Here is a 50,638-nt window from a genome sequence, read left to right as displayed (position 1 = left end):
TCTAAAGAACTGGAAATCACTCATATTGGAAAACACATACAAAAGGCAAGCTTGAAATATTTTCATTCTTTTTCTTTTCAGGTTGTTGAGCTAAGGTTTTAACCAGCAAAAATTGACTCTTTAAACATAGTCTGTGTCAAGCCACATTTCTGTAATGTGTCTGCAGAGCACTATTCAGTGACCAGTTACTGGCAGCAGCCTCTGGCACTCTTCAATCAGGCACTGGGACACAAAATTTGAATTCTTTTCTTTCTTGGCCCCAGCTGACATAAAGAAAATTATTTTCTTCTCTTTCCATCTGTTTCCATCTCCATTCACAGCTGCCTCTAACCCTCTGCTTGTTTTATGACAGCTCAAGTGTAAGTTTTCTCTCCTTTCCCTCTTCCTTCGATGTGCTGAAGCTGCCCATATCCAAAGCCTTCTACGAATGATACAGAGCTAAAAAAAAAAAGTACTTGCAGTTCTGGTCCTCACCAAGCGTGCATTACACATCTTGTCATCCAGCATGACTCAGCCTTGTCCATTAAGACAGCTCCTACTACTCTCTATGCACATTCTCAATAAATCCTTAAGTACACTACCATAATTATACTACCACAGACACCATTCCATTACCTTTCACCTGAGCTCTCTGTTCATCCAGGTAAACTTGGTCCTTTAGGGCAAGATGACCACTCAAGTATAGATGTGAGGTAATTTTTTAAAAACCCTATATTTTGAAACATAAGAAAAAGGAGACAATCTCAACAAGCTTTACTATCAGGACTAAAAAAATTCTAATTTAAAGATATGGTTTGTAACTTCAGTGGAAAACTCAGAACGTGGTTTATTATTCATAATACATGAAAAATAAACAAAAAAAAGTAGTTTCCACAATTTTACTCAAATTACTTAATCCTTTGACAGGCCTAGGACTTTATAGCTCTTCTTAACCAAAGGCTTCAGAGTATTTATGGTGTTATTATAAAGCCAGACAATGCAAATATATTTTTTTTCCCTTTTATTGAAAAACATTCATCAGAAAAAGCATCTCAGTGAAATCTGAGACACATCCTCTATGTTTTTATAAAAGCTAATTCATTGTTAACCATTGCTGGCCAAGGCTGGGTTAAGTGTCAACTTCATGTAAGGCAGTTCCAGTTTTCCTTGTGGTAGCTTTTTGGCTGGGTGCGGACTACATGCTTACCAGATCACATATACACAGGGTCAGGTGTCTGTATTTCATGTAACACCATAAGAAAATTAAATACCAGTCTGAATTAGGTGCAGAAATCACTGTAATGCAGAGGAGCATATTTATTTAGAGGCTAATAAAAATATATTCTATTCAGCTTAGCTGGATGTATACATTTGTTGTAAAATGCTCTGCCTGCTACAGAAATGAGAGTAATCTGTGATGTAATGTTTGGACAGATAACAATAAATACCTGAATTCTGTTTGATACCATTGTGGATTAACATACAGACAGACAGAGGCAAACCCTCTTCACTGCCAAGCATGCACTTCTACACAGGAAATACTACATACAGCCTTTGATCAGAGTTAAATTTATTGCCATAAAGCACCCTCCTTTACTTACATGCTTTTAGTTAACATTGGTCCCAGATGCCAACAAACACTGTCCACCCTTAGCTTAAAATACAATTGCCTCACTGAAGATTTGTAACAGGCAAAGAATTATCTACTAAAAAAAATTGCAAAATTCTCTTTAGAATATTATTTTATTTTTTAAGTAAAAATATATATACACACACAAGTAAACTGTTTTACACTTAAGAAAAAAAAAGTAAAAATGATGTCTGAATACTGACTTTCCTCAGAAATTTTTCCAAGCCTAATTCATTCAACCTCTGGGAATCAGCAGGACTGAGTTCCAGTTACTGACAAAGGGCAGAACACACATTTGTCTATTGAATCTGAAAAAATCTCAACTTGCAAAACTCTTCTCAGTTTTAATATTAATCTCTAAGCATCTTAGTATGACTACAATAAACCAGTATGTTAAATCAGCTGGTAGGAAGTATGGAATACATGGAGACAGACTGTAGTGCCTGAGCGAAATCCTTTCATTCAGGGCTGCAAGGAAGGAAACCTGGTAATAATTTACTGCTACCTGATCTGTTTACTCCTAGTCAGTCATTTTCTACAGCAGCTGTTCCTTATGTTGATCTCATAAATAGGTTAAAAATAGACAAGGTAAAAGCAGAGAAAGGGTCCAGCAACTTCCAGAAGAAAAGAGTCCAGCATAATGAGAAACTGGTGGATAGGGAATGTCAGGGAAACAGCTCTAGAAATATTCTTCCACTTCAGGCTAAAACTGATCAGAAGCATTCAGTGGAAGACAGGGTGTGACAAAAAGGAAGAACGAATAAATTAAAAATTTCACCTTTCCCTCAAACAAAAGGAAACTGTACAGGCAAATTGAACGCCTCTTTAAAAAAGCTACTAGACTCGTTGGATGAGTCTCAATTCAACAACTGCAGCAAGACGTCACACAGCAGTGATTCTCAAAGACAAGAAGATCACTCCTTGGCTCTGAATTATCCTTTCTGACAGAGGACACTGGACGTTGCAGGCCACAGAGTTTCAGAGTAACTGTGGGGAAAAAACACAAATCCGGATGCAAAGTTGCAGCAGTGGCTTCATCTGCCAACACACAGCCGACGTGTTCGCAAAGTTTCTGAAGCTTCAGAAAAAGAAACATGCCTGGGGCCCTGTTTCTTCTTCACACAGCTTTATTTTTAAATACTAGTTTTCGTTTGCTGAAAACTGCACAGCTTTGACTATTTTAAAAAGCCTCACCAGTATGCTGCATGACAAAGACTACTATTAAAAAAAAAAAAGGAACCAACTTAATGTTATTCCACCAAGTAAGTGGAGCACATGCGCACACGCACACACACACACACAACACTCCTGGAACAGCCAAGTTAAGGGATTTATAAATAGCAAAATCTTTGAATAAAGTATATACATTTTTTAGGCTTTTTTTCTATAAACATATATATATATATAGTGCTCCTAGGAGAGACAAGTAACTGTGTTCTACATCACAATTTAGAACGTAAGATTCCTTGATGTAACTCTAAAGGCCTTTGAGGTTTTTTTTTCTTCTGTATGTGCACCCTGCACAGTAAGTCTTGCAAAGATGGTTTTTCACATTAGTTCCTCTCTCAATGTCCATAATCTCCTCTTTTCACATTACAGTTCAACAGCATGCAGAGCAGCAAACAGGAAAAGTGGCACTGCACACTGAAATAATAAATGTGATTATCATGTGGAGAGTGCTGCACTTCACCGTAAGATCTACAAATGGAGTATGTGCAACTGGCCAAGAAACCATCCTCAACATTCCCATTTGCAACTGTGCTGTGGGCCTTTAGATGCACACCAATTGAAAGCTATTTTAAAGATACACTGCTCTTACAAAAGGAGTAACGTTTTGTTTCAACAGTAAGACAATTATAGGTTAATAAGACTTCCATAACGTAACACAGATAGGGCCAGACACCGTATGACTCTGAGCACCTCCTGTAAAGTACTGTGCATTCAGCTTTCGCTTCTTTAAAGATTATTTTAATGTGAAATGAATATGTTTAGTACCCATCAAAAGCACTCAGCGTTTCATAAAGGTAAGCTAATGATCACCAACTCAAACCACTCTGCATTAGCAGTAACCACATCCATTCAAGAATGAACGCTCAGTTGATGATGCTCAGAAAAAAATCCCAAAGGGCCCATGTAATTGTGGGTATTTTTCTGAATTATTTTGCTTTTAAAACCCCATCATACTTATAGAGCAAGTTTTAAATGGAACAATTGGGAGTGAATTCATTAAAACAATGCCAAAAGTCTTACTCATGGGCTGAAAGATCACAATAAGCAAGTACTCCACTGTCCTAACTGGAGTTTGGTGTCTTTGCTCTGGTTTTTACTCTTCTGAGAATAAAAAAAAAATAAAAAAAAAAAACCAAACAACCAACCAGCAACCACCTTTCTTTTAAAAGTTACAGCTCAAAAGTCCCATGTACAAAATTCATGGATGCAATGATACAATTCCTCTTCTCATCCTTCCAGAGTTAAAGCTTGTTTTACACCAAAGCAAACAACAGTTTTCCCTTTAAAGTGTCAAAGGGTCAAATTGAGAGTGGCCACATCCTATTCTACTTCCTTGGGGACATTAATGAGATTAAAAATTGAATGTACTGAGGTCATCCTTGTTAGAAATCTCATGTTTTGGTGCTTATTATTAAAAGAGAATTCATTTCACATGCCATGTGTTAGGTAACTACTGTGTGTCACGCAAAAGACAGTTTTCCACATTTAGAATTGCTCACAAGGAAGCCCTGAGGTAACCGCCTTTTTTCCAGGCAACAGTAATACAGTTCCCTTTGATATTTAATCATCCTTTTACACCCTACACTAGTATATGCAACTTGGAGCAGTCAATATTGATTATCAATTGTTCCCAAAGATGGGATATGTCCAGTTGATTGGGTTTTGTTTGTGTGTTTTTAGGATAAGGACTCGGCAGAACGCACTAATTTGGGCGCAGTGTCTTCTAACGGAGCTTCAACTGAATTCCCCAGGTCTCCATTTTCGTGTCCATCAATACTTGGCTTCTTATCAAACACTGTAAGTTAGAAAGAAAATGTAAGGATGAGAAGCAGTCTTGGGAAGGACAGCAGGGAGTGTTATGCTAGAAACTGAAATGTGTGCTGAAATGACCACTAAAATAAAAGCTAACAAGTTTTTAGTGGAACACTGTACAGCAGGAAAACAGGAACTGTTTCTATAGCTCTCTGATGTAACAAAGGTATTTGAAGAAGCCAAACCATGAAGTGTTAAGGTGAATTGACCACTTCTAGACCAGGGTTAGGAAAAGGTAAGAACAAACTTGAATTTCAACCTCTGGGAAAAGGCAATCACCAAAAAATCCCCACAAATTAATTTAGTTAATTCAGTTGAATCTAAGTAAACCAGGCCAATAAGTGAGGGACTAACCAAAAGAGCCAACAGCCTACTAGTAGGTTAATTGAATTAACAGTAGTTTAATTCTACAATGAATACAAACCAGCATTTTCCAGTAATTGGTTTGCATATTGAGACTTCAGAATCAAACTGCATGTAACACATCTTTTAGAAGGTTTACCTTGTGAGGGTTTGACATCCACATTCGCATCTTTTCTATTAGAACTTGGATTTGCACCTTCTTCCAATTCATCAAGATACAAGCGGTAACGGTGTCCACTCTCATCCTCATATTCTACATTTTCATCATCTGAATCAACTTCTGGAGCAACATACACTACTTCAAACTCAATTTCTCCTCTCTAAAATGCAACAAAAATTGCAAATTTACTTACAATTGCACAGCTACGTAGCAAGATAACCAAGATGAGCTAGGTCACAAAAACATTTCCAATGCCTTTACAACAGTAAAATGTATCTGAATTAAGTTTTTGCTAATTAAAGGAGTTCAGTTCTATAGCAAAGCTACCTGAATTCCTTAGCTTTGTACCAGTATGTTTTAAACTTCTGGTGAGTAAGTTTTCTGATCAATTGTTAACTGTCTGAAAATAGGAAGCAAAGCAGGAGGAAGAGTCTAGACCACAAAGGATATGAGAAACATTGTTTGGCTGCAGCTGTCTAGTCATAAATGACTAAAACATATGCCACTGAGTAATTATTTCTGTAGGGCAATGTAACAGGCTGATCTCTATCAGCCTTAGTGAAGAGTCAATGGATTTAATTGAACCAGTACTGACCTAGTACTTTTCTTCTTAAATTGCAAGACATAAGAGGATTAAGTGTAAGGTGACATAGCTTCATGAATCACTGGAGTTTAGCAAAAGACTGTGCTTAACAGAAAACATGAAAATTCCACATAATTCAATAGGCAGAACACAGGAAGCACCTAAATTGCCTGTTTATAGTAACTCCCAACTGACCTGTTGGGAAAGAATAGTTACAGCTTCTTTATGTTTGGCATCTCTTAGGTTAACTCCATTTACTGCCAGAATAGCATCACCAACATGCAGTCCTCCACACCGATCAGCAGGTTGTCCAGGATGGATTTCAGAGATCAGTATTGGAACACCATGCTCCTTCCCACCCTATTAATAAAAGTTTAAAAAAAAAATTAAAAGATTGATTTTTAGTATTTTATTATTATTTTAGTCATTTTTAAAGGTAAATTTTAATTAACTGATAGTTTCTTCCAACATTAACATTCTGGTGGTTGCTCTTAAAATGCTTATTTCAATATGCTTCAGACAAAAATGAACACTTAAGAAGAACATGAGATGTTCCCCTTTATGATTCCTCACAGAAAAGAATGGATAAATTTGAAATATATACTCAAAGAGTCAAAGAAGACAATTCTGAATAATAATAGAAGTACAAAATAATACACAAGCTGATGACACAGCATCAAAACCTCATTTAAAAACCATTATTGGGCTGACTTGCAAGAAACAAAAGTCGCATTTAGAATGAAAGTGTAACATTCAGAATTTTCAAACTTTGTTCTAAAGAATTCATACAGCTTTTGTGAGCTGTGACATTTGAGTTACAGTCACAACAGCTAAGCTTTGGAAGTCAATTCTCAGATTGTTTCAACTCCTCTGCTGACTTACACATCTGAAATTTACGACTGGCTAATCTGCTATGGTGTCCATACCCTAAACACAAGTTGAAATCATCAGTTCTACAAAGGCAACAGCTATTTATTTCCTGATCTATCAAATTGAATCAAGTTCTATGACCACAGCTCTGGTACTGTGAATTATTTTTTTTGGTATGTTTTAACAATAAATTCACTGATCCACATGTCTTACAGAAGTACAAACCCAAAGTTAACTTGCTTCTTCAGCGTGATGGAAAATAAATGCAAGTACTTACTGTGATTGAAATTCCTAACCCTTCATGGTCTTCTTTAACTAGTAAAACTTTTCTAATTGGACCAACACCTTGACTCTTCTTTAAGGCATCAGGGTCCTAGTTTGAAGAAAAACAAATATAGCATAAATATGGGAATGAAAAAGTGATGCACTTCTGCATTTTGGTTGTTTAAATTATATACAAGCAGTATATCAGTACCAGAGTTTTAGACTAGCTCCAGGAAGGGCAAACTTAGTGTCCCTTTACCGACAGGATATGAAATCAAAAAAGATTCCTCACCATGCACTCCTGATGAGAAAGTAAGTGCTAAGTGATGCACAACACACAACTTCACTTCGAAAGAACGAAATCAGCCACATATTAAAAATACAGAAGGACTGCATGAAGCAACACTGATCACTACTGGAAAGTTACATGATGTAAGCTGCAATTTAAAACTAATCAAATTACAGATGATGATGTAACACAGTCCCAAGGAAGACAGCTTGCTCAAGTTTATTTTTACTATAATAAAAACAAACCATACCAAAAGCCATTCCACACAAAATTGAAAACTAATGAAATCAAGATATTTATTCTGCTTTTATTAAGCCAGTGTTGTCATTCTGCATACCTTTAAAATCACCTGTACACATATTTGCCTACCAGTATTTTATATGCAACTGGCAGCATAAGCAGTAAGATCCATCTGACCAACTAAGGTATTTAAAGCAGATAAAAGCAAAGCACCTCCCTGCAAAGTGTCTGGTTTTATGCACTGACCACTGGAGTGATTAACACATCATGTGCCAACTTGGGTGAATCCTACCAAGGTTACCCACAGTTAAATGCCTTTTAAGGGTTTACTTTTAAAAGTACCTTTGGGAGGCAAAAATAAGCCTAATTATTTTGCAGTGTCATTTTACCTGGCCTTTGAAAAAAGGTTTTAAAATTTAATTTCAGTTCAATCTAATCTCATAAATGTTATTCTTCTTGGGTTTTGTAAATGTTATCTCTACATTTTGAAACCTAGGTAACAAAATGATGCTGTTAAATTCATATCTTTACATACACATGGCAGAGGCTCAGCTTTCAAAAGGACTAAGTGTTCCCAGGTTAGTCAAAAGAATTCTGTTGTTTTTCATGATCATTTATGGGTACATGCTATTCAGCACAGGACTGTCCTTCAGCATAGAAAAGAATTATGTATTTAGAAATTACATTTAAAAGAACACCATACTGAAGTGAAAGCAATCATAACAATGAAGAAATTACTCAGATCTATTTTCCATCTTTTCAGCTTACATGTCCTGGTGGTGCTTGCATTGGTCGTTTTAGATCGTTGCGACCACGACAAGCTCTGATAACGGTTTTGTGTCGGTGGAGGTGGATTTCAGCTTCCAGCTGATTCCAGAGCTTGTCATGAGCAGGTCCTTTCATATCTCGGCCCAGTAACTGAATCTGCTGGACCCTACATAATGACAAAGAGAATAAGATATGCTACAACTGAAAAATCATACACTTCATCTGACTACAGCACACAGCCACATAGCAATTAGCACAAGAATTGGGGTGATTTTTGGTTCTTCCTTTTGTTCAGTTAACTGCAAATGTGAGACACTTCCTGCTTAGCCTTTAGATCTCTCCCTGGGGATGCAAAGGAAGAAAACAACAACAAAAATATCTCATGCTACAGGACATGGATTGACTTCACATACCTTCCAGCTAGTTCCTTATCTAAATACTTGGCTGCCAGTCTTGCTCCATAAACCTCGGCCTGAAGCACAGCTATGTGTCTACGAAGTGCTTCATTTTCCTTCCTCAGCAACTTCACCTCAGCTTCCAGCTGAGCTTCTTTCACTTTTTCTTTCTTGTTAGCTTCAAGTTCTCTCTCCTTTACATGAAAAAGGGGGGAAAAAACATTGAAAAGCTTTATCAAAGTTAATAATGAACAAGCCCTTAATGTTTCTGCATACACAATCTGAAATTACTCTCCTATGTGCAAGACATGCACGCAAGATAAAAAATGAAAGCGGAGATTCTGGCAGTGCAGGTACTGGTTTGCATGCTCCCCTCTGGGGAGAGGAGGCCTTGCATTCAACTTTGTGCTCCTGACATGATTTTTATCTAGCTTACAACTACTTAGCACAAAATGCATATACCAGTTCAAAGTCAATGAATGAAAATCAGCAACAGCACTTCTCCCTGTCACACAAAGGTAGCAAAATCTAAGTAGCATGAATACCATCCTTAGTGGTTCCTGGGTTCCAACAGGAACTTCATATAAAGTAAGAATACTATTTTAAAATAAAGAAGTGACTACAAAACCCACACTTTGACATTATTCTTTCACTATTTTATCCTGATTTTTAATGTGATGTCAAGGAAACACTCTACAAGTCTATATGTCCTTAAAATGACAATTCTTTTCACACAAACAAACAAGAAATGTCCCATTAGGACTGCCAAGAGAAGTGACAAGAGCCTCAAAAATGTTTTAAAGACTGAGGAATTTACAGAAGAGTTTCATGTGCTCTAGTGTTCATTGGTTCTACAAAACAGAAGGTGTGCTTTGCATGGGTAATATAAAAGACAACCCCTAAACCAAACAAAAATGCAACAGCAGTGGCAAAGATCAAAGCTGGCAGTTAAGAGTGATCCTGTGGCTTTTCGAAAGGCAAATACTGAGTAATGATAATGAGCTATATAACAATAAAAGTGGAAATGTTCTTTAGAAACTTTTCAAATCTATTACCATGAAAGACCAAAAGATAAAAGTTAATTTTACTTCACTTTTTCTTTGTATCGCTGTATTATTGTGTTTATATTCCTAGGGCCGTTAAACTTGCCAATGCATCATGTTAAATTATGCCCATAAAAAGAGCTGAGAAAAGGGAAAACAAGGAAAAGCCGGCAAGATTATATTGGTTTTAATTACAACACATGGAATATTTAATACTACATTGATAGATGTGTACAGTGTTTATGCTTCGAAAATTGTTTAATTTTGAGATACTGCCAGAACAGAACTTGCCAGATATAACCCCACATTTAGCTGTAATAATAAATAAAACACAGAGATTGGGGAAAGAGGCCACCAAATCTAGAAAAGAAAAACTAAAATGCAAAGAAATTCTTTACATGGAATTTTGCCAACCAATAGGAAAAAGGAACAAGGCAGGTTTGTTTTGCCAGTTTCTGAGGCTAACATATTTAAGCTGTTACACAAAACAAAAGCACTGCTTAAACATTAAAGAAAAAAAAAAAAAAGAGGTAATCAGCATACTTACCATTTCATCCACAGAAAGGACAGACTTAAGACAGAAGAAAAGAGTTCCACAATTAGAGAAAGAGGCAATAGGAACTTCAAGAAAATGCAAAAAATAAAAGTCAATTACTTACTCCAAAAGAAATTTACCAGCAGGTTGTTTATTTTATTAGAAGGCATAAAGAACAAGCACATTGATATTAAGTGTACTTAGAAATAACTATGGTATTTTGTAGTGAAAGCCACTGTAAATCTGATTTTAAAATATTAATGTTGTTGTAGTATTTAAAACAATACTTTCTCCTAAAATACCAAGAATGTTTATAAAAATAGTAAGATAATGTAAAATGCATGAAAGCAGTTTTGAAAACATCATAGAAAATACACTATAGAAATATATAGAAAATAAAATTCTGTAATACAATGTTGCAGCCAGTGGTCTGAGGGCAGCTGCTGGATGAGTGCAGAGTGCAGGATTCCTTAGCATGCTGCCTAGATCAAAACAGTAGCATTCCATGTATGCCAAGATCATGTTGGCACCCTCTGATTGGAACATGCTGCAGAAGCCACCTCCTTGACATGCTGGCACATCTTATTGGGAAAAGATTTTAGCTTATAGATGTGTTTGGATTTTACTGGTTAAGTGACTGATCACAGAGTATATAAACAACCACTCTGAGCAATAGTTACTTCAGTTAGGGACTTAGGAACATCTTGAGGGGTTAGGGCTGCTAGGGACTTCTGCTTCTGTTAGCTACTTCTGGTCAGGGCTATGGGGTAGGGCTGCTGCTAGGGATATATTCGGGACTTCTGTTAACTGCTTTGTCTGTCAAGGGCTTCTGGGACTTCTGCTGTTAAGGACACTAAGACTGTAATGCAAAGGATTCTACAAAGCTATAATAAAGGACTTCTGGGATTCTCTTCTCTCTGCATTTCTGGAATCTTGTTTCTATACGGCAAACAGGGTTTGTCACCCAACGGCCCCCAAATCAGGGGGGAACAACAATATAACACCTGTTACACTGAGAAAAAAAAATTTCTTTCAGAAACAATAGTGAAGTATTTATTTCAGGAGGGACATAAAGGACAGGGAGAACTAGCAAAGAAAAATATCAACTTCAAAACAAGAAAAAAAATCATCTAGGCTTCATATTTTTACAACTTGTACTCAACAACTTCACACTCAGACTAGGCAGAAACCCCACAAACTGGAAAGGAATTCAGTCTGAACTATGAGATGTTATCAACTGCTTATAGATCTGAAACATTTAAAGATACCTTAGTTCCCCATTACTGTAGAGTTTTAGAGTTTGTAGAGTATACATTTATACTAAGAGTCTATATATGAAAGAGAAGTGGTTGTTGTTAACAAAGCAAGCTGGCAGTTAACTAGGACAGAACTTGATTTCCCCACCACATATTCTGTTGACACAGTTCTTTGCCCCTGGAATTTTTGACTGCCAGGTCAGCATGACAGTTTTTATTTACCTAAACTCAGACTTCCCATTTTATTGTCATTTAAGCAGCACCAATTTTGCTTGTTCAAGGTTCCTAGCTCTCTGCATCTAGAGCAGTTTAAAGCTGAACTTCTCTCTGTTAAAACTATGAAATCCCTAAAGGCAAAGTAAAGCAAACTAAAAAGATTAGCCCTAATGTTTATAAACAAAAGGAGGAACTAAGTGGAATTAAGAAGAGAGTATCAGTCTAGGCGGTAAATAAAATTTAATTCCAACACAGACAAAATCTGAAACAATGCAGCTTTGGTATCCAGAATATTATAAAAATATTTTCTTATTTTAAAGAAACCACTAAAAACCTGTTTATGTAAAAACAATTTCTTAAATTCTTATTCATTATTCACACTATTTTTAATGGTTGTTAATAACCAACCAAAAATGTTATTTATAAAAGAAAAAGCTAACTCTCTCTGACATTGTCAACACTTGCGACCAGCTTATTCACACCTTCTGAGGAAGAACTCCAGCCAGGTGAGAAAAAAATAGGATATAATCCTCCATTCAAGACACCATACTCACCAGCTTTGCCTTAATAGCCCCAGAATCAACACTCTGACCAGTTTTGGCGTGTAGCTGGAGTTGAACAGCATGGAGTTGCAAAAGCTGATCATGCACTTCCTTTTCCAGCACCGCTTTCTCTGCCTGGGTCTCTGTCAGTTCAGATTTCAGATCAACTAACTGTGCCTGTGAAGATACAATCCATCATAGCAGTTAGAGCAATGATTACATGGGCTCATCAGAACTATATCTACTGGTACATATATGCTATACACAGTGTAATGTAGACAAGAACAATTAATGCAAACAAAAAATGGCAGGAAGGATTTGACTCTCAGTGAGGGGAACTTACCAGGTCTAACTTTTTAGGTACACCATTTAGACAGCCTCCTTAAGCTTTTTAGTGCAATCTGATGGAACATGTCAAGGCAATCTCCAGCTTGCTGCTGCCACAGAGATTAGGGGGGAGGATGCCCTGTTCAGTAGATTTCAGACTCCTCAGAACACAGCAGAATGACCTCTCCCTGTTTGCTTACATGGAGCCTCAACACATTAGGTTAGCATTTACTTTTATTGAGGAATGGGGCTGTACGCACTTCCACCTTCCAACCGTCAGCCTGACAAAAAACTTGAATTACTTGTAAACCCTCACAGAGCTCCAAACCAGGAATTTCCTTCTACAGTAAGATGATATTTAAAATACTACAAAGCCATATAACTTTAGAGAAACAGATTGCTTACAAAACTGCATTGCTCTCCCAAGTGCCCAGCCACTGCTGAAGTCTCTCTGCCACCAAACAAAAGCCAGTACACACTTGAACTGAAGCAGCAGAAAAATGCATCACCAGCCTAAGAGCAAATAACCAAGACCTTAATAACGAAGGCACAGTTTGAGCCAGTGACAATTTCACATTGTGTATAACAATATTACCTCTATTCTTTGTTAGTACTATTATTATTATTGAATGACATTACTTACACTACTGTATTCTTCTTTTCAGAGACTAACATGCTGATCACTACTGCTTTTTTCTATACATACACACAAACACTCATCCACTCTAATTCAGAATGTCTGGAGAAGCAGAAAGTGGCAGAAGAGATAAATTACACCAATTAAATACAGTCCAGACTCATCTGTACAAGGGTATATAAGGAATAGAACAGAAGAACAGGAAGAACAGAGTTGTAGCAGGGAGGAGCTATTTTTCTGTGCAAATTACAAAGCAGCAAGAACGGTGGCCAGTGATGCTCCAAAACAATCAGAAAGAGACTGTCAAGCTCATAATAAAATAAATAAATAGCACACTGCATGTAACCTAGGATTTAAATTCATATCCTGCTGCTTTAAAAAAAAGAACAAAATGAGAAATGGTATGAGTGCACATCATGAAACTAATCTGTTTACACATTCTGAGAAGTCATAAATCTATCCCCAGGAACAAACGCAGATACACCAGTCACACCACAAAGCAAAAGCAGTAAGCTGGCTTCAAATCTTGTGATCTACCTCTATGAAGGCTGATAAATCTTTACATTATTTTATGCAAGCTCTGCCCTTCTCAACTTGGCCAGCTCATTTAATTCTCTTTTATGTTTGTTCTTCTGAGCACTACTTTTTATCCACATTCCTTCACTTTGTTATCACACGGAAAGACCACTGAAAACTCAGCAGCTCTACAACCAGTTTTGGAAGCTGCTCAGTGAGGGGGCAGAGGCAAGTGAGGAAATGACAAGATAGACCTAACAAGAACTTTCAGTAAGGCCATTCCTTCTGAGAGCATCAGTCACTGCATGAGGCAGGGGTTCTAGAAAAAAAGACAGTGCCAGAAGATATCATTATGATGTTTCAATTTGCATAAGCACAACAAGAATAAATTAATGTTGCACAACAAACTGTAAACATCCTTTAACTGGCAGCTTTTTGATGTACTCTCCAACAAGGCTGTCATGTATTTTGAAGGTCACCTGTGACTGTTCTAGAATTTGTGAGGAAGCCAGTAGGGCAGAACTAATTAACATCCACTCACAGGAGACCATTGAGCTTCATAGCCAGAGCAGATTAAGAAGAGCCACCAAACAACAAATAGAGAACAGAAACTTTCATTGGGGAACAATAAGGGGCAGAGGTTGAAGAGAATGCAGTATGTTTATTTTCAGAACATTCTTTAACTGTAACTTGCTGATCCAGCCAAAAAAGGAACTCTTTTGTGTTTAGGGCTACATACAACTGCATAAATTAGCAATTACCATGCATTAGCAAGTATCACACTGCAAGGTAATATCCTAGCTAATTCATTTGTGAGTCTGTGCCCCAGGCAACACACAGTTAGTAGCAGGACTGGACTGTGGCTCATGGAAGTAGGATTTCACCATGAATATCTACATCTAGCCCTATTACAAATGGAAAGAGAATTGGAGAATCAAGCAGACAGGTTGAGAGATGGAATTTGCACAGCTCTTTCTTCTTTTATTCTGGCACCTGCTAGAAAGGTTAATGATGTCTGAGATATGCTCATTTGTCTCTGACTCATTGAAGTCTTGGATACTTTTCTCAGACCACGATCTGTAACTGGAATTTGGTGCCGATGGCAATGGGAAGTGCCTGGTCTGGGTTTTACAATAGAAAGCAAAGCTTACTGAAATAAACCAGAAAATAACCAAGTTTCTTCTTTATTAAAGGAAGTCAGCCCATTAATTTCAATGCTTCACTTTTCCCACCTCTCTTGTCTGCAGATATCAATCACAAACTTTTCCTGGAATGTTATGAAAAATGTTTCAGTTGAATACTTGCTGCTTTCCAAGCTATCATTCCAATAACTTCTTTAGTACAGACAAGTGCTTATTTGAGCTAATAGTTATGAAACAGTATCTAAAATTTACCCATTGCCCAGACATGGGGACTCAAACCACTGCCAAGCTTAACTGAAAAGCTAGGTCTGAATAATCCTAGAACAAGGCAGTGGTATTATTCACCACACCAAATAAAAATGAGAGGAAGACCTGAATTCCCTCAACATCAAAGTGTAATGAATGCTTTTTGAGGCTTACAATGATGCACTTTTGGATATATCATTTCTAGCTCAAAAAGAAAGAAAGAAAAAAAAAGCATAATGGACATATTAGAAAACATACAGATTTTTCAGCAAAGGAAAGCTGGATACATATAAAAATACCCATTGTACTACCAGCCTGCAGTGATTGTAAGTCATAAGCCAAACACTCAAATGCACTTGAAGTAGTAAATAGTCTTTAAAGACTTTTTTCATTTTCCTTTCATTTCAGGCCTTCAGGGTACATCTAATTCATTCTCATGCCAAGCCTTCTAAAACCCATCAAGGTCTGCATATTGTCCTTTTTTAAAATGGAAGATTATTTTTTCCATCATATAGATGCCAACAGCTAGGACTTCAAGACTACATCTTCCCTCCCTCTTGACTTTAATGAGTCCAGCTTCAAGATTCAAACACGCACATTAGAGTGGTAAACGTGTTTTGAGCAAAACAGCTACTAGCAGGAAAGAGTGATGGATTAGTGCCCTCATGAAGGCAAAAGTGGGAAGAGTCAGATCATAGCTAGTTTGTTTACTCCACCCAGATACAAGGATGCTGTGACGTGGAAACTCAGATCAGGTGGGAAACCTGAGGGTGCCTGAACTGAAGGGTCTTAGCCACTCAAAGAAAGTGCTCAACACTTTCATTAGGACAAATCATTCCCCATGAATCAGTAGGAAGGTGAGATTTCACAAGCTCCATGGATTCTGCTACCAATAAAAACTCCACTATAGACACATTTAATTGCTAATTTTACAAGAGAGGTCCCTATGAACCTTGCCATGAGATCAAACCAAAATTCATTGACAAACAAATTATATGAGGCATTTTTACTACTTCAGCAGCATATCTTCATGTAATTTATGCTAGATCCCAGCAAGTTTACTGACATGTTTATGTAGTTAAATGCTCACTGCTCACTGGGATGATTAACCTTCTGATTTAAAGGCTGAAGGATGATCAAACACAACAGAGCACATTACAACTCTGCAATTACTCTATGACTTCTGCCCCAGTATATGAACAAAAAAGCAATATAAATTATCAAGATACAACACCAGCATATTTGCTTAACATTACATTTTGGGGGCACTGCTTTAAAGACAGAAACATGGCTTAAAGGCGAAAGTAAGCAAAAAATCCCTAGTCATGCTTTACAAACAATGAAATCATTATTCCTAAGTGTTCCCAAAACATTACAACACTGCAGGACAGCAGACAGTTTTTCAGGATGTGACAGCTGCAGTTCCTACAGCCCAAGGCCTAAACATACTCACAGACACCAGGCATGCCAGTGGCTATGGTTCAACAATAAGAGCCTGTTGTGCACCATTATGAACCACGCAGCCCACATACTAGAAAGTTTGCACGGGTTCCCCTAACTTTAGCATCAGCCTCTAGATGTCAATTATCTGTAACTCAAGTATTATGTTTCTCTAATTGCTGGAAGAAAGGATTGTCCCCAGTCTTACAAGTGTTGCTTTACCACCTGGACTACAGTCTTCCAAAAGACAGGAACACTCTACCCTTTCCCAGCCTTGATTATTTGATTCTTGCTGCCTATTCAGCAGCATTTGCTGCAATTTATCCCACAGCCCTACTAAACTGAATGGACTAATCTGAATGAGAAACCAGGAAAGCCATCAGAATCTCACTGTGCTCCTTGCAAAACTGAAGTGTGACAGCAGTGTACAAAACGGGAGTAAATGATACACTTGGGAATCATAATTTTTGTTGATTCCCCCACCCCCAATTTCAACACAACCAAAGAATGCTTGCCACTTGTCAATGATGAAAATTACTGCTTGTAATTTAGGATATAAAATCAGCTTGTCCAACTGATTTTCCAAAAGCTCACATTCTATCTAGTAGCAGCAGAGTTCTAATCCAAATAAGAAAAAGCATCCAGAGTTAAAAGTGTAATTAATAAAATCACTCAGTAGATACTGAAATTTTTTGACATTTAAAAAAGATAAATAAACAATTTACTTTTCTCATAAAGTTATTGCAGCCATGTTCCCAGTTTTACAGGCATATCTATCATGGGGTAAAGAAATATCTTGGTCTTCAATAGTTCATTTTTTTGTTTTGTTTTGTTCTGTTTTGGGTTTTTTAATACGGGATTCTCACATTACTGTTATAATACTACATGTTTTAGCTGATACAATGACAAGTTGCCTACCGAAAAATTCTGCTGAAAAGGAACATGTTCCTCTAAACCTGCTGATTCCTAGTTCAAAGCAAAACTACACAGGCAATTAACTACTTAAACATACACTTAAAGCTTTTCCTGAACTATAGCATAGATCATGGGCTTAACACAACTGCCAAGACATAGGGTGTGCTCTACCAGACATTCCTTTCTAGCTTGTTCATTTAAAATTACAGAATCAGAATGGTAGTCAAAGTGCTAAAGTCAACCTCAGTTTTCACTGGCACATTGACTTACTTCTATTATCTCTACAAAACTGCACCATACAGAACTTTTAATTGTTGAAATGGGCATGTAGACAATGCCATTGTTTTTCTGCCTCAAGTGAAAGTCAAATGGGAAAACCAAATCCTACAAACTTCCACTCAATTAAAAATCTACTGAAATCTCACAGTGACTGTCAGCCTGCACCTGCAGATTTATAATGCTTTCTAAGAGACAGAGCATCATAAAAAATCTCCTTAAAAATAGCCATCATCTTTTGTTCTAGAGCCTGAAGCCCTTACAACCATCCATCAAGATATACTTCTTCATTTGCTCATACTGAAGTGAAGCTGAGCTCAGAAAAGATGGTGGCTTCTATCACCTAACACTTTTTTCCCATTTGATAAGCTACCTTAATTTAAAAGTCTGTCCTACTATGACAAGCAGGACAAACATAAAAACAAATCCTCCTCTTCTTGGTTTACTCTATCTAGGACTGCAAATGCTGTTAAGCACAGTAGTATGTTTATAACCTTCACCACCCTTAAGCACAAATAAATGTATCTGCATACAGCCCCAGTGCATCTGCACACCTTCAGGTTCCTTCTAGAAAAAAAACATACCCCTGTACTGGCAATGTTACTTGCTCTTTGGAAACCTCTATCTTCCTGAAATACTTCCTTTACTACTGAGGAACACCCTTCATACAATATTTTACTTAGACTCATCTCTCTAGCAGTAGGTATACACCAAAGATGCCAAAACATTTTTGCACTGAAGTTCTACAGAAGGACCTTCCATCCACTAAACCAACCAAGCTGTGCTTCTAAAAAGCAGTTGTATTACTCAAAGAATGCATATGATGAAACTGATAAATCAAAGTCTGAACTGCATTTCTTTAATCCTGTCAAGGAAATAATGTTGTTTGTGGGTTCAATTACATTAATTATTTTTAATTATTAATTTTATTTTCCTTTAGGGAAGAATATTACTCATTCAGTAAGACACCAGCAGGCAAATGCATCTGCAGGAGTAAAGTCTTAGCTTTCAACAGACACATTCAGTCACTGCATAAAGGCATATTTCTGAAGATGGATTTAACTTATTGGCTTGACTAAGTCTTTGTACCTAAGCAAACTATGACTAATGACACTTTTATGAATGCGATGACAGCTCTATATTAAATATATAAGCACTACAAAGTTACAGTTGTGAGCTATTCAGAAATGAATGCAATTTTAAATTATGAAATACAGGAACTTCCACTATAAAAAAAGTTAATTCACTGATTACATCTTAAACTCCAGTATTAGTGTTAATCATTTCTTTCAATATATGTAACTGCATCCTTCATTTTGGACACTGAGGCTTTTGACTACGTATTTGTGTGCATAAGAAGGCAAGACACGTTCTCAGCAGAGCAGCTCCATCTTTTGGAGATTTTAAATAGCAGTTTTTCCATTTACAGTTTATGACTCTAATAATCATGAGTTCTAAAATGAACAATCTTCAAGGCAATATTATAATCTTCTAAAGGTCTATTTGAAAGATAAAAGGTATGAGGCCTAATACTAGTATCAGTAATCGAAGTATTAGACAAAAGACTTTTAATTAGTTTCCAAATCACTCACTCTAAACGCTCCATATTGTTTTTATCAACTACCTCATACCCTTTGACATACACAGTAATTAATGCTACAACTACCAGCCATGCTCCTCTGCTTTTCACCTCATTCAAGACTGCAGGACCTATCTTCAGTTATTTAGGTGCCCCTAGTAATTTTAATTAGCTACCAAAATACTTTCCAAGATCGGAGTTCTGTCATTTCCTTTCAAAATACTTGAGCCTGAAACAACTTTTCAAAGAAGTATTTACCAAGCATGATCCCATTTTCTTAACCTGAAAGCTCATCTGGTTTATGAGTCTTTACACAGTAACCACCATCCCTGTGTAATATGCAATAAATAGGGATTGTCTTCTATCAAATCATAAATCTTATTTTACTACACCTATACAATTAAGCCTACTGTATAGCTTAACAGTGTGTATGTGTGTGTGTATATATATATCTCTCCAATACTAAAGTGTGTATGACAGTATAGCAGTATAAACATAAAGAATACCATAAACATCACTACAATAAGTATTCTGGTGAAATAAAGACTGCAATGATAAAAGTTCCCAGTTTAACGAGGCCTTTCTTCTACTCTGAAATATTCTGTTCCTGTTAAACTCTCTGGATTACTTTGCATAACAATGTCTTCAACCCAGGAAGAAACCTGATTAAAACCGAAGCTAATTTACCTACTTCACTTCCTAATGCAAGGCACACCTTCAGAACAGCATGTTACTGTTTGAAGACTCTTAAATTTCTTTATTATCATAGGTATAACACAAAGGACTGAAAGAACTGAATTCTGTGGTTTACTTGTCTATTGAAGCTCTTACAAGGCATGTTCTCTTCATGGATTTGAAGAATCTTCTCCCTTTACTCTCACATATTTAAAAGGAGACCAAGCAGCACAACACTAAAAAGAATAGTTTACAAGAGATACTGAAGGGTTTTAGCCCAGGGAAAAGCTAACTGTGGGAAGAAACATCAACAGTCTTCTAATATGTAAGAGAAGAGGAAGAGGACAACTAACATCCACACCTGGTAACCAGCCAAATGACACCACCTACTAAACTAAACATGACTCAGGTTGGACAGTTACAAAATGACAGGAAAGTTACCCAGAATCTCCTTACAGAGTACTCCAGTTCTTGCACGAGTCACAGGACCTGCAGCCCTGCCTTTTGAGCAGCGTCAGCACCAGCCCGCTTGGCTCCAGCTGATGCTTCTTTCTTCCCACCCTGACTGAAATTCTGGATTAGGCATGAAGAAAACTTTTCAACAGAGTTAATATTCTCCTCACAGAATGTGCAATCTCTGCTATTAATTTTCAGACACTGAGTTTGGCAGAGAGCTATTTGATCTACCTCAGAGAAAGAAAGGACCTGCCAAAGTCCATCCTCAATCCATTTTTCCGTTTGGTTTACTTGTAAGCAGGCATAACATCCTCATTCTGATTACAGATTAGAAAACGTAAGCATCGTGATCATATGTCTTTGTCTCATTTTTAAAAAGCTTTACAAATTCACTACAGACTTAATGCAAATAGGAGACCAGTCAGCGGCATCTGTTGCTCAAGACTGCTGCTTTTAACATCAAAGAGAACTTTTTCTTTTGGCACGCACCGCTTCATGCCCACGCTGTAATAACCAAAACCGGAGGACCGGCACAGCCAGGTCCCCATCCCGCGGGGCTGGACAGAACCTCTCAAAACGCAGGGCCAGGATAACCCTCCCCAGTCGGTTCCAGCAAGGCGTCCATCAGCCGCAGACCACAGGAGGAGTCTCGCTGCCGCCACGGGCAGGGCACGGTGCCCGCCGACGCCTCTGCGCGGCGTGGGATGCGCCACAAGACGAGCACAGAAGCCCACTGCCCCACCAGAGCCCCCGGGGGCCTCCTCAGCTTCCCCCTCACCTCCAGCTTGTGGTTGATCTGGGACACGGTCTGCGCCTTGTGGCAGAGCTGGGCAAAGCAGGAGCTGAGGCTGGTCATCTTCTGCCGCCCCTCGTAAGTGATGTCGGCCTGGTCGGGGTCGATCTCCCCCAGCAGCAGGTCCACGTCCACGAAGGCCTTGTCAAACTCCTTCTCCAGCACCTCCAGCCAGCGGAACATTGATACTCCGCCGCCTGCCGCTGAGGCCGAACCGGCCGCGCCTCCGCCGCAGGCCGCAGCGCCCGGCCCGCAGGAACCACCGCCCGCCGCCGACATGCTGCTGCTGCTGCTGCTGCTGCTGTTGCTGCCGCCGCCGCCGCCGCTGCCGCCCCCTCCCCTCGCACGCCCCGGTCCCCCGGGCAGGGCAGGAGCAGAGCCCGCGTCCCCCGCCTCAGCCTCCGCTCCGCCTCAGTCGCTCCTCCACAGCTCGCTCCCCGCGCACGCCCCCTCCCGCCCCGCGGGACAAGGCGGCAGCGGCGGCAGCGGCGGCAGCAGCAGCAGCAGCAACAGCAACGGGCCCGACCCGGCTTCACCGGGGCAGCCACGCAGGGCAATGAGAGGAATGTGCCCGGCGCGCATGCGTGACGGCTCTGACAGGCGGCTTCAAAGGCGACGCAGGAGCACCCGGCGGCCAGCAACGCGCAACTCGTACTGCCTGCCGCCGCGTGGAGTTGTGGCAGGCAGTGGCAATTGAACGCCGATCTCTCGATCCCATCGGCGCTCCCCAGCCTGCGCACTACACAGTCTGTGCAGCCAGGGAGCGCTGTAGGCTGGGCCGAGCCGTGAGGGGTGCAGAGAGGGCCTGGGGCGTTCGGCGGCGTGGCACCGGTGTCACCGGTGTCACTGTGCCATCGCGCCCGCCACGGCTTTCCTGTGTCGAGGAGTGCCCCCATCGGTGGCCTCTACAAGCAGGCAGGACGTGCTCAACCCGCGAGTCCCCGCCCTGCCAGCTCACAAAAGCTTATCGGAAATCCCCGGGCGCCACCAAAACTGAGATTTTCGCTGCAAGAAATGTTATTTTTTACGGTGAAGTTAGCGTTTCTCAGGTTTAATCTTAATGCGATTAGCCTGTCCCTGGGAACCTGGTTACTCCTTCCTGTGGAACAAGCCTGAGGCAGTGGCCGTAGGAGGGCCTGGAGGGGTCACGTGGGCCTGGCGATTCACCTCACAGCACAGCCTCACCGGCCTGCCCCAGGTGTCGTTCGTATCTTCCAGAAAACTCCCACTTTTTTTTTTTTTTTTTTCAGGTTCAGGAGACTGAGGGATCCATAGCTGGAATACCAACAAAATTAGTAAAACGTACACGCTTCCCCCTTCCTATGAGAGTATGAGAGGAAAGAGAAGACTTCACTCTACTGTTCACAAACGCGATGAGCAGGTGCAAAGCACCACATGGTGGGGTTTGCTGTGATGCATTTATTGCTCATGCTCAGCAAAGATGCAAACTTGCAAGTATTGTTTAAATAGGACTGCCCCGGGCACCTTTGCACATCCAGAAGCACTGGTGAATGCAGCTGTATGCACATGAAATATATTTGCATTTGTTCAGCTTATCCTGGTTCTGAAAACACAAAAAAAAAAAAAAAAAAAAAAAACAAAAAAAAAAAAAAAAAAAAAAACCCAACACCAGGAGTAAGCTATCTCTGCATGGGTGCTTTCTCCAAGGCATTCACCTTGGACACAACTCATCTGATTGAAATAATGCCATTAATTCTGATGTTGATTTCAGTGGGAGTTTTATTAGCAGGTCTTACAGAGATCTCATGCAGCTTGAGCTTTATTGCATCGAAGCTGTAATTCCACCTCAAAGGAGAAAAAGGATCATTTTAACCCCAGTCATGTCCCTATGCCTGCCTACAACGTGTCCCCACAAAGTATCCTGCCAACAGAACACAGGGGAAGCACAGCAGCCTTCCAGTCAACAGAGGAGTGGATACCAAGAAATGTAACTGCAGCAGCACCCCTGCACGCTCTGCCCTTGGGCTGCAGGGCATCCTGAAGTGAGTTTCTATCCTTGCTCCAATTTGCATAAATAATTGATTGGTTCACAGAGAGACAGAAAGATGCAACTTTACAGCTATTGTAAGGGTTAGACTGCTTACCTGGAATGTGAAGAGGTACGTCAAAGCAGGGAAAAAAAATAGTTCCATTAGTCTGTACTTTAAGAAGAGCTGGATAAAAGCAAACTCACCACTAACAGCAGATAACACATTTCCTCTGGGATCTGCTATTATAGGCTTGACAAAAAACCCACAGCTTGTTACAACAAACCTGCTTGTTTGCCCTTTAACATCCAGATTGTCTGTACTGAAATTGAAGATAGGTAGCAACCAACTGGGCATCTGACAGGGTTCTCTTACTGTTAAGCCCATCCATGCTGAAAATAGAAGCTACAGACACCTTCATATACACCTACACTAAAAAATCCATCTCAGTAAATTAGTGTATTCAGAATAGCAGCTGAGCAAAAGGTTAAAATATGTAAAGTTGACTTAAGTTGCTTCTCAGTGAGCTCAGCTTAATGGAACATTTGTTTGACCTTCATTCATTCTCCACAGACATATTGACTGGTTTTATTTTTTTTAAACAAGAGGGGCAGACAGAAACAAAATCTAAGGATTTGCTTTATCAAAAGATAAACTAGTATAATAATCATTATATATTATCACTAGTATAATAATTACTGTTGTTTAAATTAGTTCAACCACACAATAAAATTAATTGGTTTGGGACAGATTTTATGTTAGCTTTGGCTTTGATTCTGGTAGATATCATTCTTTGCCTGTTCTTTAAATGGAACCGTGATCTATCACTTAGTTGGACATCAGAATTTTCTGCTAATACATCTCTATCAGACATTTGAACATTATTTGCTTATCTTGAGAAAGAAGTTTCCCACAGTTACTATGTAACACACTTACAGCAAATACTGCCTTTAAAACCTTAAGTATGCATGACTGCTTCTTTTTAAAGAATCACATATTCTCAGTTTTTTAATGTCCTTTACCTTTAGTTTAGGGGTTGGTCCACCTCTATCTTAAATTGGTTTTACCTACAGTGCTATCAGAGTTTTGTGGTTATTAATTTTAATTCTTTCATCCCTGATCAGTGCCACCTTTGTTTTGCATGTCCCTAGATTTCACAAGTCAAAAAAGGTTTTGTCTCTGCTTATTGCACTCAAAGATTAGCTTCTCAAATACAATTCTTGTCAAAGCCTACCTGCAGTGTAGTATCTGTCTGATACTTGCTGGAGTCTGGATAAATAAGAAGGAATGTTAGATATTATTAGATAATCTGCAGTTATGCCACAGAATCTTACTACCTGTAGTTATCATTCAATACTATTTAGACTCCTCACCAGAAATACTGTGTAAAAAATGAATTGAAATTAAAAGCAGATATCACTGATAGAAGAGGAAACACATGAATCATTTAGTTATCTCAAAACTATACTTGTAGGTCCCACAGAAAATTCTGATCAGTTCCAGTTTCCCTGGGAGTGCCTACCAAAAGCCTACTCTAACTCTTCTGTAACAAGTTGTGCAGTTATTATGGAAATGAACCTAAGAAAAGTTAGTAGTTTAGGCCTTCAATTAGATTAAATTTATTTTGTATAAACTGTAGTATACTTTGATAACATCAAAAAAAAACCACAAAAAATATTGGAAGAACATTGGAAGAACAACAATAGTTTGAGTCAGCTGGTCTAGCAGTGAGAATCTTTTCTACACCCAAGAGACATGTCTAACAATCAAAGAGCTGCAGCAAGTTATGAGTCAAGAAGAATTTAGATCTGCAGAATGCTTTTAATCTCTAAAAGGCTTCACTGAAAGTCCTGTTCTGCTCATTTGACCTTAACTACGATGTGGCAGAGCTGGTGAAGGCAATCACCAGCTAATTTCTTCACATATAATTTATGCACATAACTTCAGTTCTTTTAGACAAGATATACAAAATGAGGTGTCTGTGTTACATTGTTAGTAAATACATTCGAGTAAAGTTAAACCTAGGTATTTTTGCTGATTGCTGGAGCACCTCATGAATCATCTGAAAATTTACTTTGTGCTTAAAAAGAAAATGACCTTAATGAGGACACATTCCCATATGAAACAAAGTAATACCCAACTCAAAAGAATAAAAAAGAACAAACTTTGAGCAACATCACCACTGCTGTGTTTGCTATCTAGTGTCTGTGCCAAGACTGTGAGATACTCTACAAGCCTTTGCTTAGAGCAAGCCTCTTCACAAAGAATTTACAATATAAACACATGTGTTTGCACACGAGGAGCAGGTCACCCGGAAACTTGAGTAATTGCAGCTGCCCAGCTGTGCGTGCCCGGCTGGGGTGCATGCATGTGTCAAGGCCATCCTCTGTGTGGTTAACACTGAAGCATCTGGAGTGGTTTGATTGCATGTGTGGTCGTACAGTCACAAGTGGGGACACAAAAGGGAAAATGGAGAGAAAAAAATGGTATCTTGCAGTATCAAAGTGAAGGAGAAAACTGAGATGAGGCAGATGAAATGTGAGAAATTTCCAAGAGGTTATCGCTTTCATCTGCTCTAGGTAGCCAGCATGGAGGAAGAAAAGGAAGACTACCTTATTGTGTGGAAGAAAAATCTGCTTTAAGTCACCCAGCAGCTGTTTCTAGTGTATGAAGATGACCTCATCTGGAGTCAGAGAGCACGTTCTCAACATAGTATGAAAATGGATAAAACATATTTCCACAAAATTCTTCACTTAAGAAGACTGAGACATCATTTTCAGAGAGGCCTTTGACTGGGCTTTTTGTGAAACTCTACTCACAGGAATAAAATGCAAAATCAGTTTTGATAAATGTATGATCTTAATTAGGTATCACTAATTTGCCTAGAATGCATCTAGATTGACAATCTTGATTCAGTGGAACTATTCAAGGCTCTTTGTTTGAGAAGCGTTTCTGTAAAGCGGATCAGACTCTTTCAACATATGATTAAGGGAAACGTCGTGGTTTTAGAAACAATCCACTCTGGAGATAAGTGCTTGACTGGAGGTAACCTTTGCAGCAGACATTCGTTGCCTCTGTGAAAAACTGGTCAAAATCCAAGTTAAAAACCTCCACTAAAAAGTAAGTATAAATTTACACATGCCAGTGGCAGGCACTTGATAGCATATGGCAGCTAAATATTCCGAGGATTCTCCAGAGCATACGCCATCACTTAGCAGCTCCTGGCTGCCAAACTGCTTGTGCTTGTGACCAGGTTCCTACTCATGCCCTCTGCAGGCCCTAAGCCAGTCTTTTCCTGCAATCTGTCTTCTGTTTGGGTACTTTGACTCTCCCAGGGGGAAAAAAAAAAAAAAAAAGCAAACTCACAAACCAGGTACCAAACAAGATCAAGATACATTAAAATATTTGATTCAAAGCACCATTTCTAATCCTGCTCAGCCAGTCATTTTGGCTCAGTTGATCACTATGGTATAAATCAGGCAGGATTTTTCTGCATAGCTTGTCAAACACACCAATTTGACAGGCAGCTTTAGGAAAAGGTTTCTGCTCTTGCTGTTGAGTTTAGCAGATGCTGGGCTGCCGTTCTGTACTCACAGTGTAGGGGGGATTAAGGAGACAGAAGGAATTCCAGGAGGGAATATGGCAATTGTCCAGTGTAAACCCAGCTGCATCCAGTAGGCATTCCCATCAAGCACTGTCCCCAGTCCGTATTTATCAAATCAACTTGACATCATCTTCTGCCTGGAAAAATAACTGGCCTGTTTCTGCAGTCAAGGAACAGGATTAGCTACTACTAAAGATATCATGAAGAGGATGGAAGGGAGCAAGTAACTGTGCAAAGTAGATCAGGTTTCCAAGCTATGCTGCTTTTTATGTTGTAAATTGCTGAATATAAAGAAAAAAACAATGGATAGGAAGTTCCTAAAATAATCAAGCCTTTCAAAATAATCAAGGAAGTTCCTAAAATAATCAAGCCTTTCAAAACTTTGCATCTCTAGCTGCCACAGCTAGTAGAGATGTGAGAGAAGCAGTAGTACATAGAGAGAAAACTCTGAGAGGAACTTTTGTGTTCTCCATCTGACAAGGGGTAAATAGATTTAATTGATCGTCTACCACTTGATTTTTGCTAATACTTTTAAGCATTTGACATTTGTAATTTTCAAATACAAGAATAATTAAGCTTTGATTTATGGGAATTACCCCAACAGAGGTTACTTAAATGTTTATTCAATCTTTAAAACACCTGTACCAACCAGCAGCACTCAGCTGCACCACAGATATTCAGAAAATGAATAGAATATTTTAGCTTTAAAATAATAGTTGCCTGAGCTTGGGGGTGTTTTTTTTTGTTGTTGTTTTGACTGAATAATGCAAGAGTGAAGAAGCTTCAGTGCTAGCTGTAGTTGTGTTTCTACTGTTTCTAATACTGGGTCACAAACCATACAAAGGTTTTACAGCCCCACTATAAAACAGCTCTTTATCTTTTCTCCACTAATTCCGTGGTGTCACATTTAACAAAACTAGGAAACTGGAGATAATATGGATGTTTGCAGATTAGATGTCAGGTAATAAATAACACTAATTTCACATACCTACAAATGTAAAGGCACCTTATCACTGTTTAAATTTCTCACTCTTTGTAATGCCTGCCAACATTTTAACCCAGGCAAATGACAGTATTGTTTTTGCTGTTTTTTCACTGGGATAAAATACACAGTCATAATATCCTTTTATCAGATTTCATGGTATAAAAGGACTTTGGTGTTTAATTCAACCCTTATGTTGCTGAGACAATTTCAGAACCCCTTATTTGGAAGATGTATTTATCTTACCTTTTAGTCATCTTTTTTTCTTTGCACAGTGGTCTAAGTCACACTTGCCCAAGAAGATGCAGCTGTGACCCTGCCCAGTCTGTGCAATGCTACAGAGCTACGGAGATTCCCAGAGAGATTCCCTTTACCACCAGGAGACTCTACATCAGTCACAGCAAAATTAAACAACTCCAGGTAGGAAAAAATCCAGTAAAAATACTTTATATAGTGCCCTGTAACTGAAAACTGAGCTTCCCAGATGGTGGTGGCTTTCAAGTGGAGGGAGAATCTTATTCCACATTCTTAAAACTAATGAAATGCAGGTTTTATTTTTATTTACTTTTTAAGGATATGTAAATATATTCCTATAGTACGTTCATTCAAAAGTTTTATTACTTTTTAAAATGTAAAATGATATTTGTATCACTTTACAGACAGTCCAGTCAGCGAATAAAACACCACTTCATAGCAAAAAGAGAGCTGATAGGCTTTCAGATGTGTCTTGATTCATATTAGAAAGACTGGGTGGTTTGTAACAGCATGAATAAATGTTTAAGTCCCAATCCAGCATGGTCACAAAGCCTAGCAAAGCATACCAAATAGGTGGAAAATAGAAATTATAATAATCCATATTAAGAAGCCTAGCATCACAACAGAATGAATGTTTCTATATTGCCCCTCATGTAGCTTGCTGTCATTTAAAAAGATAAAAATTAAGCCTCTTAGAGACATACAGCAATCAGCTGAGGGAAAGTAGAGAACAGTGCTTTTGAACTTGAAGGAGAAAACATGTTGAACTTATGAAGGTTCACATTTGGTCCAATTTCCTTAAAACTATGACTATGTTTTTCTGCTCTTGAGCAATGAAATTCATGACTATGGGATTTCTCATGATGAAGTTGTGCAAGTTTAGGCTCCTACTCATGACCAAAAATGGACATGCAACTCTGTAATTTCTATATAACTACAAATATGTAACAAAACTGTATTTATAGCAAAAATAGAAAATGGGCAACTTTGTTATTTACTGTTGAGAATGTAAGGGGATTTTTTAATGGAGGTACTCTCTCTTGTTGAACTAAAATGTGACTGATGAAGAAACCTACATCATTAGAGGTACCATATCTGTACTTTCTCACTAACTGCATCAAATATTGCATTGTCTGGAAATAATTTTACAAGACAGAATAAATGTAATCACTAAGGATATTAAAGCAAAATGAAATCTGACTCCTCTTTCACAGATGTGTGGGCTCTAATTTTAACAGAAGTTAAAAGGCAGAGTTTGTAGCTAAGGTAAAGGTAAAGAAATACAACCCAATAGCATGCAGGAGTTGGATAAATGAAGTTGTAATGAATGTTTGGATAGTCATCTTTATAAGTTGGTTTCACACACACAAGTACAATAGCCAAATGCATTCAGTCAGGATCAGAGAACAAAATTCCTACCCAGTACCTGTGCTGCAAAAGGACTCATGCAGCCTTCTGAGTAGATTCCTGTCTGGGATACTGTAGAACATATTTTATAACTTGCCTCAGACTTAAATGGCTGGAAGCTACTAAGCTCTGGGGTAAATAGCATGAAGACTGTAGTTAGCTTAGCATCTCTTACTGGTGTAAGAGGTGCTGAAACCTCTAGCGAGAAGTTTATTGGACGTGGGAAGGGAAAATGGATGAGGACACTCCTTTCCACCTCTCCCATGCAGAACATCTGCTCATCTCTTCTGAGCTTTCAGTGATTCCCATACCTATTTTTAACAAATCAGGCACCTATGTCAATGGGCAGCATCCCTGACGATTTCACAAAAATACTGCTTAAGCAACTGGTGTGCCCAGAGAACTCCGAGCTCACCTTCATTCCATACTTTCTCTTATCTCAGCTTGGGGGAAACTGCTAGATTCACTTTGTTTCTTCACTTGAGACACAAGATGGTAAGCTTTGTAAACAAGCAGGTTCCAACAGAGCAGAAAAATAATGAAACAATTAGTGTGTCCCTGTATATTACAGTCACAGTTCCATTTACCACTGCAAAGCATCTGTTTATTACTAACTAAACCTAAGCTCCTGTAAAAGCAATCTGTTCCACAGTGGTGATTTTCAGACCAAGCTAATCAGACACTTTTGGTTTGGGCATCTTACTATGTGAGGTTTTTATTTTAAAGAAAAGGAGAGCTAGGGGGGGCAGAAATACATGTGCCAGATTGTAGTTTCCTGCCAAAACTTTATTGTAGGGAGAGCTGATAATATCCATGTGTACTTCCTTTGGGGAATGCATGCTGCAGTGACAATACTTCTGAGATCTGGAAATGGCTGTGTGATGAACTCCAAACTGCTCCAGCAAAATGTGTGGAGCACAGTGAATGTTAACAACCATCTACTCTCTGCAAAGATTTCTGCAGCTGGTGGTAATAGCTCTCCACTTTGCACAGTCTACCCACCAGGCAGAAATAAAAGGAATATTCCTCCAAATGGGTGTTTGCTCAAAATCAGGCCCGATATGGACTTACACAACAAAATTCTAGAAATGTAAGTAAATAATGGCAAACTGCAGGTACCTATAGTAATACCTCTATTGTTACCTTTTCTCTTTGTTTAACATTCTAGATATATAGATTCTCAATATATACTAGCAATTGTCAGAGCATCCAGAAGAAGTAATCAATGAGGAGATCCAGAAATAGATGGTGTACTATCACATGAATTATTTTTTTCTCTTTAAGATTACTGACTTCAGGAGAATGTCAGCCCTTGAAGAGCTGGTCTTATCATGCAGTGGCACAGAATCAATAGAAAACAACACTTTCAAAGCTCTGAGCACCTTGAAGTCCCTGGAACTCTACAAAAATCATCTAAAGCAAATACCCACTTCCCTCCCATCTGGCCTTGAAATTTTAAAACTCTCTGATAACTCCATTAACACTCTGCATGCATCTGATTTTGAAGGTTTGATGAAACTAAGGGTGCTTGATATTCGGAACAACTTGATTGTGACTCTGCCTCCAAGTGCATTTTCCTCCCTTGGCAATTTACAGAGTCTGATTCTGGATGGAAACAACATGGAATCTGTGTCTGCACCACTCAGGCTTCCTAAGCTGAAGTACCTGAGCATAGCTGATAATAAATTGAACTCGTTCCCAACTAACTTCTTTACATCTTTCCAAAATCTACAGTTTCTCAGTTTAAGTGGCAACTTTCTGACGAAAGTGCCTCTTGACCTACCTAAATCCCTGCTGTCACTAAAATTAGAGAAAAACCAACTTAAAACAATAAGACTTCGAGACATGAAGCACCTAGAAAACCTGTCTGAGTTCTTCCTGTCAGAAAATCGGCTAACATCAATAGATGGTGCCCAGCTTCTTCCTAACTTAACAACCCTAGAGCTGTCTAAGAACCAGCTCCGTGCTATGCCACTCAAGCTACCCAGCAGACTGCAGAAACTCGACTGCAGCAATAACCTGATCCAAAGGGTGACAGCTCATGACTTCCAGGGACTACCAGACCTCAAGCACTTGTTTCTTGACAACAACATTGTGAGCATGTTCGAGGCAGGGGCTCTTCGGCAGTGTGCACAGCTCTCAAACCTGGCACTGGAACAGAATCTCCTCATTTCTATTCCATTGAGGCAAGTGAATCTGAGGACATCTGGCTCCCAGGTGTCAGCTCTCCTACCTTATGAGAATGAGAGCCAAACTAGGGAAAAGTTTGTATTCAGACTCAATCATGGTAGAAGTCTCTCTGTACCATAAACCCATTGCCACAACTGCCACTAATTAGCACTCTTGTTAGCAGTCTCAACACAGAAGTAGAGTTGTTATCATTACATCTGTGGCCCCCAATGGTTCTACTCATTTCACATCTCTCCCTGCCAGTGAGACTACTTTGTTTAATTAGCACATGGATAAAAGGAATCTGCTAGGAGAATGTAACAGAATTATCACAGAGAAGTTATACTGCTGCTTAGATTTGTCCTCCCTGGTAACACTAAATTAATAGAACATTCAATAAAAAGGAAAGGCAGCAATCTTACAGCTGCTGTTTCTACCAACTCACAATGAGTTTATCGTTGTTAAAATGTTAAGATTTCTGGAGCTGAGTCTAATAAAAAAGAACGTGCTTTTTCAGTAGGTATTAGCATTCCCAACTTCATTAAATTCACACATCACAAAGTATTTAGAATGCATATAAGCTCTCCAGCAAGAAAATTCCAGTCAAAGGAGCAGAGAAGAAACACTCCTGGGCACACTGTGTTCAGTAGTGCTCTGCTTACAGGTTCTCTCACATTCATCTGAGTGTTGGTCCTGGCCATTATCAGAAATGGCTCATTAAGCCAGATAGAGGCTGGTCTGATACAAAGTGGCAATTTTGTTATTTCAAGAAACTGCACTAAGATGGCATTAAAATAGCGAAGTAATTCCATTAACATCAACTTCTTTAACACAACTGCACTGTTAAATTTTATTTTTATGACTTGTGGACAGGTTTAACTAGCCCAAATAAATAATGCAGTAAAATTTCAATTTGTTTAGCATAAAGTCCTTTAGCATTTGAATCTATTTGGCAGCAGTTTTATAATCCAAAAGTGATTTAGTGGTGTATAAATACTTGATTTCAGTCTAGCTTGACAGGAATGTTTAAAGCTTTCTAGTTAGTTTTAGTATTGTCTAATCCATCTTATTTTACAGCCTTTATAGTCAAGAGAATTAACAGGAAGTTCTCTTTTAGCCTTTAAACAGTACAGCTTTTAAGGAGATATTGGGGACTTGTATTTTCAACTCAGCAACGAACACAGATTTCAAGAGGAAGTTATAAACATAGAAGGGGGGAAAATGACAAGATATAAAATTTATATACTTGATTTAATCATCTGGTGATCAGCAGGTACACATGGATATATAGAAGTATTACTTCTGACAGTTATCTGAGAACTCAGTCACCAGTGTCAAAAGTTAAAAAATATAGTTAACGTGCCACAGTTAGCAGTTCTTTGGCAGGAATGAGGAAAAAGAAAGCTTTTCCCTTTTTTTCTGGGACTGAACACTTCAGGACCGCATCTTCTGTGCAGAAGGTGTGCAAAGATGATGTATTTTTTGTCAGTGATAGTTTTATTTCAATATATGAGATGTGCCTGGGCAAATACTCACCACCAAATACTGATTACACAGAGTCAATATGATGAACATAACACCTTTGTGTTTCTTTTTATTCAGACTTCCAGATACCCTTGCTAGGCTGGATCTAAAGGGAAATGACATAGAGGATATTGGAGAACAAGAACTGAAGGACTTGAAACAACTTCAGGTTTTAAATTTACGGAATAACAAGATATCTGCTTTGGACTGCAAAGTCTTTGAGTATTTACCTCGTCTTCGTCATCTGTATTTAGATGGAAACCCTTGGAACTGCACTTGTGACCTTCTCAGAACCAGAAGAGCACTGGTGGCCAAAGGAACAGACGTCAGGGGAGGGCAGTGTGTGGCACCAGCAGAAAACCGAGGAGAAAGTTGGATGTCTTCCAGAAAGATTCTGCAGCAGTGTGAAGATAATGTGTCTTCCATGGAAAGAGGCAAAGAGGACAGAAAGAAAATGAAACCAAATGAGGCCTCCAGTGTTGTAGTAAACGCAGATGATGATTACTATGATTATGAATTAGATTAACCTCTTGGTTAATGGTGAACCTTAATGTTGTCTAGAGCTGTCTCCCACTACTAGCATCTCTGCTGACAACCAGCCTGCTGCTCTGCTACTTTCTTCTTTAAGTTGTACTACAAGAGGTAATAGCTGGTGACAGAAGGTCTACAATAAGGATTCAATTGTAAACTGAAAATTGTAAAATAACCAAACTGTTTTTCTATGCCATTAGTACTATGTAGTTTGAGGGAAATATGAATACCATTAACATCTCTTACAGAAGCAGTCTGTAACTGTGTATGGACCTTTTTAGAGTAGAACATTCTTAGACTTGCATAAAATCCCCATAAATAAAAGCCTGCAATACAACAAGATGCTACTACTAGGAATCTGGCATTCAATAGATTTAAACTCACAGGTCTGCAGTTTGAGATGGAGACTTACCCTGATGTATGTAATTTCCCAGGATATTTCAGAGATTCTTACTTTTGAGAAATGAATTTAATTTTGATCAAAATGTTTGCCTCTTTCATTTATTTTAGATTATTTTAAATTAGACTAATTTATCTGAGCTCCAGGCAAAACAGCAAATGCAACAGAAGAATCAGTGTTCTGGTTAATGAGATTTAATACTAGGTTCCAAAATTAATTACTACTAAGGAATGAAAACACTGGGATTAACTTGACCTATTTCTATTGTTGTAAATAGAAGAAGGGAGGTTCTCAAGAAATGGATCTCTATGTCTGGCAAATTTTAGGGTAAGACAAAATTTTTTGAAAAGTTTATTTTGGTAGATGAATTGACTACAAGATTGCTCAAGGTGCTGTGTGCATACTGGGTTAGATGGTCTTCATGTGGGAGTACACACTGCAAGTGTCTCACTCACTGGCAGGAGCCTCACAGACTTCTGCTTGCAAAGTAAAAAAAAAGGACTTAATGGTATAGGAATAAACTCTGATGTATGTACAAATTTTATCAACCAGTTCCCAAAGTGCTTGAAAACTAAACAAAATTGGATTAGTAAAACCAGTGTCTTACAAACAGTAACCTAAGGGGTTTCCTGGCAGTTCATAAATCTCAGCTGATGACTGAGGAGTAATAGCACCAGCAAATCACTTTTCAAACCAAACAGTTTCTGTTATTCTTTATCTTCAGCTGGCATTCGGTAACTGAGCAATCACTCACATCACAGAGGCTGTTTTGTTAGGTGTCAGTGCAGCTATTTGTTTATGTCGCCTATGCAAATGCAGTTGACACTTGGGTTTCCTTCAACACATGGAGCTACACAACCTGAATAGAAAGATCTAAGTTAATTTTAATTCACATTTGAGCTTTATCACCAGCTCTCCAAATTTTTTGGTAACTAAAGATTTAGGTATTTCTGGAACACCACAAGCCTTCCTCACGGTTTGACTGAGTTATTTTTGCTGTCTAATGCAAAATGGTCTGTGAAGTAGTTATTTTCCTAGCAAAAAAAAATATTTTTGTGATACAGAATTTTTAATTCGATGTTACATTGGTGGATTCGTTTGATAGAGCACTTTAAATACCTTCCTGTGTCATTCCAGCCCACCCATCCGTTTAAGGGCACAGAGCTAGCTTGTTAGCCTGTTGCTGTCTTTTGCCTGCAGTGGATTCTGTCTTCAGATCTGTGGGCACTTCCAAGTCAGGGCAGCAAAAATCTGGGAACGCCAGGTTTCGTGGGAAAATGCAAAAGGGGCCATGCACCCCTGAAGCCCCTCTGCCTTGGCCACCGCAGGGGGTTTGTGGGAACCGCGCTGCCGCCGCTCTCAAGCCGGCGCTGCACAGCCGCATAGTCAGCATGCGCAGCACGCTTCGAGGGTGAAACACTGTTCGATGAAAACACCTCGTGAGGCCTGGATGCCTCTCTGGTGTTCGGATTTCCTCTCATCTCAAACACCGGCGCCAAGGAAAGCAAGGCACGGGGTTAGACACAGGGAGAGTCTCTTAAGATGAGTCGCTGAAGCAGTCGGAACGTTGGGCAGCCTTGCCGCCCGGTCGAGAAGAAATGAAGAGCAGGGACTAGCGATGATCCACGTCCCCTACTGCCGCTACCGCCCCGCCTTTCCCGCCCAGCCACGGACTGAGTCACCACCAGCGACTACCGCCAGGGGGCGCGGCCCCGCCCTGAGACCCGCCCACCCGAGGGGCGAGGATCGGGCACGCCCCGTGCCAGTCACATCCCCGCTTCGCACTTCGCCCCACCCTTCCCCGTCCCTCCGGGCCACGTCATTCGCTCTCCGCGGCCGGAAGTGACGACAACCTGCCTGGCGGCCAATCGTCGCCTTGCATGTGGCTGGGTGAGAGGTAAAAGATCAGGAGGGGCAGCAGGAAGATGGCTGCGCTTGCGGTGATTGCCGGGCGGGAGATGCGGACTCAGTGAAGGGATGGCGGCAATGACGACGAGGCGGGTAGCGCGCTGCGGTTGAGGCACTCACCTAGCCCGTTCCGCACCGCGGCTCTTGCACCACTGCCCCGCGCGCTCCTGTCGGTTGGCGGCAGCGGCGGCGTCGCCGCCCCGCACCGCGCGCTCACCCCATGAGCGGGGCGGGTGGGCTGGCGTGGCGCGCGCTGCACGCCTTGCTGCGCGCCCTGCTGTGCGTGCAGCGCGCGCTGTTCGCCTGCCTGCGCGACCGCGCCGTCGCCGGGCCCCGCGCCTGGCTCTGGCGCCGCGCAGCCTCCGCCGCCGCCTCCTGCGCCCTCCTGGCGCCCGCTGCTTTCGCCTTCCGCAAGGTGGGAGCGGCGCGGCGGCGGCGGCCCGTGGCTGCGGCGCAAGTACGGCAGCGGTGGCGCTTGGACGGGCGGACCCTGCAGAAGCTGCCGGTGCACATGGGGCTGGTGGTGACCGAGGAGGAGCCGAGCTACGCGGACATGGCCAGTCTGGTGGTGTGGTGCATGGCAGTGGGCATCTCTTATGTCAGCGTCTACGACCATAATGGTAAGCGGGGAGGGAAGGGGGGCGAGCGGCGGAGGCACGAGGTGGGGCGCGGAGTTGCCCCGAGTCCCGGTGCGGGCGGTGGCCGCCCTGGGCAGCTCCTTCTGGCAGCCGGCGCCGCCCGGACCCGCTGTGCCACTGGCGCTGGTGGGAGGCTTTTCTCTGCCGGGGTCTTCCCGAGCCGGGTGCCAGCCTCGCTGTTGGCTGCTCCCTTACCTTCCCTTGGAGCCACTTAGCCTCTGCAGAGCGCCAGGCCTTGGTAAGCCTGGTGAAGGTCCCAAGTGCCCTCCTGCCCTGGCTCCTGTGACGGGGTGACCCGGTCCTACCTGTTCATTGGCACAGGGGAAGGTGGTGGGGCCTTTCTATAGCCTTGTCCCGACCCCGGGGCTGGTAGGAACGGCTGACGTCAGAGCCATGGCTGGTGGTGCGGAAGGGCTTTAGGCTGCCTGCTCTTAGGAGTTATGTCTGAATTTCCAGAAGTGGGTGAATGAAACTAGCCACCAATTTCCATACACTTCCTCTTTCAAAGAGGTAGGACGGAAAAGTAGTTAACCTGTGTGCTATCCGTGTTCCAAACTCCTTGCATGGCCTGCATCTGGTATAAGGGGTGGTGCTACTTGACATTTGAATTAACTCTCTGCCAGTGCTTGTGCAAACTTTGGAGTTTTTTTGTATCCACTATGACTTTATTCATTGCTGGGTCTTGGGTGTGAGACTGAACTCTTACTCTTCCACATACATTGGTTCTATGTCGTTGAGTATCTTAAGAGATAATTCTACAGAGCTTGGATTTTACCCTTGGTGTAATAATCATGGTACTAATCTTATGTTCCACATACCTGTGCTTTCCTACTGAAGAGATGAAACCAGCCATGTTCAAGATATTAAGTGAAGCTTTCCCCTCAGCTGTTGAGAGATGATCTCTAACTGAGACTAGACAAGCTATCAACTCAGAAGGGCTAATAGTACATGAGCTGGACTGTGCTCTGCTGCTGCTCTGTCCAAACGAGAAAGCTTCATGCTTGAGACAGCTTTCCTCATGCTATCAGTGGTGAGATTGTAGGAGACCAGTGTTTTACTGTTTAAGTTGTTGAGCAACTTTTGATGGCTATCTAGATCTGTCATACAAATTCAACTCTTTAGATTTCTGCCAGGTCAGCGGTACAGGATCTCAGTGTGATTCTGAATCACACTGTGGTTCTGTAACACTTGAGATTTATGCCAGGTCAGAGGTACAGGATGTAATAGTTGTCTTCTAACAGTCTTTCAGGGGAAAACTCAATAGTATATCCTCTGTAACTACATGGAGTCTATTGTCAAGTGTGCAATAGCATTTGAGGTATCCAGGCTTTTCCCTAAGCATAGGCATTTGTGATTTTTTTTTTTAGTTTTATTTTTTTCTAAACCCACTGCCATTAATAGTTCTGTTTTCTGTCTAATATTTCATGTGTGATACAAGACTCAAATGCCTTGACTTTCACTAAATTCTGTAAGCTCTTTTTAAGTCCCTGGGCTTAATACCAGTCACTTAGCAGTTTAAACTGGCCATCTGTGCAGGGCTGTTGTGGAACTTGGTTGTGTTTCAGTGGGAGAACACTTCCTCATTTGGAAGTCAAGGAATGATATGAAATGCTTGCATAACAGCTCAAGGGCACAGAGAAAGGACAGCACCTTCAGAAAAGTAATTTTTGTGTTGATATTCTTTTTTACTCTCAACTTGGAAAGCATTCAACCAGGTTAGATGCTGCAGAGCAGCAAACATTAGTATCAAGCAAGAGTGAGAGTTTCCCTCAACCTAAAGAGATATTTTACTGTACAGGATCTGATTTCTGTCAAGCCTCAAATAAGCTATCTGCAGTATTGCTTAATATGCTATGTATGCTTAGTTCCTTTTTAGTTTTGTGCATTGTGCTGCACAAATTATGTGCATGAGAACTGAACTAAGGAGCAGATCCAGCTAAGAGACATGTTTCTTGATTTTCTTGGTCACTATGCAACCATTCAACACTGAGGAAGGAGAAGGCATCAGCTGATGCTTTAGGTAGACATGGTTTGAGATCCTCTCTCACAGGGAGAAGCCAGTGCTGTTGTAGGGTTTGATGCCTTCATTGTGGAGAAGCTACTTTGGCTTTTCCAGCACATACTGAGATTCAGTCAGATCTAAGACTGGCTGTTACCAGGTTGTAAATATGATGACCAGAAATGACAAGGCTATGTCCTCTGAAGAGCAGTGTAGCTGAGATAATCTTGCAGAATAATTGTCTTTGTTAGAGATTCACAAAAAAATATCTTGGAGATTGTTTGCTGCTCTTGCCTTCTATTGTTAAATCCATGTTGAAGCTGCATGTTAAGAGGTCTTGTTGAAGACCTTTGAAATCTGAAAATATAGCCAAGATCTTGTGACTCTAGCCATAACTGTTTTCAGTAGGTCATTATTCTGTTAGTCCTTTCATACCAGGACATCCTGGTTTTAATTGCTAGCTCGAATTCCAGTTTGTTGGAACATGATTGCAGAAGGCAAGACAACACAGAGCAAGTAAAACATTTTAAAGAAAATGTAAATCAACTCTAAAAAGACTAGCAAAGGCCACTGAAGTGACTTGCCTGTCATTACACATGCATGCTCTTCATGGGTGTTCAGTGGGTTCTCTGGGATAGCAGCCCCAGTTGCTTTTTGCACAGCATCTTGTCAACTAAGCCTAAACTGGTTTTGGAGAGTGAGCAAGAAGTCATTCATACAACTTGAGTGTGCTTACTTGTGGTAGTAGCAGAGAGTAGTCTTTCCTTTGTTGCTAAGCTCCTTACAGTGTCTGGATTGAGTACACAGCGTTCCCAGAGACTCATTGTTAAGTAGGATGTTGCTAAATCCTATTCGGAGTGATGGTGATGTCTGGAACCTCAGCAGTAACAGCAGTACAGTGAAAGCAAATAGCCAGCTTACTTGTATTGCTATCGGAGGGTGAGCCTTAATTAAGCTGTGCACTTGTTTTCATCTTCTCAGGTGATGAGACTTATTTTTTTATTTGCTGAGTTGCTTCAGTAAGTTCCTATGTTGACACAAATGTACCAACTATTTGCTTATCAAAGAGATGTTGTTCCCACTGATGCTAGCAGTGGTTTAGTAGGAAACAGAAGTGCTCTGAATCTGTTAGATATAGTGAGGTATACTTTAGTGTGTTTTTCACTTCATTTTTTTATTTGTAGTACTGAGATTCTTCTGATTGCATCAAGAAGCTGATTGCAAGAGCGGTCGTCCATGGTTGTGTTTTCTGTCAGCTTTTTGTAGATGGCCTGAATTAATGTGTCCTTAACTGCCCCTTCTGTAGGAAGAGACAGAAGCATGAAGTTCTTTAATGAAGAAGTGCCAGATAAGCTGTTTGTTTGTAGCAGTGAATTTCTGTCTCTTTAACCAAAGTACTGAATAGAAGGTTGTTTCTGTATTCTTTGGTGTCAAAATAAGTAGCTGCATCCTGGCTGACACTGTTAGAGCAGCTGCACCAGTAAATGCAAGGGCAACTTGGTTGGAATAGTGCTGATTCTCATGGGCAATTACAGAATCCAATGTGTTGGCTATTACTTGTGGAACATAATCAGGTACTTGGCTGTCTTCTCTGAATCCATCAAGATCAGTATGCCAGAAGAGTGGGGTAAAAGTCTTTGCAGACTGCAGGAAGACCATAATGCAAGTAACTGTCTTGTACTGTAACAAATACATGGTGCTCTGAGTTGCAGTGCTCACAACTGTGACTTTTTTTTCCCCTCCCTCCCCAGAAGGCTTGGAGGCCTACAGTGGGCATGCTTCTTCTACCTCTGGTATGTGGGGGCCCTTTTCATTCTCCTAATTTTCATTGATATGTAGCAGAACAAAGCCATAATAAACTTAATGCTGCTGAGCACACCTTGGTGGTTAAATCCAGATAGACAAGAATGTTAGGCTTTTGAGCAAGGATTTACTTCTCTAGACTTCTCTATTGCCAATCCTATTATGTGGTAGAAATCCAGCCATGCTGGCAGCCATTGTGCAATTATATAGTAGCAGTTGAAGTATCTTCTGGAGAGCAGAAACATTTGGCTGGTGCTATATACTTAAATGTTCTTCTGTTACTTTGCCACCCAAAGCTTTCCTGAATGTTACTTCTGTCCTTCAATGAAGCTTTCCTGAAAGGGACAATTCTAGAGGGCTTTCTAGGAGCTTGCTGAATCTTGGCATTTGAGTACTTTGGGCCCCTGAGTAGCTGCTTCAGGTTGAAGGTTTCTTAAAGCCCAGAGTATGATGTATTGAGAACTCTTCACCTGGGCTTAGTTTTCCAGTACCCTGCTCTAATTCTGGCAGGCTTTCTATTAACACTCTTTGAAATGATGAAATGCTGCAGTAAGCAAAATAAATTATTTCATTAGCCCTGAACATAGGCTTTTAGTCTCTTCCAAATTACTTGGTATTTTAGCTGATGAATCTGTCAAAACACTGAGTGTGTTCACTGGAGGAGATAAATGCATTGTGGTGCTGTCTCACTGAACACTTGTGAGATACCTGTATCACATGGCATCTGCAGAGAAACTTAAGGCTCAACAATTGTTTTGTTGAGTTGGGAAGAGTTGTCAGACCACTTTTAATAAAAGATGAAGGTAATCTCCTTGTGGATGTAGATAATAAAGTAGTATCTCTTCTCTTGATTGCTGATGAGTGCTTGTACAGAATGTTCCTCCAAGGGCAACTGTGGGAGGAACTGCCTGTGAAGTTTTAAGTTCTAGCTTGAACACTAGCCTAACACTAGCTTGAGTGGCTTTAATGTAGGTGAAACTTAAGTGGCTTCACCCACTTTCAACTTTGGATTGTATCTTTTCTAGGCTCTTGGAACAGTCAAGCCTGATGTCTTAGCCTTAGTCTAGTGGGACTGGTGATCAGCAGCATGTCTGCAGTGTGTGTTGTAAACAATTATCTCTACAGACAGCTCACACGTTTTGAGAGTCCAAAAAACCCTAAAACCGAATAAAATCCCCAAATCCCAAGCCAATGCCTGAAAACCCCCTGAAGTTTTATGCCCTTTTTGCTTTGCGAACTGTAGTGCTTAAATATGCATAATTCCTAAACCACTTAATTTACTTCAGTATGCACATTTGCACAGACTGCAGAGTTTTGACTGAGCAACACTTCTTGGTTTTTGAAAACAAGTTTGCTAATGAGGAATAATAGTGACAGTTTCATGTGTTTGTTCCATATTAGAAACAGTAGTAGGGCTGAAATTTTCCCCAATTAACAGGAACCAGCTGTTGGCTTGCTAAAATTTATTAGATCTCTTGTCAAACATTAACTTTCTATATTGTTAAAATCATTGTGGACTTGCTTTCAACTTATGTGGAAGACTGAACAAAAACTGGAAGAGATGATTAGATCCAGATTTAAGTCTTGCTGCCTATTAACACTTGAATTCCATTAGTGAGTTGATCTACTCATGCACTCTTGGGCACTATCATGTGTAGATTAGCAGCAGCACCCTCCAGCATTAACTTGGATGTGTTTTCAAAGTTTATAGAAGAGTGCACCTCCTCTATAGGCAAAAGGCATTTAGAGGTTCTGTAAGGGAGGGGGGAGTGTTTCTCTGAGCCACAGCCTGGTGAAGTAATTCTTAGTCAAAGGTGAAAGTGGCCCATCTACATTGCCTCTGGCAGGACATATACATTGAGAGTCTCTTGTGCACTGAGACAGAACACTGTGGCTTTTAATTAGGAATAGTTGTGCTGTGTCTCTCAAGAGCTAGAATTTATTTTAGAACAGGAGCTCAAGTATGTTTGAGCATTTTTTTTTTTGTTTCCTGCACTCCAAATTACCATTGATGTGTAAGTATAAAAAGCTCTTGGGGACTGCACTGACTTCTTGGAATATACAGCTTGTGAAATCCTGTCATTAAGAAATCCAGGGCATTGGCCATGGCATCAGTTGCTATGGCCTGATAGATTCTTGTCTTCTGGCTCTTGCTCTGTGTTGTCTAGATTTATTGGCCTGCAGCCTTAGAGGCAGTACATGGGAGCAGATTTAAACTGCAAATCCACAGCAACATGGATGGTGAAGATGAGTCTGAAACTTGGTGGTCCTGTGCTGGTAGGATATTGCTGTCTCAAACTATTGCTAGCTTGCTAAGTCCAATGAAGTAAGTCATAAACTGTCCCTTATGCATCTTAAAATCAAAATCAGGCTGAGTGAAAGAGGATGTAAAGCACATGAGAGTTGTTTCCAAGGTCACTGCAATGAGTCATGTGCAGGAGCATTTGCTTTGGATTCTGATCTTACTTGTGAACTCCAGTTTGAAACCAGTGCTGACTACCTGGTTGTTTTTCATCCTGCCTTGTGTCAGATTTGTTTTGTAGCACTCTTAATAGGAGTTGGCTGACAACACAACTTTTTTTTTTTTTAAGGTATTTTCAAGAGGAATAATTCAAGATTGATGGATGAAATTTTAAAACAGCAGCAAGAACTCTTAGGAGTAGATTGCTCCAAGTACAATGTGGACTTTGCAAATCGAGACAAAGCTGATGAAGGTAAGATGAAATGTGAGGGGGGGTCCTGGTATGGCTAAGTAGCTGTATATAAATCATAACTCTGCTTTTACTATACACATTCCTGTGTACAATGACCTTGTACTGAGTATCAGGACACATGCAACCTTCCTGGGCTGGTATTAAACTTGTGCTGTGCATATTTGCTGTTAATAGTAAGGTGTTGCTTTCTCCTTCCCATAGTGACCATTACTGGGCAGTCTGATCTTCCCTTTAGCATGACTCTTGTGCCATGACTCCTTTAATATGTCAGCGTAGCTCCACTGCTCTGGGATGAATTCCTTTGAGAGAGTTGAAACAGCTCTGAAGGAAGTATAAGGGAACTGATGTCAAGTTAATGGTGTGGATGCTGCCATCTTTCCAAATTTATACCTCAGAGTGGGGAGGAAGAAGCCAAGAATGAAACTGATGGTTGCCATGGTGATATATGACACCAGGAAGGTGTAAAGGGTATAAGTTAAAAATAAAATGCTCTGATAGCAGCTTTTGCATGTAGAAGTATAAAACAGTAATGTGTTGCAAGGTTTACTACCTGTAGGTATGCTGACTAACACATGCTAGAAGCTGTTCAAATTGTAGTAAATAGCAAGAGTGTACTTGCTAAAGCTGTGGAGGGATAGATTGATACCTACAGTTCTAACTACAACTTAGTATTTAAATAGGCCTCATAAAAATCACAATCAAAAACTAACTTATGTTTTAAGGCAATCATATTACATAGCTCAAAGACTTGAGAGAAGACTGCACTTCAACCTGCATTTAAAATGTTACTGAGTTGTGTCCTCTACAAGAGCTGATAGGATGATGGTATCTTTTGTGCCAGTTTTCCAGTATAAAGTCCAATGCTGTAGCATAAACTTGCAGTATAAGCAACTTTAAGGTTCTGGCATTGAAGTGGAAACACCCAAGTCATTCATGTCCAGACCAAATAGATACTGAAAGTCTGCTCAGACTTGCTGATGGAAAGGAAGGTACATTTCAGTCTCAGGAACCCTTTTTTCTGGAAATTATAGAAAGCAGAGGTACTCTGTTCTCTTTAGATTTTTTTTTTTCTTATTTAAAAGGCTCCATGGTCAGATCAGACACTTGAACAAGCTGACATCTCCCCAGTTTGTAATATTAAACTGTAGTTTGTCATGTCTGAGAAGCAAAATGACATGTCTTCCACTTAGGAATAATGTTAGAGAAATAGCCTTTAACACAGGACATACACAAGTCAGTATCAAGGAACAGTTACTTCCATTGTGATGGCTTTGGATAGCCTAGGATTTTTTCAGGTGTTCTTATGACTCTCCTGACCGTATTCTGTGGTCCTTTGCAATCAGGTTCTGCAGTTTGAGGAAACACTATTTTGAAGTGTCTGGTTATAAGAAAGTGAAGCCTGTGTCCATACAAGTGTGTAACTCAGGCACTGCAGGCTGGGTTTAGTACATAATCTGTAGCTTTCAGCTTCAGTAGTAAGTTTGCCTCTTGGGTACCTTACCACAACTAACTGAAGGTGCAAGTCATGTAGTCTCCTGTGAGAAGAGCCTTACTGCATAATGGTGCAGACAATAGTATTGTTGTGAAATGTCCTCTTAAGTCACAGACACAATTACAGATTAATGGCTGAATTTTGATATGATTATCTCCTTCCTAGCTTGTGTAGCAATCTTGCTAATACTGCAACTCTTGCATCAGTGTTGAAGTGCTCCTGAAAAATCCTCTGATCTTACTCAGGGAGGGCCCCAGCTTAATCATTGTCACATGGATGTCCCCTGTAGCTGTTAAACCACCTTCCTCTTTCAGGATAGGAGTTACAGATTTTCTTTCCTGAGCTGCATCTTTCTGCATTGCTTTTTCCCCCACCATGTTACTCTCTGGGCACCTGCCTCTCACTGCTATGCCTGACAGAACCAAAGCAAACACCCTGGATGACTGTTTAAAGACTGACATTAATTAAACCACTTTGCACAAGACTCCTCAAAATAGTAGCCTTAAACTTGTATTTAGTAATACAGCAAATCCAAAAACCTGTTACCCACCTGTGTAACAGATGGATGAGGTGGGACTAATTGTGTAATATGCCAATTAAACTACAAGTTAGTTGTATCCTATGAATATCTAAAGCACTTTCAAGCCAGCTATATTTCTGTTGCTTTTAAACTGTGTTTTGTACTTTCAGTTTTAAATTGCCAATCTACATTGAAGGTGCTGTCTCCAGAAGATGGAAAAGCAGACATAGTAAAAGCTGCTCAGAACTTTTGTCAGTTAGTAGCACAGCAGCAAAGAAGATATACAGACCTGGATGTGAATGTGTTAGACAACTTATTAAGTAGTAAGTATTACATGGTCTCTGAGGAGAAGGGAGGGGAAGAATATTCTCATGGGTTTGGTTTCTAGTATATTGCTTAGAATGCATATGTCTTGATGCTTAGTCTCTCAGGGTAAGCTGTGATTATTGCTATCAGACCTCTGCTAAAAATTTCTTGTTGGTTTATTCCCATTTGAACTTATTTAAGGAGAAAAGGGAAACCTTAAGCTAAGTTGGAGACTCAGCTTTTCAGAGCTTACAGCCTCTGTGTAATGTTCTGTGATGAACTTTTTGAAAACCCTGAAACCAGACTTAATTTCTTGCAAGTTAGCATGCTGCAAACCTGGTCATGGTCTTCTCCAGCTCTAGTTAGTGTTTCAAGCTGTTACTGCTGCCTAGCTAGCACCCTGAGTACAAGTGATGGAACACTTGTTGATCTGCTGCTGTATAACCCACGCTGTCTTATCTTCATTACTAATTGTCATGGATTGCTGACTCTGCACTAAGGTGCACCGCTATATGCAGTAGCCATGAAAAGGGCAGGGCTGCCCTAGTCTCACATCTGGGAGAAGTAGTTAAAGCAAGCCTCCCCTTCACCAGTGGAGCTGGAACAGTTGCTCAGCTTTCCTAGGTGAACCATGCATGTTAACTGCAGCAGTAATGAGCTTGACAGCATTCAGGTTTCATCTTACGCACTTCACCTTGGATGTCTGCAGGCACTTTATGGCTCCCATTAACTGGACTTAAGAGTGGTTTTTTTAATTGGATGGTCAGCTGAATTGTTCTGCAGACTGACTGCTGGCAGTTGGGACACTTTGATTGTAATTTCAAACTGAATTCTATCCCTATTCTGAATTTCAAACTGAATTCTATGCCCTGTTGTCAGCCTGCTGCATGATAGCTTCTCACGAACAGAATTATTAAACCTGAAGCGGTCACCTGGACATCTGTCCTGTTATACCTCAAAGGCAATTTAAGGAAATGGCTTCTTTAAAACAGCTGCTCTTTGTGAAGAACTGGTAAAAGTCGATACTTATGTGTGTATTTTGGCCAGTGATGCTTAACTGGAGCTCCACAAACGAGTGAGATCTTCTGTCTGTGCACTTAAGTGTCTGAATCTGTTAAAAGTACAGGGTCTAATCCTAAACTGAGCAGATCTATTGTTCAAGTTGTGCTGAGCACAGAAAGAAATCTCAGACTTTTTATCTGTCAAGACTTGAATGGTTTGCTTAATCTCTGGCTAATAAGCAAGGATAGTATTTGTAATTAGTCACTATTAATTTGTTTGGCTTTAAAGTTTAGGACAGTTGGAGGTGAAGACTTAGCAGCAGCTTATGAAAGTACTAAGTTGCAGGCAAATACAGTTTCTGTGCATCCTTAATGAAAAGGTATTGAGTGTAAACACCTGTGAGTTACTGATCTAAGTTGACTGAGTTCTGGAAAGCAGTCCTTGGGTAGCTGTATTTTTAGGGTTTGTGGTCATAGTGACTTCTATACGTTTCTGGGGTTTTGCATTTTGATTTAAATAATTGATAATACAGTTTTTAAACTTTCTGTTCTTACTTAGGATGCAGTCTAGTCCTGAAATGGTATGGCTCTGGCTTGTCATATAGCTTTTCTTGTTCTTAATCCCTTCATGCTCTAATTCTTACAGCTGGAGTTTTCTTCAGTGTAAGAATACTTTCTTCTGAGCAATGCCTCAGCTAACCAGTTTTGGTTTTAGAAGAGTAGATACCAGCTGCATTATAATGTTATCTCTACTTGCCATCTGCTTTCCCAGGAAAAGTGTTGACTATTAATGAGGGCTGTTCAAGTTGCCCTACAAAATCTACATGGAGAAGGAAAAGGTAGTGCTGTCAGCCCTACAAATTCCTTCTTGCTCTCCTCGCAGAGCTGCTGACCTGGAATAGATGTTGCTAGATTGCTGTCCCTTGACAGGATATCCTGTCCTATTTAAGTCTTTTGGTCTCTTTGAATGTACTCCCAAATGCTTCTATCTAATGTATACTAAACTTGAAGGGTGCTAGCAGCTCTCAGGGATCCTCCACATGTAAAGTGTCTGTAGTATTGATGTGTTTTGGTAGAGGAATGGGTGCAGTAGTGTTTTGCATAGGCTGTTCTGACAGTAATACTACACTGTACGTTTTCGTTTTCCTTCAGATAGGAACCAGAAGGAAATATTAGCATTAACTGGGCTCTCTGATGGTCTTTCCCTGTTTGAAAAGCCATTCCAGTGCTGAAGATGCTGCTGCTGAACTGGCCAGCTGAGGAGTACTCAGCTACTGAATCAGCTGATGAGTAAAGCTGTCCACTTCCTCCAGAGTCCCCACTTCTAAGTATTCACTGCTGCCCTGCAAAGCTCTCTCATACTAACGTACTAGCTTCTCAACACAAGTGGCTTTGGCTTTGTCATTTTTTTTTTCCCCTTAACTTGGAGATAAGATTTGGACTATGGCACAAGACACTCATACCTAAATACTACAGAAATGCACATGCTTGTGAAAACAGCTTCTTTACCTCTGGTAAAAGGATTACTGTTACAATAATTCGTTGGGGAGGGAAGATGTGAACTCTTATTTCCAGCTTCAGTTTAAAAACCTGAGTAGAGTGAAGTCTGATAGGACCTTAGTTTCCTATTCTGTTATTCCCAAGGTTCCTCTACAACTAAATCTGAACTTTTAAAAGGCTCTTGACTGCTTTGGGTTTTGTTTTGTAAACAAGTGAGAAAAGAATGGAGAAATAACACCTGAAATTCAGAGCAAATAGCAGTAGTAAACTTTCTCTTAAAGGCAGGCATTATCCAGTGTACTCCTTCAGTTAACATGTAGAATTAGTGGATGATGGAAGGGGTAACAAGAAATAGCATGCCATAATCTCTAATTGCAGCATTGTAGCAAAGGAGGGTTATGACTGCTGGAATGCTTTTCAGATAAGCTAGGTAGGTGCATGAAGAACAGCTTACCTGTTTGGCTGCCTTTGGGTACTGTACTGGTTTTCATGTGTTCCTCTAATTGCTTCCCTGGAAAGCTGGACTAAGACTGCTAATTCTAAGCTCATTGCCTGTCTGCCAGTTTCAGCCTGGAGCAGCTCAGGCATGGCAGAAGTGCATGGAAGGGAGACAGTGTCATTTGACTGCTCATTGTCTTCAACCTCAGAAGATCAGTAGGATTCTCTCACTAGTGGAGTGACAGTGACTGGGGTTTTAAGGTATGGATCTTCACTGGTGAAGTCCTTCAGTGTTACCCAGCCCAGGGGAGGGTCATATTGTCCATTTTTAGAGCAGGGCAATATCCCCATGATGTTTCTCACTGATCTCACCAAAAAGCTGTCACCTGCAACAGTTTGTCTGAAGGTTCATAGAAAGTTGTTAAAATTATCTAGCTCTATAATGAGACAATTCATCTGACAGGGCTTTTTAACAGCACCCTGTGTGGTCTGTGATACCAAGTTCTTCTTCAGTGCAATCTCCACAAGTGTGTGTTTGAATATTTTTGTTAATAGTCCTCTTACTGTACTCAGCTGCAGCTCCACATAGTTGAGTTAGGACTATAGTAGGTATGGGTCAGAGCACAGCATGTTCTATGCTACTAAGATCAAGTTTGCCAAGTCATAGCTAGGACAAGTCAGTCTAAACAGCAGTGTTAAGGTTTGCTGTTATTCACAATGATAGAAGCTCACTTCCTTACTGAGCCTTTGAAAGTTGCCTGCCATAAACCAGCAGTCTGACTGGGCCTGTGTGGGCTGCCTGAGCTGCTGCTTAGTTGGTCCTGGGTCAGGTGGTGCAAGGCCAGCCTGGCCTCATAGGCTTTTAATTGTTAACTTGTCCTCAGGTGTATCACTTCATTTAAAAAACATGCATTTCATAAAAAAGCAGATCCTTTAGGTTTCAGAATTAAAACATCTTCTGGTGATTTTAATAAAAGCTGCTTTGACTTGTTCTTACAGGTACAAATGGATTTCCTGATCCTGATTTAGTCTTGAAGTTTGGTCCTGTGGACAGCACGTTAGGATTCCTTCCATGGCACATCAGACTGACAGAGATCATGTGAGTTGCCTGTAAATACTGTGAAATGAGTTGGAATAATGTCTTTGTGACCTGCCTTATAGAAATAGCCCTGTGAAGAGATCTGTTTAAACAAAGGTGCTTGGGGACAGATCTGGGGATATTTAAAAATGGTTGAATGAAGCCTGCCAAACATTCCTTGCTGCTGCTTCAGCTACAGTTAGGCAGCAGCAGGCTTTACCCTTCAGGTTTAAGGAACAACTTCTGCCCCCATCTAGTCCATGGTCTGATCTCAGTTCTGTTGGAGCTCATTATGTGAGTTTTGAGTGGCTCACAGGTTTCTAACAGGAAAACTAAAGGATCTAAGATGATCAGGATCATGTGAAATGATCGTGCCCCTAGAGTACTTTCCAACTTGGGTTATAACTGACCTGAATAGAGTTGCTGTATTGAGCCTGAGAGCATTTATAGGGCATGTCAGTGTCTGGGTAGGCCTGTGCTTCTCCAGCTTCCTCACTGGTCTGAGGTGCTCTCTGAGCTCTAATGCATAAGCTTTGGTTTAGAGGGACACAAGGTATTAACAGTTAGTTTAGTTACTAAGGCTGAGTGACAATAACAGTGAGAGCAACTTTGCAAAGTTACTCAGAATAGCTTTAAGTAGTGAAGTTCCTAACTGGCCATACCAATCATGTGATGTTTATAAAAGCTGATTTAAACTTTTTTAACTTGCTTTCTCAGTTCTTTGCCTTCCCACCTGAACATCAGCTATGAAGACTTTTTCTCTGCCCTCCATCACTATGCAGCCTGTGAGCAACGCTGGGGAAAGTGACTTCTGGCTGAGCACATGGAGTCAGGTTTTCTGTGGGAAGGAATTGATGTCTGTTTACAAGCACCTGTGACCCATAAGTCTGGTTCATAGTTCTTTCTTAATTTATCAACAAATTCAATAAAGTGTCTTACCTTTCTAGAGAGTCTGTGTGAATGCGTGAGAATCTATGGGGAGGGGGAAATTCAGATTTCTTTTATGAAACAGTTACTGCAAGCAAAGCTCTTCAAAGCTGAATTACCCTCACTTGTGTGTCCAGGTGAACAAAACATGCAAGAATTAATTCTTATGAAACCTCTGGGACAACATAAATAGGAGCTTCGTGCCCTGAAGGTCCTTAAGTCTAAGGAATAACTCATGCCAGTTTTTCTTAGTTGTTTGTGGTCCAGGCATTTCAGA

The 50,638-nt window shown here is 40.2% G+C and overlaps 3 protein-coding genes across 3 annotated transcripts; 2 read left to right on the top strand and 1 right to left on the bottom strand.

The window, feature by feature from the left end:
• Window positions 1–4,000: 4,000 nt before the first annotated feature.
• GOPC (golgi associated PDZ and coiled-coil motif containing) lies at window positions 4,001–21,456 on the bottom strand. Its single transcript, XM_054393100.1, has 9 exons — window positions 21,163–21,456; window positions 12,188–12,352; window positions 10,174–10,197; window positions 8,602–8,777; window positions 8,189–8,354; window positions 6,905–7,000; window positions 5,953–6,117; window positions 5,154–5,334; window positions 4,001–4,634 (listed from the first exon to the last, which is right to left on the bottom strand). The coding sequence occupies exons 1-9, from the start codon at window positions 21,454–21,456 to the stop codon at window positions 4,516–4,518; spliced, it is 1,386 nt and encodes a 461-aa protein (XP_054249075.1). The 3' UTR covers window positions 4,001–4,515.
• A 6,526-nt stretch (window positions 21,457–27,982) lies between these two features.
• On the top strand, window positions 27,983–33,632 carry LOC128976073 (nephrocan-like). Its single transcript, XM_054393190.1, has 3 exons — window positions 27,983–28,171; window positions 30,698–31,599; window positions 33,185–33,632. The coding sequence occupies exons 1-3, from the start codon at window positions 27,983–27,985 to the stop codon at window positions 33,630–33,632; spliced, it is 1,539 nt and encodes a 512-aa protein (XP_054249165.1).
• A 2,533-nt stretch (window positions 33,633–36,165) lies between these two features.
• On the top strand, window positions 36,166–50,358 carry NUS1 (NUS1 dehydrodolichyl diphosphate synthase subunit). Its single transcript, XM_054393132.1, has 5 exons — window positions 36,166–36,565; window positions 42,977–43,099; window positions 45,282–45,434; window positions 49,356–49,455; window positions 50,152–50,358. Exons 1-5 carry the CDS (start codon window positions 36,166–36,168, stop codon window positions 50,240–50,242), a joined length of 867 nt encoding a protein of 288 aa, XP_054249107.1. The 3' UTR covers window positions 50,243–50,358.
• The last annotated feature ends 280 nt before the right edge of the window (window positions 50,359–50,638 follow it).

This window comes from Indicator indicator, chromosome 27 (assembly GCF_027791375.1).
Source record: "Indicator indicator isolate 239-I01 chromosome 27, UM_Iind_1.1, whole genome shotgun sequence".
In the NCBI taxonomy this organism is placed as follows: domain Eukaryota; kingdom Metazoa; phylum Chordata; class Aves; order Piciformes; family Indicatoridae; genus Indicator; species Indicator indicator.
Note: the sequence above shows the minus strand (reverse complement) of the source record. Positions and strands in the feature narration are given on the sequence as shown.

Bases quoted from the DNA above. Each gene is read 5' to 3' on its own strand.
- GOPC (XM_054393100.1), bottom strand. From the start codon at position 21,456: ATGTCGGCGGCGGGCGGTGGTTCCTGCGGGCCGGGCGCTGCGGCCTGC. The intron at 10,198-12,187 runs GTGAGTATGGTG...TTCTGTCTTAAG, and splicing joins GGGCTATTAAGGCAAAGCTG to TCTGTCCTTTCTGTGGATGA. The intron at 4,635-5,153 runs GTAAACCTTCTA...TCTAACTTACAG, and splicing joins GGATGTCAAACCCTCACAAG to TGTTTGATAAGAAGCCAAGT.
- LOC128976073 (XM_054393190.1), top strand. From the start codon at position 27,983: ATGTATTTATCTTACCTTTTAGTCATCTTTTTTTCTTTGCACAGTGGT. The intron at 28,172-30,697 runs GTAGGAAAAAAT...TTTCTCTTTAAG, and splicing joins GCAAAATTAAACAACTCCAG to ATTACTGACTTCAGGAGAAT. The intron at 31,600-33,184 runs GCAAGTGAATCT...CTTTTTATTCAG, and splicing joins CTCATTTCTATTCCATTGAG to ACTTCCAGATACCCTTGCTA.
- NUS1 (XM_054393132.1), top strand. From the start codon at position 36,166: ATGAGCGGGGCGGGTGGGCTGGCGTGGCGCGCGCTGCACGCCTTGCTG. The intron at 36,566-42,976 runs GTAAGCGGGGAG...TTTTTTTTTAAG, and splicing joins CAGCGTCTACGACCATAATG to GTATTTTCAAGAGGAATAAT. The intron at 45,435-49,355 runs GTAAGTATTACA...TTGTTCTTACAG, and splicing joins GTTAGACAACTTATTAAGTA to GTACAAATGGATTTCCTGAT.